We start from the raw sequence: 72089 nt of genomic DNA, 5'->3' as shown, positions 1-72089 counted from the left end.
CTACCGCTTATTCCTTTTCGGGGTCGCGGGGGGCGCTGGCGCCTATCTCAGCTACAATCGGGCGTAAGGCGGGGTACACCCTGGACAAGTCGCCACCTCATCGCAGAGCCAACACAGATAGACAGACAACATTCACACACTTGGGCCAATTTAGTGTTGCCAATCAACCTATCCCCAGGTAGATAAATTATATGTATTTTTTTTTTATGTGCAAGCAACTTGATTATTTGGTGAATGGTAAATGAGTTGTACTTGTATAGCGCTTTTCTACCCCTTTTTAAGGAGCCCAAAGCGCTTGGACAGTACTTCCACATTCACACACTGATGGCAGGAACTGCCATGCAAGGCACTCACCAGGACCCATCAGGAGCAAGGGTGAAGTGTTTTGCCCAGGGACACAACGGACGTGACTAGGATGGTAAAAGGTGGGGATTGAACCAGTAACCCTCAGATTGCTGGCACAGCCACTCTACCAACTTCGCCAAGCCGTCCCCATTTGGCTTTTTTTTAAATTAATTGAAAAGGGTGGAGTGCCAGATCCGGGTTGGGGAAGAGACCCTGCCCCAAGTGGGGGAGTTCAAGTACCTAGGAGTCTTGTTCACGAGTGAGGGAAGAGTGGATCGTGAGATCGACAGGCGGATCGGTGCGGCGTCTTCAGTAATGCGGACGCCATATCGATCGGTTGTGGTGAAGAAGGAGCTGAGCCAGAAGGCAAAGCTCTCAATTTACCGGTCGATCTACGTTCCCATCCTCACCTATGGTCATGAGCTTGGGTCATGACCGAAAGGATAAGATCACGGGTACAAGCGGCCAAAATGAGTTTCCTCCGCCGGGTGGCGTGGCTCTCCCTTAGAGATAGGGTGAGAAGCTCTGTCATCAGGAAGGAGCTCAAAGTAAACCGCTGCTCCTCCACATCGAGAGGAGCCAGATGAGGTGGTTTGGGCATTTGGTCAGGATGCCACCCGAACGCCTTCCTAGGCAGGTGTTTAAGGCCCGTCCAGCCGGTAGGAGGCCACGAGAAGACCCAGGACACGTTGGGAAGACTATGTCCCTCGGCTGGCTTGGGAATGCCTCGGGATCCCCCGGGAAAAGCTGGACGAAGTGGCTGGGGAGAGGGAAGTCTGAGCTTCCCTGCATAGGCTGCTACCCCCGGGACCTGACCTCGAATAAGCAGAAGAAGATGGATGGATGGATGGATGGAAAACCCCTTGTGATGCAGCATCTCGTTTTCAAGACAAAGACATTTAAAATGAACACAATACAATACAACACAGGACAAATTACACAACAGACGATTACAAACAATCATTATAGACAATTTTGCTCAGCTACCTCTCAGCTCACACAACTCTCTCAGAATTTAAAATATTTCCATCCATCCATCCATTTCCTACCGCTTGTCCCTTTTCGGGTCGCTTGAGCCTATCTCAGCTGCATTCAGACGGAAGGCGGTGTACACCCTGGACAAGTCGCCACCTCATCTCAGAATTCACAAAATTTACGATAGAATAGCATATATCCATCCATCCATCCATCCATCCATCCATCCATCCATCCATCCATTTTCTTCCGCTTATCCGAGGTCGGGTCGTGGGGGCTGCAGCCTAAGCAGGGAAGCCCTGACTTCCCTCTCCCCAGCCACTTCGTGGAGCTCCTCCCGGGAGACCCCGAGGCATTCCCAGGCCAGCCGGGAGACATAGTCTTCCCAACGTGTCCTGGGTCTTCCCCGTGGCCTCCTACCGGTTGGACTTGCCCTAAACACCTCGGGAGGCATTCGGATGGCATCCTGACCAGATGCCCGAACCACCTCATCTGGCTCCTCTCGATGTGGAAGAGCAGTGGCTTTACTTTGAGCTCCTCCCGGATGACAGGGCTTCTCACCCTATCTCTAAGGGAGAGCCCCTCCACACGGCGGAGGAAACTCATTTCGGCCGCTTGTGCCTGTGATCTTATCCTTTCGGTCATGACCCAAAGCTCATGACCATAGGTGAGGATGGGAACGAAGATCGACCGGTAAATTGAGAGCATTGCCTTCCGGCTCAGCTCCTTCCTCACTACAACGGATCGATACAACGTCCGCATTACTGAAGACGCCGCACCGATCCGCCTGTTGATCTCACGATCCACTCTTTCCCCTCTCGTGAACAAGACTCCTAGGTACTTAAACTCCTTCACTTGGGGCAGGGTCTCCTCCCCAACTCCACCCTTTTCCGGGAGAGAACCATGGACTCGGACTTGGAGGTGCTGATTCTCATTCCGGTCACTTCCCACTCGGTTGCGAACCGATCCAGTGAGAGCTAAAGATCCCGGCCAATATGAAGCCATCAGGACCACATCATCTGCAAAAGGCAGAGACCTAATCCCGCGGCCACCAAACCGGAACCCCTCAACGCCTTGACTGTGCCTTGAAGTTCTGTCCATAAAAGTTATGAACAAAATCGGTGACAAAGGGCAGCCTTGGCGGAGTCCAACCCTCACTGGAAACGTGTCCGTCTTACTGCCGGCAATGCGGACCAAGCTCTTACACTGATCGTACAGGGAGCGGACTGCCACAATAAGAGAGTCCGACACCCCATACTCTCTGAGCACTCCCCACAGGACTTCCCGAGGGACACGGTCGAATGCCTTCTCCAAGTCCACAAGGCACATGTACACTGGTTGGGCAAACTCCCATGCACTCTCAAGAACCCTACCGAGAGTGTAGACCTGGTCCACAGTTCCACGACCAGGACGAAAACCACACTGTTCCTCCTGAATCCAAGGTTCGACTATCCGGCGTGGCTTCCTCTCCAGGGCCCCTGAATAAACCTTGCCGGGAAGGCTGAGGAGTGTGATCCCACGATAGTTGGAACACACCCTCCGGTCCCCCTTCTTAAAGAGAGGGACCACCAACCTGGTCTGCCAATCCAGAGGTACCGCCCCCGATGTCCACGCGATGCTGCAGAGTTTTGTCAACCAAGACAGCCCCACAGCATCCAGAGCCTTAAGGAACTCTGGCCGCTTCTCATCCACCCCTGGGGCCTTGCCACTTTTATTTGGACTTTCCCTGATTACATGCCAACAGCTGTTTCTAAAGGGACGGGGTCGTAAACAGCCACTGCCTTTGGTCACAAAACAGTTCAAAGAAAAGGTGCCTGGAGGGGGGGTTAGGTCCTGCCTCCTCTCCACTTTGTAAATTTCGGGTCAAGATAAAATCTTCCTGTGGATTACAATACATCAAAGAAATCAACACCTTCATGTCGCTTCCCATCCTACACAGTGGAGTTTTACAAGCCTTTTGATTGGTAAGATCAAAGACAGCTTTTGTCTGCTCGCCGGGAACTCATTGAAACACAAAGTTTTGTGATAACTCAGATACAATTATTCTGACACTAACGTTGGAATGAATTATCCTCAGAGTATAAATAAATAAATAATAAATGGGTTGTACTTGTATAGCGCTTTTCTACCTTCAAGGTTCTCAAAGCGCTTTGACATTACTTCCACATTTACCCATTCACACACACATTCACACACTGATGGAGTGAGCTGCCATGCAAGGCGCCAACCAGCACCCATCAGGAGCAAGGGTGAAGTGTTTTGCTCAGGACACAACGGACGTGACGAGGTTGGTACTAGGTGGGATTTGAACCAGGGACCCTCGGGTTGCGCACGGCCACTCTCCCACTGCGCCAGAACAAAATAGGCACATATCAACATAGGTTTTATTTGTTGAAAATATATTTTGCCCTGTCAGTTGGATGACACATCGACATACAAGCTAACGGGCATATACATCCCCTGTTAGCCTACATGTTGATGTGTCTTAGACCAGGCTAGTATGCTAAGCATTACACTAAGAGCTGAGCATCACACTAAGGATTCGTTGCACGAACATACTACCTTTGTTAGACAAGATCATAGACTTTATTGGACAATATAGTTTAAATCCGAAATGTCTATTTCCATTTATTACAAGTAATAAGAAAACGTAAATGCCTTACTTACCTATCAAGGAGGAGATGATCAAGTTTGGCGTCAAATAAAAACATTTTCTCCGCCTTCAATCATCTCCATCTTTCAAAGGCATCCCCGATACATTGTTTTGTTCCTGGTTTTGTCATGAATAATTTGAGAATCATAACAAGGCCTTTTACTGACATGTTTAGTAACTTTACCAATGGCAGTAGCTTAACGAAGGTGGTGGTGCATAACTGGCAACCTGGATGTGACACATTCACGGACTTTCTAATTCGTCAAACTGTAGAGGGCATGGCATCAAAATGAAAACAATAACAAGATTTCGGGGCTATAAATCTAATGTTTAAATGATCATATCCCGGCTGAACTACCGTTATCGGTTATAAAGGTATTCAAAAAGAACATGATTTATTAATCCATCCATCCATCCATTTTCTACCGCTTATTCCCTTTCGGGATCGCGGGGGGCGCTGGCGCCTATCTCAGCTACAATCGGGCGGAAGGCAGGGTACACACTGGACAAGTCGCCACCTAATCGCAGGGCCAACACAGATAGACAGACAACATTCACACAATACCTTTTAATAATAATAATGGATTAGATTTTATATCGCACTTTTCTATTATTAGATACTCAAAGCGCTAATAGAGAAGTGGGAGCCCATCATTCATTCACACCTGGTTGTGGTAAGCTACATTTGTAGCCACAGCTGACCTGGGGCAGACTGACGGAAGCGATGCTGCCAGTTTGCGCCTATGGCCCCTCCGACTATCACCAATCATTCATTCATCATTGTGAGCAGCACCGGAGGCAAGGGTGGCATGTCCTGCCCAAGGACACAACGGCAGCGATTTGGAAGTCAACAGGCGGGGAACGAACCTGCAACCCTCAGGTTTCTGGCACAGCCGCTCTACCCACTACGCCATACCACCTTTTTGAAATATCAGTGCCATTTAAAGATGACTTGACATGAAAGTATTACATATGGCACCTTTAACGCAAATGTCATGGCTGTGTTTCATGTATTTTGTTAATTCTGTGTAATGGCAAACAACAAAATGGCACCACTGTGGGTGGAATGGCCCCAAACATTTCCAAGAAGGTTGATATTGGATGATTTTCTACTTTGGATTTTCAGAGGTTTTATGATTCAGTTCAAAGTACAAGCATGGTAGTAACACAGTTGCAACAAATGATGGCAGTATTCCATCGTAAAGATTGATGAAGCTTATTTTCACCAGAGGTGTCCAAACCTTTTTCACACTGAAAAATCAAAGCATGCCAGGCCATTTTGATACAATACAATATAGATACAGTGATTACAATGTATACATATTTTTTAACCTTTAGGGCTTCACCCAAGTTTGGTTCTAGGGACCCGAAAAGTCTGTCATAAAAAAAGAAAAAGAAAAAAAGTCTTATGTTAATTTTTTTCAATTAATGTTTATTTATATAGCCCTACATCAAGTGTCTCAAAGGGCTGCACAAACCACAATGACATCCTCGGTAGAGCCCACATAAGGGCAAAGAAAAACTCACCCCAGTGGGACGTCGGTGACAGAGACAATGATGACTGTGAGAAACCATGGAGAGGACCACATATGTTTGATTGTTGCGTTTGGACCAGATGTTCCTCCGAGGGAATTTAAGTTGCTGGTCAACCCCAAGTTCTGATTTTAAATTAATCCCAGACAGAATAGGTATTTTGACATTTATTCCAAAGCTTTGGAGAGACCAATCTATGAACAACACATTCAAATCGCATCGCCAAAGTTGATCCGACAACCCCACGTAAGTCCTGTCTTTTTCATTATGCCACTAACACCCACACCCCTCCCCCACCCTCAGAGTGAATCTACATATCTATTGTTTTCCTCAGCTGTAGACTACCTTGCGATAGGAAAAAAATGAGTATTTTTTCTCCAACATTCCACGCCCAGGGCAGTCCACAGTGTACCATCGGTCATTAGATTAAGAAAACATATGAAGAGTACATGATGGAACTTTAGCTATTTCAAATATGACTAGAGTTTAAAAAGAAATAACTTTTTAATATGGATGTATGTATATATCCATCTCTGTCAATATGTCATTCATTTATGATACTTTCAGCTTCAAGATGATTCAATAAATTCCACATTAAACATTTGGGCTCAGTCATCACAACTGATTACATTATTTGCATGTATTCGATTTAAATTAGTCAACTCGTAATTTACTGTAACTGTTTTAATGCCAGCAACTGTTACAAATGTATGATGGTTGATGCCTTAATCAGCCATTGTAAAAATAATACACCTCTAACAATGGGATCCTAAAGAATGTCATAGGGACTAAATGTGTATTTCTTGTACACTCACACATATAGAAACCTACCTCCAATATCTATTTGGTTTATGAAATAATTCCATGGTGATTCGCAGACAGATTTCCGTTCCACAAGACCCACAGAGCAGTCAGTTACCTGCATCCTTTCAAAGCAGCTCAAGTGTTGCCATAGGAAATAGTATCCTGGCAACAGCACTAACCTGAGCAAAGACAAACTAAGGTCATGCAGACAATCGGAGCTGTGGTACAATTTCCCCTCATGAATGAACCCATTTTTATAATGTCTTGCTCGCTAAAACATTCCATTTAAACACAATACTTGTCATTGACCTTGAATGTATTGTAAAAATGAATTCAAATCACAAGCACATGGCTCAGATATGTTTGTATATCCGGCATGATGCACAAAATCAACCTTTTCAAGGCGGTGTACCGCAAATAATGAAAAAAAAAACATAATTTTAAAGCAGGGGTGCGCAATTAATTTTTACCGGGGGCCGCATGAGCAACCCGAGCACTGCTGGAGGGCCACATCGACAATATTTCAATAAAATTTCTGCTCAATATTATTTTTGATATACCGTAAGATAAATAATAATAATAATAATAATAATGAATTATAATACAAATATTAATTTCATTTAACCTAACTTAACTTTATACAAAAGCAGATTACTTTTGATGGTTTTATTTTTAACACTGTCTTGCACAACACTTTCTGATGTATAATCCATCCATCCATCCATTTCCTACCGCTTATTCCCTTTTGGGGTCGCGGGGGGCGCTGGCGCCTATCTCAGCTACAATCGGGCGGAAGGCGGGGTACACCCTGGACAAGTCGCCACCTCATCGCAGGGCCAACACAGATAGACAGACAACATTCACTCACATTCACACACTAGGGCCAATTTAGTGTTGCCAATCAACCTATCCCCAGGTGCATGTCTTTGGAGGTGGGAGGAAGCCGGAGTACCCGGAGGGAACCCACGCATTCACGGGGAGAACATGCAAACTCCACACAGAAAGATCCCGGGCCTGGAATTGAACCCAGGACTGCAGGACCTTCGTATTGTGAGGCAGACGCACTAACCCCTCTGCCACCGTGAAGCCCCTGATGTATAATACAATGCAAAAATGTCAATTTCTGTCACTTTCTCCTGCATCCTCTATAAAAGTCCAACATTTTTCCCCGATTTGGACAACCATCTGTTGTCACTCCTGCCATCTTGTCCCATTTCAGTCCTAACATGTCCAAACATGCATTTACCTACTGTATGTGAACAAGTCATTACCTGTGATTGTCCCTTTAACTGACTGCATGGCCGCCAGCTCCTCTGTGATTTGAAAGTCTGTAGTTATTCCACGTAAGAAGATGAGCAGCTGGGCGTGTCACGTACATGGCAGCTCTCATCCAAAGCCAGCGGCAAAACAGTCGAAGTTGGTTGTTTTGTTCATCAGCTGAAGCTCCAAGTTTCCAGCGATGGTCTCAGCCCGCCTCGTTACAGTGCATCGGGAGAGTGACACATTCTCAAAGGCACCCCTCTTCTCCGGGCATATCAGCGTAACAGAGTCCAATAATCACTCCTTAATAAACTCTCTGTCAGAAAATGCCTTACTTTTTCTGGTGATTTTGTGAGAAATGACGAAACTTGTCCTGACGGCTGCATCTCTGGGGGTGTGAAATTTGGCAAAAAGTCTTTGTTGGGTTTGCCGTTTTATCATCAATGCATCAGCCTCCCTTGCACGCTCTTCATCAGACAGATTCCGGTATTTTTCCTCGTGCTTTGTCGTATAGTGGCTATTCAAATTATATTCTTTAACCACAGCAACCTGTGTACAACAAATTAAGCACACGGCTTTACCTTTAATTTCTGTAAAGAAATACTTGGCAGTCTTTGTCTTGTTGAAAACATGGCATTCGTTATTAACTTTCCTTTTTTTAGCGTGAGCTGACATCTCGGTGGTAACCGGGCATCACTTGTCGCTGTGGACCTTCACTCACAGGCTACACACAGACATACGTCCATTAATAACACTTTTCAAAATAAACGCAGCCCAGTTGTATTGCACGTACGACAGATGTTTTTTAAAATTTGTTTTTGTAATTTGTGATTGCCGCTGTTCACATTTCGCGCGCGCATACGTGCATAATACAAATAATACTTTTCAAAACAAAAGCAGCACCGTTGTATTGCACACTCGACATAGATACTTTTTAAAATGTATTTTGTAATTTATGATTGGCCTCACGTGGGCAGGACAGGGACGCACAAACGGCCGGATGTGGCCCGCGGCCCGAATAATGCCTACGTCTGTTTTCAAGGTATTCCTACATTCGAGGAAAGGGTTTTTGGATGGAAAATATTTTTCTGCTTACGCAACACTGTGGGTAAGCGTAAAAAAATATTATAAATATTGTATTGTATTGCCAAAATCCAGGATAGCCCTACTTGTTTTTATTTTTCAGCGGCTTTGTCTTTATTTTGTTGATCATGATAATAATCACAATAAAACACAGTAGATTTCAGGCCCACAAAAAATATATATATTTGAGTGAACAAACATATATTTGTAGAATTTAACAATGTATGAATATAACATAAGACAAAGTAAAAATGTCAACAAAAATAATTTTCTGCTTCTCTTTTATTACATAGAGTTCATCCACTTGTTGTTAAGTTACAGCCTTAGTCTAAAATGGAATACATTAATTGTTGGTCTTAAAAATGTTCCACACAATACCCCATAATGACAATGTGAAAAGTTTTTTTTTTAAATGGCTTGATGTCCTTGATGATGGTCCTTCTGTGTGGAGTTTGCATGTTCTCCCCGTGAATGCGTGGGTTCCCCCCGGGTACTCCGTCTTCCTCCCACTTCCAAAGACATGCACCTGGGGATAGGTTGATTGGCAACACTAAATTGGCCCTAGTGTGTGAATGTGAGTGTGAATGTTGTCAGTCTATCTGTGTTGACGCTTTGATGAGGGGGCGACTTGTCCAGGGTGTACGCCCCCTTCCGCCCAAATGCAGCTGAAATAGGCTCCAGCACCCCCGCTACCCATAAGGGACAAGTGGTAGAAAATGCATGGATGGCTGAACTGAAGTAAAAACATGAAAACAAGAGGGAAACATCAAATAGAACAATGGACATAAATTACATTAAAATAAGCAACACAATTACCACAGCATGTCTGGTAAATAAAAGTATTAAAAATTATATGAAAACAAGGAAAAACAAGTGTGAAGGTTCAGGGATGAGTGAAGTCTTGCTCCCAGTGGAGGAGTTCAAGGGTTTCGGGACCGAGTTTACAAGTAAGAACGACATCTACCGGCATCCGCCGGTGCGGAGAGAGTTCAGACGGAAGTCAAAGCTCTTGATCTACCAGTCAATCTACGTTCCTATCCTTAGTTATGGTCATGAGCTTTGGGTAGTGACCAAAAGAACAAGATTCCGAGGTACAAGAAAGTTAGTTTCCTACGTAGGGTGGCTGGACTCACTCTAGTAAGGGATTTAGTAATTCAGGAGGAGCTCTGAGTAGATCCGCTGTACCTTCGCATTGAGAGGAGATTAGATTAGATTAGATTAGATAGTACTTTATTTATTCCGTCAGGATAGTTCCTTCAGGAAAATTACAATTTTCAGCACAATCCCATTCAAGATCAGACAAACATTACAGGGAGACAGAACAGGATCGCTGACGGGTCTGCCGGCTTCCAGCGCCCCTTACAAAAAAGATGACATACAGGTAAACAAGGGGGGGAAGGGGATGGGAGAAAAAAATTGAAGATTAAAACAAAATAAAAAAATTGGTCCTAGCCTGGGCTCTGGAGAGAGGGTGCAGACTGAGGCCAAGGGAAAAAAACTACTCATAGCCATACTACACATCCCTCTTACATTTGGTAAGAGGGAAACATCAAACATCAAAGAACACGGAGGACATTAAAGACATTAAAACAGCAGATACAACCAGACACTTCTACATACAGCTATGAATAAAAAGTAAAAGAAACATATCCACTGTGGTGGCCTCTGCGGTGTTCCACGTCATCGTCCGCAGGGGTGGAGGGAGCATGGCCAGGGACAGGAACAGACCCAACAAAGCAACCAAGACAGCCGACTCCACTCTCGGCCAGTGTCCAGTCCGCATGGATGAGCAAGGATACGTCCAAGCTAGTTGATGTGACTTGGGTATATAGTACAGATGCTTCCTGAACTGTGTGGGAACTGAAAGAGGTGGAAGGGAGGGTTTCCCTACTCAGTCTGCTGTCCCCACGACTTGGACCCGGATAAACGAGGAGAAAATGGATGGCTGGATGAAAAGGGAAAAAGTGTGGTGCTTGGGTCATGTGACAACGATTTAAGTCAGGATCCTAAAGTGCAGAGGGTAACAGTTTTCGGGTAAAAAAGGAATTTATTTTTGGACTCATGCAAAAGGCAAGTGCATTTAGGAAAAGTCCTAAAGCATGGAGAAGGTTATGCAATTACAAAATGAAACACCAGCTAGCGTTTACAGACGTGCATCAGATAAAGCAGGGGTGGGGAACCTATGGCTTTAGAGCCAGATGTGGCTCTTTTGATGACTGCATCTGGCTCTCAGATAAATCATAGCTGACATTGCTTAACACGATAAGTAATTAATAATTTTGCTGGTAATCACAGTGTTAAAAATAACGTTCAAAATATAAAACATTTTCATGCATTTTAATCCATCCATTTTCTACCGCACCTGTTCAAGAAGTTGCATTATTGATAAGAAGTATTTTATTTATTAATGGTTAGCTTCAGAATAAAAATGTTATTAAAAATAATAATAGACTTATTGTACTCCAAAACTGTTGTTATTAATTAAAAATGCATGCATTTAGTTGTATTCACTGTTAAAAAATATTATATGGCTCTCACGGAAATACATTTAAAATATTTGGCTTTCATGGCACTCTCAGCCAAAAAGGTTCCCGACCCCTGAGATAAAGCATCCACAAGGTTTAAGGTTCCGCCAAATTCTAGCGGCAGGGGCTCAACTGAGTTCAAATCCGAGGATGTTGTTGTGGTTTGAGAAGCCCTTTGACGCACTTGTGATCAAGGGCTATGTAGATAAATGTTGATTGATTGATTGAACTTAAACATACATGATTGTTCAAAGAAAACAGGTGCGTGGCGCCAGTGCTTTTAGGCAGGAGTAAGGTTAATGTAGGTTAACACGCACAAGACAGGAAGTACAACCAAAATAAGAGCGCTAGAGAAAAACTTAAACACCAAACATAGGAAAACACAGACAAAATCAAAACAAGACCAGGTGATGACAAAATCGTATGATATCTGCAGAATGGTGGAGCATGTGGTTGGCCTCTCAGCCAAGGGACTATGGGTTATACTCAACATGGAACTTTATAGAGCTTAAATGGGTTCCTTTTTATTTGCACAAGCCACACCAGTTTCCTCTAAAAATAGATAAGAGATAATTTATTTGTGATATTTGTTGATCCAGTTTTACAAATGCTTCACTATTGTCTGGAAAGTGGCTTTTTATTCAAACAGACATTTTGCAAATACATCAAATGTATTTTACATGCAAACTATGCATGAGTAAACCACAAAACCCAAAACCAGTTAAGTTGGCACGTTGTGTAAATTGTAAATAAAAACAGAATACCATTTTTTGTAAATCCTTTGCAATCTATACTCAATTGAATACACTGCAAAGACAAGATACTTAGCATTCAAACTGGTAAACTTTGTTATTTTATTAGCTCATTCGGAATTTGATGCCTGCAACAAGTTTTAAAAAAAAGCTGGCACAAGTGGCAAAAAAGACAGAGGAAGTTGAGTTGTGCTCATCAAACACTGATTTGGAACATACCACAGGTGAACAGGCTAATTGGGAACAGGTGAGTACCATAGTTTGGTATAAAAGCAGCTTCCATGAAAGACTCCGTCATTCACAAACAAAGATGGGGCGAGGGTCACCACTTTGTGAACAAATGCGTGAGCAAATTGTCGAACAGTTTAAGAACAACATTTTTTAACGAGCTATTACAAGGAATAGCTCGTTTCACCATCTACGGTCCGTAATATAATCAAAAGGTTCAGAGAATCTGGAAAAATCACTGCACATAAGCGGCAAAGCTGAAAACCAACATTGAATGCCTGTGACCTTGGATCCCTCAGGTGGTACTGCATCAAAATGCGATATCAGTGTGTAAGAGATATCACCACGTGGGCTCGGGAACACTTCAGAAAACCACTGTCAGTAACTGCAGTTTGTGGCTACATCTGTAAGTGCAAGTTAAAACTCTTCTATGAAAAGTGAAAGCCATTTATCAACAACACCCAGAAAAGCCGCTGGCTTCGCTGGGCCCGAGCTCATCGAAGATGGACTGATGCAAAGTGGAAAAGTCTTCTGTGTTCTGACTAGTCCAAATATCAAATTGTTTTTGGAAACTGTGGACGTCGTGTCTTCCGGAACAAAGAGGAAACAAAAAATTTGGACAGTTCTAGGCGCAAAAACCAGCAACTGTGATGGTATGGGGGTACAATAGCGCCCAAGGCTCGGGAAACTTGCACATCCGTGAAAGCACCATTAGTGCTGAAAGGTACACACAGGTTTTGGAGCAACATATGTTTCTATCCAAGCAACGTCTTTTTCATGAACGCCCCTGCTTATTTCAGCAAGACAATGCCAAGCCACATTCTGCACGTGTTACAACAGCGTGGCTTCATAGTAAAAGAGTGCGGGTACTTGACTGTCCTGCCTGTAGTCCAGACCTGTCTCCCATTGAAAATGTTTGGTGCACAATGAAGCGTAAAATACAACAACGGAGACCCCGGACTGTTGAACAACTTAAGCTGTACATCAAGCAAGAATGGGAAATAATTCCACCTGAAAAGCTTCAAAAATTGGTCTGCTCATTTCCCAAACGTTTACTGAGTATTGTTAAAAGGAAAGGCCATGTAACACAGTGGTAAAAATGCCCCTCTGCCAATTTTTTTGCAATGTGTTGTGTCCATTACATGGTAAGTTAATGATTATTTACAAAAAGAAAAATTTGTTTCTCAGTTCGAACTGTAAATATCTTGTCTTTGCAGTCAATTGAATTGAATATAAGTTGAAAATAATTTGCAAATCAATGAATTCTGTTTTTATTTACCATTTCCACAACATGCCAACTTCACTGGTTTTGGCTTTTGTATAAAATGTATCATTTTCCTTAAGCGCTTTGTTTGCCTTTTGTCATTAATTGTCAGTCTTACATTCTGCTCACTGACAGCTACTGTCTGCAAATCACAACACTATAAGAAGAAAATGAGAACCAACAATGACTCATTAAGTTTATTTTAAGACTTTAAGACTATTTTAAGTGCTTGTCATGCGATGGTGCTGACAGGCAGCCTTTCTGTGTGAAATGTGTGAAAAATATCAAACCAGATCTGGTGCAAAGCCTCATTAATGATATAGATCAGGGGTCACCAACGCGGTGCCCGTGGGCACCAGGTCGCCCGTAAGGACCAGATGAGTCGCCCGCTGGCCTGTTCTAAAAATAGCTGCCTCTATTTTTTTTAAATTGTATTTATCTACTAGCAAGCTGGTCTCGCTTTGCTTGACATTTTTAATTCTTTGAGAGACAAAACTCAAATAGAATTTGAAAATCCAAGAAAATATTTTAAAGACTTGGTCTTCACTTGTTTAAATAAATTCTTTTTTTTTTTACTTTGCTTCTTTTAACTTTCAGAAAGACAACTTTAGAGAAAAAAATACAGCCTTAAAAATGATTGTAGGATTTTTAAACACATATACCTTTTAAATTCCTTCCTCTTCTTTCCTGACAATTTAAATCAATGTTCAAGTACATTTATTTTTTTTATTGTAAAGAATAATAAATCAATTTTAATTTAAAGGCCTACTGAAACCCACTACTACCGACCACGCAGTCTGATAGTTTATATATCTATGATGAAATATTAACATTGCAACACATGCCAATACGGCCTATTTAGTTTACTAAATTACAATTTAAAATTACCCGGGAGTTTCGTCCTGGAAACGTCGTGTAATGATGACGTGTACGCAAGACGTCACAGGTTTTTAGAAAGTATGAGCGCTGCGCACACACACAGCTAAAAGTCGTCTGCTTTAACGGCATAATTACACAGTATTTTGGAGATCAGTGTTGCTGAATTTTTTGCAATTGGTTCAATTAATACGGGAGAAGTCAAAGTAGAAAGATGGAGTTGGGAAGCTTTAGCCTTTAGCCACACAAACACACGGTGATTCCTTGTTTAAAATTCCTGGAGGTGAAACTTTACTATGGATCAGAGCGCGGTCAAGCGAACATGAATCACGACGGAATGTCAACCAGCAGGTTTCGGTGAGAAAATTGTGGTTAAAAAGTCGCTTTTTACCGGAGAAAAGCTGAGCTTTTGCCGTCCATAGCTGCCGTCGACTCCCCTGAGACACTGGCGTCAAAACACCCGTGCAGACATCCCTCCGACTATCAGGTACTGTTAAACTCACTAAAACACTAGCAACACAATAGAAAGATAAGAGATTTCCCAGAATTATCCTAGTAAATGTCTCTAAAAACATCGGAATCCGTCCCAATGCTATCCTGTTTAAAAAAAAAAAAATTGTTTTTCTTTTTCTTTTTTGTCTGTCGCTATCATTATCCTCAAACACGAATCTTTCATCCTCGCTCAAATTAATGGGGAAATTGTCGTTTTCTCGGTCCGAATCGCTCTAGCATCTGGTGGCTATGATTGTAAACAATGTGAGGTTGTGAGGAGCTCTACAACCAGTGACGTCACGCGCACATTGTCTGCTACTTCGGGTAAAGGCAAGGCATTTTTATTAGCGACCAAAAGTTGCGAACTTTATCGTTGATGTTCTCTACTAAATCCTTTCAGCAAAAATATGGCAATATCGCGAAATTATCAAGTATGACACATAGAATGGACCTGCTATCCCCGTTTAAATGACAAAATCTCATTTCAATAGGCCTTTTAAACATTTTTCTTAGGTTAATAATCACTGAATGTGCATATGTCCTGATCATATACAGGGTAGAAACTTCGGCAAGGATTTCTTGTCCGATTAGTGCACAAGTGAACAAGTCCTCGTGTTTTGCGCCAATTCATGATTAAGGCTGGGTAACGAATTCGGTACTTTTATAAGGAATGACCAAATTCTGCCAACACTAGCGGGTATTGATTCTTGTAAAAATAAAACAGTGTGTTATTTCTTATTGTAGCTGAGATAGGCACCAGCGCCCCCCGTGACCCCAAAGGGAATAAGCGGCAGGAAATGGATGGATGGATGGGTTATTTCTTATGTCTTTGTTGCAAGTGGAATTACATCCAGTCGGCCGGGGCAAACAGTTAGAGAGGAAACAAGCACTCAGAGTGGACTGCGACTGCCTCTAGGTAATGTTGCGATTTTCCATGTCAACAAAGCAAGTATGCCAAATAGAAACCACCATAACGTGCAGTAAGGCTACACTTTTCAAAATGCGCAAGTTCTATGCTAGTTTACAGTGGCTTTGTCTTACACAGTACAGGCCAAAAGTTGGGACACACCTCCTCATTCAATGTGTTTTCTTTATTTTCATGACTATTTACATTGTAGATTGTCACTGAAGGCATCAAAACTATGAATTAACACATGTACTTATCATAACAAGATGAAATAACTGAAAACATGTTTTATATTCTCGTTTCTTCAAAATAGCCACCCTTTGCTCTGATTACTGCTTTCCACACTCTTAACATTCTCTCGATGAGCTTCAAGATGTAGTCACCTGAAGTGTTTTTTCTTTTCACAGGTGTGCTTGAAGCTCATGGAGAGAATGCCAAGAGTGTGCAAAGCAGTAATCAGAACAAAGGGTGGATATTTTGAAGAAACTAGAATATAAAACATGTTTTCAGTTATTTCATCTTTTTTTGTTAAGTACATAACTCCACATTTGTTCAGTCATAGTTTTGATGCCTTCAGTGACAATCTACAATGTAGATAGTCATGAAAATAAAGAAAACGGATTGAATGAGAATGTGTGTCCTAATTTTTGGCCTGTACTGTACATGCCATTGATTTTACATGTTGATTTCAACACCTTCAACTCTTTAAATGAAAACTACTACTAAAATGCAAATCATATTCAAATAGCCGGTGTGAAATAAGTACAATACTTACTGTGAAAACACTTTTTATTGCACAACAAAAAACTGGACTTTCTGCTCAATGCAAAAACTATTTCCTGACTTGGCAACACACTGTAGTCTATACAGTACTGCCTTCTAACGTCTTGGAATTGCTACTGCATGCAATAATACTTGCAAATGCAACACAGAAGTTTAAAGGCCTACTGAAATGAGATTTTTCTTATTCAAACGGGGATATCAGGTCCATTCTATGTGTCGTACTAGATCATTCTGCGATATTGCCATATTTTTGCTGAAAGGATTTAGTAGAGAACATCGACGATAAAGTTCGCAAATTTAGGTCGCTAATAAAAAAGCCTCGCCTGTACTGGAAGTAGCAGACTATGTGCGCGTGATGTCACCGGTGTGAGGGCTCCTCACATCCTCACATTGTTTATAATGTGAGCCACCAGCAGTAAGAACAATTCGGACCGAGAAAGCGTCGATTTCCCCATTAATTTAAGCGAGACCTCCATCCATCCATCCATTTTCTACCGCTTATTGTGGCTCAATATTGATCCATGTATAAGGCGCTCCGGATTATAAGGTGCACTGTCAGCTTTTGAGAACATTTTAGGTTTTTAGGGATGCCTTATAGTGCGGAAAATACGGTATATATTTTATATATAAGCACTTTTTTTTTTTTCTCTAGTGACTCAAAGCGCTTTTACATAGTGAAACCCAATATCTAGGTTACATTTAAACCAGTGTGGGTGGCACTGGTAGCAGGTGGGTAAAGTGTTTTGCCCAAGGACACAACAGCAGTGACTAGGAAGGCGGAAGCGGGGATCGAACCTGGAACCTTCAATTTGCTGGCACGGCCACTCTACCACGCGAGCTATACAGCTCCATACAAATAAAAAGTAGTGTAAACAGTGGTCATTTCCACCTCTATGAGCCACAGCGTGGCTCGGCAGAGCGGCCTGAAGGTTGCTGGTTCGATCCCCGTCCTAGTGACATCCGTTGTGTCCTTGAGCAAGACAATTCACTCTTGCTTCTGATGGGTCGTAGTTAGGGCCTTGCATGGCTGCTCCCGCCATCAGTGTGTGAATGAGTGAATATAGAAATAGTGTCAAAGTGCTTTAAGTAGCATGAAGGTAGAAAAGCTCTATACAAGTATAACCATTTACATTGTGTGACGAGTTTTTAACAACGACTGACACCACTTTAATTTCATCTAAGTCATCACGAAATGCAGATAAAGTCAATATTGTGGCCAAATGCCTCTCTTGTAGAAATTGTAGACAGAAGGGCGGTATAGCTCGGTTGGTAGAGTGGCCGTGCCCGCAACTTGAGGGTTGCAAGTTCGATTCTCGCTTCACCCATCCTAGTCACTGCCGTTGTGTCCTTGGGCAAGAGGCTTTACCCACCTGCTCCCAGTGCCGCCCACACTGGTTTAAATGTAACTTAGATATTGGGTCTCACTATGTAAAGCGCTTTGAGTCACTTGAGAAAAGTGCTATATAAATATAATTCACAATTCACTACATGCAACATACCTGACACAAAATAGTGATGCAGTCATTGTTGTGGCCAATTGTTGTGAATTATACCATGTACCATTTTCTTATATGATTGTGAGCTACCATGTATTTGTATTTGGTCAAAGAATCTTTGAGATGATTATCCCATTAAGCAAATATGCCCTTAGATTGCTATGGGTGCAGAAGTCCATCACAGCTCGTCCAGAGAGTGGGGGCTTCTACCCCCAGGACATTGAGGAACTCAAATGATAGCAGCAGTTGGATTTTAGGAGGAAGTGTAAACACAGTAACGACATCTGGTAAGAGCCCCCACCGGTAGGAGTAAAGATCAGGGGTTGGATGTAACCCGATAACAAAACCCGTTTCCATATGAGTTGGGAAATTGTTTTAGATGTAAATATAAATGGAATACAATGATTTGCAAATCGTTTTCAACCCACATTCAATTGAATGCACTACAGAGACAAGATATTTGATGTCGGAAATCATAAACTTTATTTTTTTTGCAAATAATAATTAACTTAGAATTTCATGGCTGCAACACGTGCCAAATAAGAGTTTCATGAGCATTCCTCAACTTTATCAGTATTTATTGCCACCTTTCCCAACTTCTTTTTCACATGTTGCTGGCATCAAATTCTAAAGCTAATGATTATTTGCAAAAAACTTTGAACATAAAATATGTTGTCTTTGTAACATATTCAACTGAATATGGGTTGAAAATGATTTGTAAATCATTGTATCCCGTTTATTTTTACATCTAACACAATTTCCCAACTCATATGGAAACGGGGTTTGTACATTGAGCTAGGTGATATTTGTACAAACATACTGGGTGTTGTTCAAAATTGACCGGTCCCAAGGCTAGAACACCAAAGAATAACTGTCTTCTTATAAAAGCTTTTTAAGGACAGTTGTCCAAGAAAGACAGCAGAAGTGTACTCAGGCCCATACTCTTTCTCCTGGAATCTGCAGTTCCAGTCTAAGGCTGGCTGAAACAAATGAAGCTTTTTGTTTGACGATTCCTCATTGGCGTCTTCTTGGCTCATCACCCATCAAACGACCATCAAATATACAACACCCCTACACAACATACAATGATACAAAACAAGAAAGGATAATAAAATAAGGCTCTAAATGAAAAGATTGACACTTTTCTGCAGTCACATGGACACATACCTCTCACATATGGATCGCGGACAAAAAGGGAAGTAGAAAAGCGTGTTCAACGCATATAAAGAGGCTGGTGTCACGCACACTGACACAATAGTTCCACATTTTGAGATGACATGAAACAAACAGGTATTTTCCTCTACCATACACATTTTTTAATTATAACAATAATATAAAGATATGATACAAAGTACATTTTCAATACACAACTGACCCTTTTACAATACGACCAAAATTATTTTTTCATTTTATGAAAGTAAATAAAATGGTGCTAAAAAATATTTGTTTAGAATGCATGAATTTAAAGGCATCAGTGCTTTACCTGACGTAAACATCGCTGCCAACAGTGCAACAGGAAGGGAGGTCTACAAAACATATTACCGCACAGCCACACTCGGAGGCATCCGTTATGCTCACCCTCTAAACCTCACTGTCATCCGGGTCACGACGTTAGTTTTGCCTGGGGCTCAAGCCAGTGACGAAGACTGCCCCAGTGAATGAGAGTTAAGTGCAGCAGTGCTCGGAAATGAGCTAAAAGCTGTCTGCTCATTGTCAAGCGTCTGGAAGTGAGGTTGGCACAACACAGACATATCCTTTACACAAGTTTATAATCATGTTTTCTCCATTTCCACTGCTTTCCAACCCCTTGTTTCAAGGTAGCCCCCCCCCTTTTTTGTTCTATGTATTTCGCATTGGTCTTTTTGGAATGTAACATACAGGTATTGACAGTGCAATGCATTTTTCCGCACCTTTTCACAGTCGGTCCTCACAGAATTGCTGATGGTCTAACACATCCATCCATCATCTTCCGCTTATCCGAGGTCGGGTCGCGGGGGCAGCAGCCTAAGCAGGGAAGCCCAGACTTCCCTCTCCCCAGCTACATTGTCTAGCTCTTCCCGGGGGATCCCGAGGCGTTCCCAGGCCAGCCAGGAGACATAGTCTTCCCAACGTGTCCTGGGTTTTCCCCGTGGCCTCCTACCGGTTGGACGTGCCCTAAACACCTCCCCAGGGAGGCGTTCGGGTGGCATCCTGACCAGATGCCCGAGCCACCTCATCTGGCTCCTCTCGATGTGGAGGAGCAGCGGCTTTACTTTGAGTTCCTCCTGGATGGCAGAACTTCTCACTATCTCTAAGGGAGAGCCCCGCCACACGGCGGAGGAAACTCATTTCGGCCGCTTGTACCCGTGATCTAATCCTTTTGGTCATGACCCAAAGCTCATGACCGTAGGTGAGGATGGGAACGTAGATTGACCAGTAAATTGAGAGCTTTGCCTTCCGGCTCAGCTCCTTCTTCACCACAACGGATCGATACAACGTCCGCATTACTAAAGACGCCGCACCGATCCGCCTGTCGATCTCACGATCCACTCTTCCCCCACTCGTGTACAAGACTCCTGAGTACTTGAACTCCTCCACTTGGGGCAGGGTGTTAGGACTTCGCATGGCTGCAGTTGTGTGACCTCAAGTATGCAAGAATCCAGGAGAGCAGAAAGCAGGTAAGATGATTTTAATTTCATCAAAGTAAAAGATATAAACAGAAAGCAGTCTTGCATGGAGATGTTCCCAACATAGTTTTTAACTTCGAGCACTGAGGAGTGCTCGAGTGAAACATAAATAGACCTATGTTGATTGACAGCAGCTGAGGACCGCTGCCAACCAACGGCGAGTGTGACAAAAACAGTGCTCAGCGGAGTAAACAGGAAGTATAACAAAATAAGAGCACTGAACAGGAAATAAAGTACAAAACACCAAAAACTATCAGAAAGTAAGTGACAGATTGTTACACAGGGTCTCCTCCGCAACCCGGAGATGGCTCTCCACCCTTTTCCGGGCGAGAACCATGGACTCGGACTTGGAGGTGCTGATTCTCATTCCGGTCGCTTCACACTCGGCTGCGAACCGATCCAGTGAGAGCTGAAGATCCCGGTCAGATGAAGCCATCAGGACCACATCATCTGCATAAAGCAGAGACCTAATCCCGCGGCCACCAAACCGGAACCCCTCAACGCCTTGACTGCGCCAGAAATTCTGTCCATAAAAGTTATGAACAGAATCGGTGACAAAGCCTAACACAGTACTAACTTAACCCTTAAGAAGCCATGATGATATGGGCCTGGCTAACACCTAAAGGGGAACTGCACTTTTTGTAGGAAATTTGGCCTATCGTTCAGAACACATGTCCAATGTAAGAAACAGGGATTTGAAGTATTCCGCCTTTAAAGCCCTTTAAAAACCAGCAATGCAGTCTGCTCAAAATGATGGAATTGCCACAAAACACATTTTAAGGTATGCAACACTCTACTGCCATCTGGCGATGAAAGTGGATAGTGCTCGCCCCAAATTCGTCATGTTTCATGTGTCAAGTAAACCGCAAAGAATGGGGCCATATGAGTCCCCTTCCTACTGTAAAGGTTTATGGCAGTGGTTCTCAACCTTTTTTCAGTGATGTACGCCTGTGAACATTTTTTTAATTCAAGTACCCCCTTATCAGAGCAAAGCATTTTTGGTTGAAAAAAAGTTAAGTTAAAGTTAAAGTACCAATGATTGTCACACACACACTAGGTGTGGTGAAATTTGTCCTCTGCATTTGACCCATCCCCTTGATCACCCCCTGGGAAATGAGGGGAGCAATGGGCAGCAGCGGTGCCGCGCCCCGGAATCATTTATCCCCCAATTCCAAACCTTGATGCTGATTGCCAAGCAGGGAGGCAATGGGTCCCATTTTTATAGTCTTTGGTATGACTCGGCCGGGGTTTGAACTCACAACCTACCGATTTCAGGGCGGACACTCTAACCATGAGGCCACTGAGTAGAGATAAAGAAGTAAAATACAGTGCAAAATAATGCTCATTTGTAGTGGTCTTTCTTGAACTATTTGGAAAAAAAGATATAAAAATACTGTGATGAGTTGGCTACTTGTCCAGGGTGTACGCCGCCTTCCAACGGATTGTAGCTGAAATAGGCACCAGCGCCCCCCGCGACCCCAAAGGGAATAAGCGGTATAAAATGGATGGATGGTAATAAAAATAACTAAGAACTTGTTGAAAAATAAACAAAAGATTCAATTATAAATAAAGATTTCTACACATAAAAGTAATCATCAACTTAAAGTGCCCTCTTTGGGGATTGTAATAGAGATCCATCTGGATTCATGAACTTAATTCCTAACATTTCTTCCCAAAAAAAGACTATTTTAAACATAAACAATATTTATGGAACATGTCCACAAAAAATCTAGCTGTCAACACTGAATATTGCATTGTAGCATTTCTTTTCACAGTTTATGAACTTACACTCATATATTGTTGAAGTATTATTCAATAAATATACTGTATTTATAAAGGATTTTTGAATTGTTGCTATTTTTAGAATATTTAAAAAAAAAATCTCACGTACCCCTTGGCATACCTTCAAGTACCCCCAGGGGTACGCGTACCCCCATTTGACAACCACTGGTTCATGGCACTGAAGGGCGCTGAAAGAGAAAACCAATAAACCTTTGAGATGCTTTAATTTCAAGCCTCGGTTTTGAAGTTTCTTCTTTTTGTTGTTTTCCACTTTACTTTCGCTCTGTCTTGTTCGTGTATGGTTGAACGCTGAAATCCACTGCTGTTGCCATTTTTAACAAACAAGTAGCTTATAATTCTATTGTATGTTTTTCGGTACCGAGCAAGAAGCGTACATTGAAAACTACAAAAATGGCTGACGGGGTGGGGAAACATTTTTTCATCTAACGACAGCCCTAAAAAACACTCATTTTCAAGCGACACTCAGTGGGGGGCTTGAATAGATAGTACTTTGATTCCTTCAGGTGAGTTCCCTCGGAAAATTCAAAATATCAATCAATCAATCAATGTTTACTTATATAGCCCTAAATCACTAGTGTCTCAAAGGGCTGCACAAACCACAACACAAACCACTACGACATCCTAGGCTGGAATATGGTTCTGTAAAGCACAATGTATGCAAAATGTTCACCATTACAGGTTATATAAACCAGTGGTCCCCAACCTTTTTGTATCCGCGCACCGGTCAACGCTTAATAATTTTTTCCCGCGGCCCGGTGGGGGGGGGGGGGGGGGGGGGTGATCGTTATTTTTTTTTTTCTTTTTCTTTTTTTCTTTGTCATGAAAAAGGGACGTTTTTGTGGTTGGTGCACTAATTGTAAGTGTATATATTGTGTTTTTTATGTTGATTTGATTAAAAAAAAAAAAATATATATATATATGTATATATCCATCCATCCATCCATTTTCTACCGCTTATTCCCTTTTGGGGTCGCGGGGGGGCGCTGGCGCCTATCTCAGCTACAATCGGGCGGAAGGCGGGGTACACCCTGGACAAGTCGCCACCTCATCGCAGGACCAACACAGATAGACAGACAACATTCACACTCACATTCACACACTAGGGCCAATTTAGTGTTGCCAATCAACCTATCCCCAGGTGCATGTCTTTGGAAATGGGAGGAAGCCGGAGTACCCGGAGGGAACCCATGCATTCACGGGGAGAACATGCAAACTCCCCACAGAAAGATCCCGAGCCTGGATTTGAACCCAGGACTGCAGGAACTTCGTATTGTGAGGCAGACGCACTAACCCCTCTTCCACCGTGAAGCCCTATATGTATATATGTATATATATATATATATATATATTTTTTTTTTTTAAATAAAAATGAATTTAAAAATTATTCTGCGGCCCGGTGGTTGGGAACCACTGATATATACCACAAGGAAGTTTGATGAATGTAGATTATAATCATAATATGACCCCTTTAAGCCAAAACGAGCGTGTGTTCCTGTGGGTTAAATCACAAATTGTGTCTGTATCTTCAGTAACAATCAACACAGTTTAATTATTTTTTAAAAGCCCTTAAGGAAAACCAGTGCATGAGTATGTGAATGTCTGCAAAGTTTGTGCACAACAGTACGCAAATTACTTTGAAAACTACGACATGACATGAGGTTAAAAATGGGAAAGGAAACCAAGCAGACTAAAATGTCCACCACAGACATGCCTTATTTCATTATCTACCACTGTAGAAACCTTTGTCTGCTGGTAATGATGTCTCCTTGAAAATAATAAAAATAGAATAGGAGGACAGTTGCTCTTTTATCATCTTAAGTGCCTGTTATTTTGGGGACCAACAAATCATGGCTATATTTAGAAAAATATAATACCAGCAGCTTTAATGTGGCTATTAAAAATATATCTAATCTGCTTATCTGTCCTTCAACAATAGATTTATTTTGGCTGATGATCATTCACTAAAACTTCTTCATAGGTGCGCTTTTGTCATATTTCAATAAAAAATCAAAACATGCTGCCTTGCAACAACTTGAGTCACACTTTTTGACTTGCCACCGAATCAGGTGCCATTTGCGTAACAAGAAAATAGAATGTATAAATGCATGAACAGATTTACAGTAAAATGCATTTGTTTTATTCAAGAAAGTGAGCTGCACTTTGATTCAAATGTAACATTTGACTCCCTTGAACACAAAAAAAGCATTTGTTGTGACCCCATTTTGCAAATTTAGTCATGACGATTAAATAATCTATTTAAATTATTTTGATTTTTTTTATTACATTGTTGTAGATGGCACCAAATCATGATATATACAAACCCCATTACCATATGAGTTGGGAAATTGTGTTGGATGTAAATATAAACGGAATACAATGATTTGCAAATCCTTTTCAACCCATATTCAATTGAATGCACTACAAAGACAAGATATTTGATGTTCAAACTCATAAACTTTATTTTTTTTTTGCGAATAATAATCAACTTCCAACTCATAGCTGTAACACGTGCCAAAGTAGTTGGGAAAGGGCATGTTCACCACTGTGTTACATCGCCTTTTCTTTTAACAACACTCAATAAATGTTTGGGAACTGAGGAAACTAATTGATGAAGCTTTGAAAGTGGAATTTTTTTCCCATTCTTGTTTTATGTAGAGCTTCAGTCGTTCAACAGTCCGGGGTCTCCGCTGTCGTATTTTACGCTTCATAATATGCCACACATTTTCGATGGGAGACAGGTCTGGACTGCAGGCAGGCCAGGAAAGTACCCGCACTCTTTTTTTACGAAGCCACGCTGTTGTAACACTTGTCTTGCTGAAATAAGCAGGGGCGTCCATGGTAACGTTGCTTGGATGACAACATATGTTGCTCCAAAACCTGTATGGACCTTTCAGCATTAATGGTGCCTTCACAGATGGGTAAGTTACACATGCCTTGGGCACTAATACACCCCCATACCATCACAGATGCTGGCTTTTGAACTTTGCGCCTATAACAATCCTAATGGTTATTTTCCTCTTTGTTCTGGAGGACACCACGCCCACAGTTTCCAAATATAATTTGAAATGTGGAATTGTCGGACCACAGAACACGTTTCCACTTTCCATCAGTCCATCTAAGGTGAGCTCCGGCCCAGCCAAGCCGGCGGCGTTTCAGGATATTGTTGATGAATGGGTTTGGCTTTGCATAGTAGAGTTTTAACTTGCACTTACAGATGTAGCGACCAACTGTAGTTACTGACAGTGGTTTTATGAAGTGTTCCTGAGCCCATGTTGTGATATCCTTTACAGACTGATGTCGGTTTTTGATGCAGTACCGCCTGAGGGATCAAGTCCGTAATATCATCGCTTACGTGCAGTGATTTCTCCAGATTCTCTGAACTTTTTGATGATTTTACGGATCGTAGATGGTAAAATCCCTAAATTCCTTGCAATAGCTCGCTGAGAAATGTTGTTCTAAAACTGTTCGACAGTTTGCTTACAAAGTACAAAGTACATCCTTGTTTGTGAATTACTTAGCATTTCGTGGAAGCTGCTTTTATACCCAATCATGGCACCCAACTGTTCCCAATTAGCCTGCACACCTGTGGGATGTTCCAAATAAGTGTTTGATGAGCATTCCTCAACTTTATCAGTATTTATTGCCCCCTTTCCCAATTTCTTTGTCACGTGTTGCTGGCATCAAATTCTAAAGTTACTGATTATTTGCAAAAAAAAAAAATGTTTATCAGTTTGAACATCAAATATATTGTCTTTGTAGCCTATTCAACTGAATATGGGTTGAAAATGATTAGCAAATTATTGTATTCCGTTTATATTTACATCTAACACCATTTCCCAACTCATATGGAAACGGGTTTTGTAGAATGAGAAGATTTTTACATGGTAGAGGGCAAAAATAAAAACCTTTTTGTCTTCTTGTCTCTCATAATGACTGTGAACGAAAGTCTCACAAAAGTGCAGTTCTCCTTCAAAGGGTCTGCTTGCAACTTGCTCTATATGCAGTATATTAACAGCTCAGTGACTTTTTGCTGCATCACAGTGTTTTTGATACTTTCCAATCAGGCTTCAGGCACCACCACAGCACTGAAAAAGCTTTGATCATGGTGACAGATGCAGGAAGAGTAGCAGTCTTGGTTCTGCTGGATCTGAGCGCCGCCTTTGACATAGTTGACCATAGTTTATCACAGAGGCTAAAAAAACTGATTGAAAATATCTGGTTCTGATCTTAAACGGGTTCATGTCCTATTTCGATTACTGGACGTAATTTGTTCGAAATTGGCAACTATACCTCAGAGTCTTTGGCTACGACTTGTGTGGTTTCCCCCGGGTCAATTCTGGGGCCCCGATTGTTCAACTTGTACACAAACCAAAACCAGTGAAGTTGGCACTATGGGTAATTTGTAAATGAAAACAGAATGCAATGATTTGCAAATCCTTTTCAAGTTATATTCAATTGTATGGACGGCAAAGACAAGATATTTAATGTTCGAACTGAGAAACTTTTTTTTTTTTTGCAAACAATCACTAACTTAGAATTTAATGGCAGCAACACATTGCAAAAAAGTTGGCATTTTTACCACTGTGTTACATGGCCTTTCCTTTTAACAACGCTCAGTAAACGTTTGGGAACTGAGGAGATAATTTTTTGAAGCTTTTCAGGTGGAGTTCTTTCCCATTCTTGTTCTGTTGTGGTATTTTACGCTTCATAATGCGCCACACATTTTCGATGGGAGACAGGTCTGGACTACAGGCAGGTCAGTCTAGTACCCACACTCTTTTACTATGAAGCCACCACGCTGTTGTAACACGTGGCTTGGCATTGTCTTGCTGAAATAAGCAGGGGCGTCCATGATGATGTTGCTTGGATGGCAACATATGTACTTGTATGTACCTTTCAGCATTAATGGTGCCTTCACAGATGTGTGAATTACCCATGCCCTGGGCACTAAAACACACCCATACCATCACAGATGCTTGCTTTTGAACTTTGCGCCTAGAACTGTCCGAATTATTCTTTTCCTCTTTGTTCCGGAGAACACGACACCCACAGTTCCCAAAAACAATTTGAAATCGTCAGACCACAGAACACTTTTACACTTTGCATCAGTCCATCTTAGATGAGCTCAGGTCCAGCGAAGCCAGCTGCGTTTCTGGGTGTTGTTGATAAATGGCTTTCGCTTTGCATAACTTTCACTTACAAATGTAGCGACCAACTGTAGTTACTGACAGTGGTTTTCTGAAGAGTTCTTGTGCCCAGTGGCGAAATCTTGTACACACTGATGTCGTTTTTTTTATGCAGTACTGCCTGAGGGATCCAAGGTCACAGGCATTCAAAGTTTGTTTTCGGCCTCGCTGCGATTTTTGCAGATTCTCTGTACCTTTTGAAGATATTACGGACCGTAGATTGTGAAATCCCTAAATTCCTTGCAATAGTTGGTTGAGAAATGTTGTTCTTGAACAATTTGCTCTCGCATTTGTTCACAAAGCGGTGACCCTCGCCCCTTACTTGTTTGTGAATGACTGAGCATTTCACGGAAGCTGCTTTTATACCCAAACATGGCCCCCACCTGTCCCCAATTAGCCTGTTCACCAGTGAGAGGTTCCAAATAAGTGTTCGATGAGCATCCCTCAATTTTTTTCTTTGTCTTTTTTGCCACTTGTGCCAGCTTTTTTGAAACATGGCATCAATTTCCAAATGAGCTAGTACTTTCGAAAAATAAACTTTTCCGGTTCAAATGTTAAGTATCTTGTCTTTGCAGTCTATTCTATTGAATATAGGTTGAAAAGGATTTGCATATCGTTGTATTCTGTTTTTATTTACAATGCGCCAATTTCACTGCTTTTGGGTTTTGTAGTTACTAGCAGACAAATGACACCAACTCTGTGGAATGACACTGTAAATCACGTGACGCACCTCCTTCAGTAATGTATAGATTTGTTTTTTTTTTTATTAGAAATGAATCACATTCATTTTGTGCTGTGAAAACTGTACATTTAAGGGAGGGGGGGGGTAAACAAATATAATACAAATGATTATTGAATACATGTCCTTTGAGGTATGAATTGGACTAACACATTGGCAGGTAATTACTGACGATGTATTAAAAAACACACTTTCACAGAAGACATGAGGTTCCATTACTCATCGCGACACAGTGGAGAGTAATAACAAGTAACCTGAAGCAAATTTGAGAAATATATTCATTCATTTATTGTGTACAGTGTTTGCTTTATAGAAGTACAATTATCTACCTGTCACAGACACCTCCAAATATGGAGTTTTTATGGAGTCTAACAAATCTCTAGTCAATAAATTCCTTGAATTACTAATACAGATTTGTTATACAATATATTCTCATAAAGCGCTTATATGCTCTGTAAATGTGAAGAAGATGGTATAAAAGATTCGAGTCATCGGTAAGAAAAGAATGTGTAAATCCTAATATCAGTCTTGCTTGAGCATCAAGCGGCCATCATATTGCACTGTGTTACACTGATGGTCTAAAAACACAAACGTGTTGAAGGCTTGACAGCCTGAAACTGACTGCGCTGTCACGTCAGTGCCAGGAGCCTCAGTCCGAAGTCCAAATAGGTCCTGCCAGGGGGACCGGCGACTCCCACAGGGCACTGCTCCGCGTCAAGAGTCTGTATTGTGGTGCTGGTGCTTTGGCGTCCGAGCAAATGCCGGAAAAAGCAGGAAAACAACAAACCGCCTTCGTCCCTACTCAGTTTGTTTGTCCCTTTGCAGTGCATACGGTGTCACCAACAAAGTGGAGATGTGCATTTCCCACTGTAGGCCAAATAAAACATATTGACAGTCGTATAAGGTAACTAAAAATATAAAATAAGGATGGGCCATTCTCTGAATGTTCTGAACTCCTGTTTTGATACCAGCGTTTCCCATATGTTTACCTCAATGCCCCATAGAGCTATGTTAGTTCTAACAATTATTCTCATCCCTAATATAAAGTAAAAAAGAAACGGTAACACTTTAGTATTGGGACAATATTCAGTTATTCACCATTAGTTAGTTGCTTATTAACATGCAAATTAGTAACATATCGGCTCTTAATTAGTCATTATTAAGTACTTATTAATGCCTTATTCTGCACGGTCTTATTATACAACTCACCCTAACCCTAACCAAATAACTCTGAATTAAGTCTTTGTTACCTAAAATATGTTCCCCTAGTGTCCAAATAACTCTAAATTAGGTCTGTTTTACATAGAATACATTCCCCATACTAAAGTGTTACCAAAAAACATTTTATGGCAACAATCGTGACAATGCTGAAATGATCATTGATAATAACTATGATGATACAGTATGAGTGACGAATGCTGTCAACAAGCCTGCATAAAGTCTGATCTTTAACAATAGTTCCAGGCGTGGAAGCCATCAGAAAAGATCGAATGTGACAAGAAAAAAATGACACACTGCGAGTGTGAAATTGTTTGCTTTTCAAGTGGAAGGGACCTAGACTGGAAGAGGAGCAGCAGTCAAGAGTTCTGCGTTATTCCTCCCGCTAAAAGAAGCCGTCTCGCAAGAAAGAAGCACAGACATGTCGGCCCAGGTTGCCAGTGTGCAATACAGGAACCTACATGGACCGCAAAATAATTTCGCCAGCCCTTTGACCTTCCCAGCACTCCAACAAGAGGTGCTTCAAGTCCACTCAGAGAGGAAACAATCAACCACTCTATCTTCCACTCCGCCATCTTTACCGCTGACGCTGAGGGGTTTGAAGACAACAGATTCTCCGGCCCACAGTCTCACGCCCTGACCTTCTGGCTCCGCTGTATGGTACGCACACAGGAGCCCGTACTGAAGCCCGAAAGGGAACCGAGGTAAAATAAGGCGGCTTTTGCTTGCGTCGACTCCAACTCCTTCAGACCTCGGTCTGCAGGTCAATGATGTCCTGCCCCACCAGAGGGATGGGGGTGCTGGTCTTCTCCCATTCCACGGCGTGCAACTCCAGCGGCGATGCGGCCAGAGGCTCCAAGTCTTTGCGGACCCACGCGGGAGGAGACTGTTGTGGTAATCCCCGCACCGCTTCCCAAGGCCTCTCCAGAGGAGCCTGCTGTTTGTCCTGTCGGGGGTAAAGGCGGAACACTTTAGCACTGGTGTCACTCAGCCTCTGTGAGAAATGTTTCAACAGTCAGAGGGGTGATTGTCCGATGAGGAGTTATGGTCAATGGAGGACACTATTCCCCTTTTGAGGCAAGTGTATACTATCTGATGGTGTGCCTTGTCTACAGGGCCGTAAATTTGGGATTGTGAGGTTATATATATTACATAAACACTCACGCTGTGGTTCGTTTTGTCACTTCCTGCTGATGATACGCTCCATCTCACTGACTGTAGGAAGCAAGGAAGAAAATGCATCCTTATTCAAATGACCTCATGTTAACCATAACTCAATACACACTTATAGGGTCATTTTTTTTTTCCACCATCATTCTCCTCTATGAAACTAATCAACAGAAATTGCCTCTGATGTATGTCTCCTGATTGTTTCGTCCCAATTTCTAATGTATGAATTTAACTTTCTCTGTGATGATGGATAACGGGTCTATGCATTAGAGCATGTGTTTACCTTGCTGTCAGAGGCAGGTGACTCTCTGTCCTTATCTGCATGGTGTAACTTCCTGTTCAGGTCCTGGAACATATTCTGGTGGCGCTTCTTCGTGTGCATTATTTTCTGCAGGAGACGTGAATGAAAACAATTAACATGCATTCCTTAAATTGGGAATTGTGATATTAAAGATGCCAATGGTTTAAACCAGGGGGTGTCCAAAGTGTGGCAATTAGGGGTCTAATTGTAAAAAATGGACTTAGGCAAAAAAACAACAGTAAAAGCAAAAAAATACAGTCATGTTTTTTTTTTGGCCTTTTTTCTACCGAATTAGAAATGACGAATAGGCGCCGTGCCATCAAAGAAGTTTGGACACTCCTGGTTTAAACAGTATCTGGTAGATATTTACCTCAAAGTCAAGCTCAGCATACCGGGACTTTTGTCTCTGCAAAATGAAGGCACATTAAAGAAGGTTGAATAAACACAACAAAGGAATACACAATCTATATATATTTTTAAATTACAGTGGTACCTCGGGATATGATTTCCCCATTTTACATGTCTCTCGATTAATTGTTATGCTCGAGGTTACGAAGAAATTCAGGTTACCGTTTTTTTGAGGTACGGAATCCAATTCAAATCGTATCATGAGGTACCGATATATTCTAATTAATCGAATCTCACCTCCAAGGAGCTCATGGACAATGTGGAGATGGTCTCGCTTTTGGACATCATGGAATTCATGGACTCAAAGGTGTTTTCCAGGCTGCTGTGGGTGATGTGAGACTCGCTGGACATATTGTGGATGTTCTGGATGGGCGAGTCCCTCTCGGAGTAAGACACGCTGATCTGGTCGGGGGGGATGGGCTTGATCCCGAAAGCGGTCTGCGGCTCGGCGTAGGGTCCGCTCAGGTGCATGAGTCTCGCCTGTGGCAGTTGTTCCACGCTGATGTTGTATTTTGTCCCGTCGTCTTTTGGCTTGGACCTGAGGGTGGACGTCGTGTTGGGCATGAGCATGTAACCGCCGCCGGCGGAGACTCCGCCCTCCGCTTGGACCAAGGCGAGATCCGCATCCAGCTGCTGGAATAGCTCCCCCTCGCAGACGTACACGGGCTTCCCACAAGACGGGTCGACCCCACCCGCCAGACGGCTTTTCTCTCTCTTCAGTGTGAGCGTGTGGCTGGAATACTCCGGAACGGCCTGCATGTGGCTCTTGTTGGACGGCAGAGTGTGGAAGTTGGGGCCCATGGGAAGAGGCATTTGAGGAGGGGACATCTTCTCCTCTGAAGAGCTGCTCATTCCTTTAAACAAGAAAGCAGAATAGTATTGAAGCCCGGCTTACATGATAAAACGCAAATGGAAAAATTGTTAAAAGTTGTCTGTTTACCTTGTCTGCCCGAATCTCCGTCCTTTTCATTATCCGACTGCTGAAAAGGAAATATATTCATCAATCATCCATCGAAAACGCAGAAGGCACTCAAGACATTAACAGTCAATAAGGAGAATAAATATACCGTCAGCTGGTTGTGGCCATTGTGATGAGAGCTGCCAGAGTCTCCATTGCCGTCGTCCTTGCGGTCAACTACCCTGCACTTAACAGCTTCCTGAACCTGAATGCGGATTATTCAGGAAATTGCATATAAAACCACGGCTCGGTGAACCGCAACTAATCAAAACAAGTGTGTTCGCCTTACCTCTCGACGCAGTATGCAGTGGACCATGACGATGATGAAACCTTCTAGGGAGTCGAATACAGCAAAGAGGATCTGGAAGAGGGCGGAACGGCGGTCTGTGATGGCGAGTACGGCGGACATCCATGTGAGGGCCAGTAGAGGAAGAACCACACAGGAGCTCCACAGTGACGCCCTGTAAGGAGGAAATAAAATAATGAGTCTCTTTCCTTTGCGTCTAGAACAGCTTCCACATACGGACACACAATCGAGTCATTCTACTATCCTTTCACCGACATATAATGTCATCCTCCGGTTATTTGTTTGAGAACCTTGACATCAGAACACACGATCGATACAGCCTAATGGTGCTGATGCGGGCAATAAGCACAACCCCCTGTTGCAAGTAGAAGATCAATAAGACCTACCCAGCTCTCTCCTTCAGCTTCACGTCGGTGATGCCGTCCTTGGATACCAGCTTATTGAAGACCAGAATACCAATGACCATATTCACCTGGTTGGGGAAAAAAAACAAAAAAACGCACGGTCAGTATAAAATGCATGTCGTAATGTGGATCTGGATGGGAGTCAGATCAGGTACGAACCAAAACAACGGCAGCGGCGGGGCCAACAAAGGAGTAGAGGAGTCCGCCCTCGAGAGACAGCCAGCAGCTAGAATGAAAAGAGGAGGTCATGATTTAATGCTTGATCTTAAAAAATATATTATTGAAATAAAATGGAACTTCCGATGTCAAACACAATATATCGCAACGTTTTTCTAACAATATGACACATATTTAATAACCTCTTCATATAAATTTTGGGGGGTATTGAAAAAACTTTGTTTTAGGGATTTCAAGTTGTATGAGTTAACTCAGGCAATTAATCGCATCACATTAATCAATTATCCAAAATACCAAACAAACAAAAGAAGTCTGGAGCTAAAGTTTCTTAAGCGCAAACATTATGACTCAAGTGGTGAAGATGTATTTTTACTTGCACTTTAATTTGTTTGACAGTTTACTTAGGAAACATGTTTATTATTAATTTAGTTGATTTATTTTAGCAACAACAAAATTCTTCATTAGTCCCTTCTAGTGCAGTATATTTGTTTATTTTCTAATCAGCCTGACCTAGGCCTAAGGTGTATGTGTTGAATAAACAAGGTTTGATATCTTTTGACAAACTGGTCAATAGGTTTGATACAATTATTTAAAATGATTCAAATCAAAAGTAGGATTACTAATTTAATGTTCATATTTAAGGGGGCCCTCTCAAAAGGAAAAGTTGGGCCCCAAATCTAAATGTACTTTTTACATTTTTTTTTTTACAATAGAAGTGAAGTGAATCATATTTATATAGCGCTTTTCTCTAGTGATTCAAAGCGCTTTACATAGTGAAACCCAATATCTAAGTTACATTTAAACCAGTGTGGGTGGCACTGGGAGCAGGTGGGTAAAGTGTCTTTCCCAAGGACACAACGGCAGTGACAAGGATGGCGGAAGTGGGGATCGAACCTGGAACCCTCAAGTTGCTGGCACGGCCACTCGAGCTATACCGCCTCAATTGATATGTAAGTTTTTCTACACCTTCCTTATACTTTCATACAGAAAGTGAACTTTAACACGTAAATTTGATCCCTCTCTTTTTATTTTAATCCAACCAAATTTGACGTCGGACCCCGGCTACAGACTTTGTTTGTGTTTGTATTTTCCTAACTAAGAAGCAGTAGTCCGACTGTACTTACTAGTTGACAGTGCCATATCCCTTGGCTTTTGTGAAGCCCACAGACACAGCCACCACTAATGCAGGCAAGCCTGTAAGGAGAAACAATGAGCCAAGAGGAGACAGAGGTTAGAGACTGAAAGGGCCAAGAAACGCTAAGAAAGGGTGACGCAAGAGGAAGTGAAGTGAAAAGATCGCCGTTCTTACCCCAACCCAAGCATAAGAAGCGCTTGCGGATGATGCGGTTGCGCAGACGACCAGTGACAGCCATGTACGACTGCCAAGCTTCTGTCAGCACCCAGCAGAAGGAGGAGAGGAAGAAGAAGTGGAGGAGAGCGGCTACCAGCGTGCACACCACCTAAGGGGGATCCCAAACAGGCACGGTTCTTAGTCCACCGTCCACAAAATCCATCGCAATATTTCTGTCGGACTTTTGTGTCGATCTCAATGAGATCTGGTCTCAATTTGTAATGTACTAGAAGGGAATGGTGGTTTAATATTATTGTTATATTTTGTTTAGGGCTGTCAAAAATAACAAGTTAACTCATGTGATTTCACAAATAAATGATCGTATTAATCGTGTATAGTTGCGGGTTAATTCTGAGCCCACGTGCGCCTTTGTCTTAAAGGGGAACATTATCACCAGACCTATGTAAGCGTCAATATATACCTTGATGTTACAGAAAAAAGACCATATATTTTTTTAACCGATTTCCGAACTCTAAATGGGTGAATTTTGGCGAATTAAAGGCCTTTCTGTTTATCGCGATGACGTCAGAACGTGACGTCACCTAGGTAATAAAGCCGCCATTTTCATTTCCTCAAACACATTACAAACGCCGCGTCTCAGCTCTGTTATTTTCCGTTTTTTCGACTATTTTCTGGAATCTTGGAGACATCATGCCTCGTCGGTGTTGTCGGAGAATGTGACAACACAAACAGGGAGGGATTCAAGTTGCACCACTGGCCCGAAGATGCGAAAGTGGCAAGAAATCTGCCGCCAGACCCCCATTGAATGTGCCGGAGTGTCTGCACATTTTACCGGCGATGCCAAGGCAGACATGGCACAGAGATGTATGGATAACCTGCAGATGCATTTCCAACGATAAAGTCAACTAAATCACAAAGGTGAGTTTTGTTGATGTTGTTGACTTATGTGCTAATCAGACATATTTGGTCGCGGCATGACTGCCAGCTAATCGATGCTAACATGCTATTTAGGCTAGCTGTATGTAAATTTGAAACTATATTTACATCCAGCGTTTCCCGCCACCCACATTTAATGCCAAACAAACACTTACCAATCGACAGATTTAAATTGATCCAGTGTCACAAGATGCGAAACTTCCGATCGTTGGTCTGCACATTTTACTGGGGATGCTAAGGCAAACATGGCCGAATAGCGTCAATAGCTATTCGCTCAATAGCTTCAGTTTCTTATTCAACTTCGTTTTCGCTATCTGCCTCCATACTCCAACCATCCGTTTCAATACATGCGTAATCTGTTGAATTGCTTAAACCGCTGAAATCCAAGTCTGAATCCGAGCTAATGTCGCTATATCTTGCTGTGCTATTCGCCATTGTTTGTTTGTATTGGCAGCACTGGATGACGTCACAGGAAATTGGACAGTGGCTTCGAAGATAGCGAAAATAAGGCACTTTAAAGCTTTTTTAGGGATATTCCGGGACGGGTAAAATTTTGACAAAAACTTCAAAAAATAAAATAAGCGACTGGGGGCTGATTTTTATTGGTTTTAACCCTTTTGAAATTGTGATAATGTTCCTCTTTAACCGCGGACGGTTACCACACGTTTTAATTTTGCTTCAAATTGAACTCCGAGAGGACTTTAGATAAAAGTGTTGCAAGGTTTTGCGCAAATAGATAATGTACATTCAAGTAAAACATTTACAACTTTTTTATGTATGACATTCTGACATTTGTGTCAAAATATGGGCGATTTTTTTTGGGTTAATTCAAATTATTTAAGCAAGTCATTTACTGTGATTAATCACTATTACCGGTAATCCAAATTTATAAATGTGATTAATCTGATTTAAAAAAACAAACTCATTTGACAGCACTAGTTTTGTATTTACATATTGTAACCGTTCATAAACACGTTTTTCTGTTTACCTAAAAAAAAGGGGGGCAACACACAATGTAGTGAAAAAAAATGAGGAAACGTTGATATTATTGATATATTGATACTTTTTGACACATATGACCAAAGCTGACACAAACGTTGTCCCCCCTTCATGATTTGCCTTTTCAGGATGCGGTCTTAAATGGAAATTATTTTCAGATTCAGATATTCTTAGAATAGAATAGAATAGAATAGAATAGAATAGAATAAAATAGAATAAAAAAGAGCATAGAAAGTATTTCATTGATCCCTGCGGGAAAATCTCCACCACAGTTCGCTCACAATAGACAATAATAATAATAAATAATATATAACATATATAAGATATATAATATATGAATAATATAAATATATTCTACATATATTATATTCTATTATCAGTGCCACAGCAGGAAGGGGCTGCACATTTGTTTCCAGTAAAATTTCATATTAGGCGCCTTGTAATACTCACTAAAAAAACAATTTACATGCGCTTCTTCGTGCAAAATTGGGCTGCCCGTGCCTGTTTTTTTCCCCTGGTTATAATCAACTATTTAAAGCAAAATTCTTCAATAACCTTGAAAATATTTAAGTAAATAAAGGGTGCCCCCCTCCCCCCCAAAAAAATCTATTCACATCCACATCCCAATTCTTATTTATTCTGATTCTAAATCGATTCGTATTTCTCAAACTTTGACATATTATTTTTATTATTATTATTTTTTAAACGTTTTTAGCCCATATTCATGCTTTCTCGCTGCACACATCAATGTCTTACGTCAGGAACCAAAAGGAGCTTTTCGTAATCCGTAACCTGATGTGAAAAAAATTATGCCAAATAAAACTTTGCAAGAATCGAATCTCCCCAAGAATCGGAATCGTATCAAATCGTGATGTGCCCAAACATTCCAAACTCTAGTAAATAGTATCGGTATTGGCAATACTGGTATGGAAACCGAAAGTTGCAGCATTGCCCTAACCTAGTTGTTATTGGTAGCAGTAGTTTTTTTTTCCAAAGCTGGAAACATCAAGTGAGAATCGAAAAGAGCTCCTACCTTATTGCGAGCTTGAGTTTGTCCCACGAGAATGAGGGCGTTGGAGCAAATAATAGACAGGCAGAAGTTGATGAGGATAACAGAGCGCTCAGAGCGGATATACCTGGGGTTAGTAAGAAGAAGGGGCCGAGCATTAGTCTGGCTGCAGACGCGAGAGAACCAAGAAGCTTTAGGGTTTGACTTACTTCCACACGGAGACGTAGATGATGATGAGGAGCAGCAGGGTGAGGGAGGAGACCCCACAGCCAACTATGAGCGTCACGGATGGGAGAAGCGCCTTGTCCATGATCTACAGAGAGGAGGCAACCAAAAAAACATACCCTCAGTGAGCTTAGCGAATCCGAAATATGTATCTGCAACGGCAAACCGGTCCCTGAAGGCACCACTTGAATGCCGCACCTCTTGGTGACTATGTCATTTGGTCACTACTCCATCTCTGCTCTAAGAGGAGGTTGCTCAGATACAACGGACAACCTGCACTTGTCATTTGCCGTACAGCCCAACCGAAACCTTTTTTTTTTGTTTTCTCTTTTCGTGTGTGTTATGCGTTCAACCCTGCATGGGTGAACAGGTGGATCATTATCATCGGTGCATTAATCTGTCACAACCTGCCCTTCTCATATCTGACAGCCGCTTAGCGCCCGCCGCTGCCGGTGGCGTTGACAGTCCCGTGTTTCATATACCGTCACAAGAAGAAACAAAGGGATGGAGACACTGCTCTATTGACTCGGTTTACCTCAAAACGACACTCCTGAAGCGGCTAAATAACGCATCATTTGACATTATTGACCCAGACAATGTCGTTTTTTTTCATAAATGCACAAAGAAAAACGTTAATGTGTTGCTAACAGAAGAGCGAACATATATTACTTAGGCCTCGTTCTCGTTGCTTTTAACAAAGTGTTGTCTAAAATGTGGCATTCTACAGATAAAGACGTCCTGCATTACACAAAAAGCTAAGAAAAACATGGGAACCAGCACAAATCCCCTCACCCCCCTAAAAAAATGGTGTCTTACGCTAAATGGTCCAGTCATGATGATCTGATCTGGCCCGCCACTTCATTTTGTGTAGTCCGCAAAAGCCTGTACTTGCATCAATAAAGCACTTCATTTTTCTTCTAAAATGGATTCGTTATTTCTATTTTGACGGAAAAATCCATATATTCTGACCATACTATCATCTATTAATGCAACATATTCTATATTCCAAACATTTTTTTTTGTTAAAATAACAATAAATACTTAAACAGCTGATTCGTCGCACTGTGACTCAACGTATGATTTTAAAGCAAGTTATCCATCAATATGTACTTTAAAACATAATATAATCAAATGCATTGGCAATTGTGTAATAATATCATGACTTCAGGTGATTATACATTAACATTCATGTATGTTTACTGTTACAAGAGGCCCTGTGAGCGATGTGGCCCTCAATGAAAAATAGTTTGACACCCCTCAAATGGTCCAGTCATTGATGAAAGTATGTGTAAAAATTTCTTGCAAGATATGGTAATTTGTGCTAAAGATTTTAATTGCTGGAATAACAATAATATTAGTCAGGGATAACAATAGGAATAAACTAAATATCTCGAGAGGCAGTGATTCTCAAACTGTGGTTCGGGTACCACTAGGGGCATGTGGGCTTTATCTGGTGGTACCCTAAAGAATCACTTAGGGAAAATATTCAAACACAGTGTTACTGTTCAAAAACTGAGTGTAATGTTACAGTAATCAAAAATAAATAAAACCTCTGCCTCGTTTTTAATGACTACTTTGGCCTACTAGGCTACTGTACTTTAATGGTACTAGGAGAGCAAAGTGCTTTCTGAGGTGGTACTTGGTGGAAAAGTTTGTGAACTTTAATATATATTATAGTACACAATGTTGTGTACCTAAGATTCGAGTTGTGGTTGTTTTGTTTCGGATAGTTTTGAGAACTGACTGAGGTACATTGTAATAGTTTTAGTATATTGAATGTTTCAAAGTAGCCCTTGAATTCTTAAATGTTTCTAACACATTTGATAGTATCGTCTCTTAGAATTCGAACTCTAATTTCGTATAATACACCTGAAGCAAACATATAGTGTGTTTTTTTGAGCCTGCTTTTAAAATTTTTTTTTTTTTTAAATCAAATCCCGAGGAAGGTACAGACCAGGGCGATTCAGGCTGTCTGGGCCTGGAATTTTTGACCCAAAAATGAAGGAGAAAGTCTCGTAGTTTCTGCATCAAAAAGGCACGCTAGACTATATCGCGTTATCATTAAGCCTTCGAAATGAGACAACATCAGAAGTCTCTTTCACCCCGCCACCCCCTCATCTTCCTCATGCTGATATTCTCATGACGTGATGTCATTGAAAATGTCAACAGATCACGTTGAAGGGCGAACGACGGGGATGGAAGAAAACCATGCAGAAGAAAAAGGACGAGAAGAGGGCACGGGTATGCTGATAATCATAACGGGAGATCAGAAATAATGTTTTTTTTTTTGTTTTTTTTTGCAGTTAAAATTCGAGAAAAGCTTTGGATCAGATCATAAAGGTGTCAACATTGGGGCCAAACATGATGAGCACATTAAATATAATGCACAAATAAATATTGTTTTGCGGTCAGACAGTTCAAGGAATAATGGAATGGGTTTGCTGTGTGTGTGTGTGTGTGTTTTTTCTTTCCTCAAACCCCCCCATCTCTTCCCACAGCTTCTCAGTTATGAAAAATCCCACAGGCCGCGTTTGCGCTGCAGAAGCCGTTGCCACGGCAACTGGCTCGCTCAGCTTCTGGGGCAACACAGTCTACCGGGGAAATAATGTTTTTTTTCTTAGTTTTTTTCCCCCGTGTTTAAGGTTCCTTCAACGTTACGGAATTAAAACACACCAATAAAAATACCCCAACCCCCCAATTTTTTTTTATTTTTTCATTTTTTATGATAATGAACAGAATTAGCCGTCGACTGATTCTGATGCACGCCACGATTGCACGACGACAAATGCGATGCTTTCACGGCTTTGAACCTTTTTTAGTCGCATAAATATGCGACTAAAAAACACATTTCCCGATTAACCCCCCCCCCCCCCCCCTTGCACGAAGTGTATGCAAATGAGTCCAAACCCGGACAACAACACCGCATCGCATTCGCGCACATTGCACGACAGCAATATACATACATACATATATATTTATATACAAAAGATTTTGCATGAACAGATTTCGAAGACTTACCGAATCGAAGTTGGTGTGCGCTAAAATGGCGAAGGTGGAGACGCTGTCACACACGCATTTGGTCCTGAATGAATGAACGGGGACGGCTCTGCAGCTCCGAGCAGACCAAGATCCAAGCAGGGAGGATCTGCACAGGGGAGGAGAACAAAAGCAGCCCACCGGTTAGAAGAGAAGGTCTGACGACTCTCATTAAAAATGCGTCCTTGATTTCCCCAAAATAATTCACATACAACATATTTTTCATTATTATTTAACACCAAATCTGCCACAAGCCAAGAACATGTATATGGGGTAATGCATATGTATTAATTAGTAATAATAATAGACTAATGATGTGTCAATTACTTTAATCATAGACGTGTTTAAATAAAAATACATCCTGTGCCATCCTTATTACATATCTGAAACAATAACACATTTACCATAATTAAAACGTACATTTGCCAACCTTCCTAAAAGATCTCCGACAAGGACTCTAACCCTTTTACAACTGTCTTCCCCAGCCATCGATACAATGTTGATTGTACGTATAGTACAGGCCAAAGGTTTGGACACACCTTTGCCTTTTCGATACGTTTTCTTTATTTTCACGCCTGTTTACATCGTAGATTTTCACTGAAGGCATCGAAACTATATGACACCTGCGAAGTGAAAAAAACATTTCAGGTGACTAGCTCTTGAAGCTCGTCCAGAGAATGCCAAGAGTGTGCGAAACAACTCAGCATCAAGGGTTTGGAAATGGGGGTTGAATCACCAAAATGGTTCCCGAGCGCCGCCGCCGCTGCTGCTCACTGCTCCCCTCACCTCCCAGGGGGTGGAACAAGGGGATGGGTCAAATGCAGAGGGTAATTTCACCACACCTAGTCTGTGTGTGAGACTATCATAACGGTGGACTGGACTCTCACCGTTATGTTAGATCCACTATGGATTGGACTTTCACAATGTCATGTTAGACCCGCTGCGATGAGATGGCGACTTGTCCGGGGTGTAAAACGCCTTCCGCCCGATTGTAGCTGAGATAGGCACCAGCGCCCCCCGCGACCCCAAAAGGGAATAAGCGGTAGAAAAATGGATGGATGGATGTTAGACCCGCTCAACATCCATTGCTTTTGGTCCCATAGGGCAGTGGTCCCCAACCGCCTGATTGGTACCGGGCCGCAGAAGAATTTTTAATTTTTATTTAAAAAACAAAAAAAACAAACAAAAAAAAATATATATATATACATGTATATATATATATATATATATATATATATATATATATATATATATATATATATATATATATATATATATATATATATATATATTAATTAAATCAACATAAAAAACACAATATACACTTACAATTAGTGCACCAACCACAAAAACCTCCCTTTTTCATGACAAAAAGTCCCTTTTTCATGACAAAGGAAAAAAAATGAATAAATAAATACATACATCTAAATGGGTAAATGGGTTATACTTGTATAGCGCTTTTCTACCTTCAAGGCACTCAAAGTGCTTTGACACTATTTCCACATTCACCCATACACACACACATTCACACACTGATGGCGGGAGCTGCCATGCAAGGCCCTAACCACGAACCATCAGGAGCAAGAGTGAAGTGTCTTGCTCAAGGACACAACAGGGGTGACGAGGTTGGTAGAAGGTGGGGATTGAACCAGGAACCCTCAGGTTGCTGGCACGGCCACTCTCCCAACCGCGCCACGCCGTCCACTATAAGATCTATGATCCTATAGTCTTTTCAACCCTCCCTTCAGGTGATAATGTAATAAAAAAAAACAGCACAAATGTGCCAAGTGTCTGCCAAACATACAGTAAGTATGTCAGATGTGCTCTAGCTGGGAAAGATGGGTCAACATGTGCTAGCTGTCAGCTGTCATGAAAAAAAAAAAAAGGGAATGGAACCTTTCCACTCCCCCCTCTGGTGAGTCCCATGGCAAATGAATGTTCTATTCAGTGTTGGATGCAGGATGATAAAAAAAAAGGTGACATAGCCTCTCATGAGAGAAACCAAGACATCGGTGTGAACAGAAAAAGCCAAGCAACAAAAGTCAACACTTACGCTTCACTCTCATCCCAAGAGAGGCATGTCTCATTCATGGTGCCCTAAAAAGGGAGACACAGATGGGGACAACATGGTGAGACATCTCTGCATACAGAGCGTGTAGATTGGAATGATGTATAAACATGTGAGACGCAACACCTCGCCGACATCCATCTGCTTTTCGCCACATTTTAAAAAGAGCTCATTACTGCTCCAGTTACTGGGCGTTTCTCATCGCCGACTGACCAGCTGGTTATGCTGTGATCATTGCAGGTCTCAAAATGATTGGCAAATGTCACAGTTTCGCCCGCAAATGTCAGGAAAATGTCAAACCCCGCGTGCGGCGACGAGCAAACACCCAGGAGGGGGAGTTTGGTATTTCTTTCATAAGGCCGCATGGGTTTTGGGGACTGTGGGTGGACTTACATTGTGGAGGTGAGGGAACTCGATCTCAACAGGAGAAGACATGAGTGCAGGGGTGGGCTTGACGATCACCGTGACCACTTTGGAATTGAGCAGGGTGCTGTTGCTGTGGGAAATGCAAATCGATATAATTAGTGTGGAATGAATGATTTAGACCATGGGTGTCAAACTTTGGCCCGCCGTGTAATTTCATTTGGCCCTTGAGGCAGTGTGAAATTAACATTAGAGCTAGCCCGCCGGTTTTATACAGCGGCACCGCCACTGTAACACCGCATTTCCAATACCGGCTGATTTCAATACCTGTAATTTGAAATCGCATAAAGGGAAGAAATTAAGAGATATTCAGTAGGATTTAAGGTCCAAGCTTACATCACACTCAATTTTTTACTGCATACCTTTGGTAAGTGCCAGAGTGAGAAGAGGTTTTAAAATAATTAGCGCATGCTTACTTTTACCGCATGCCTTTGATAAGCGCAGGAGTGAGAAAATGTTTTAATTTAATTAGCGCCCCGGCGGTAATTCAAGGAAATACGGTCATTATTAGGGGTGCTAAAAACATGTTGTATCACATCTGAATCGCAATTCTTAGTCATCTCGATAGTAAATTCATTAATAATCTTAACATATCGAATTTTTTTTTTTTTTTTTTGGACACATTATTTAAAAAAAAAAAATTTTTTTTAGGCCATGTCTATGCTTACTTGGTGCGCGAATGTGTCATAAGTCAGCAACCAAAAAGAGGTTTTGTAACCGGCAAGCTGTTTTATTAAGCTGTTATTATCATGCCAAATAATACATTGCAAAAATCTGTTAGAACCGAGAATCGGTTATGAATCAAATCCTCACCCCAAGAATAGCAATCGAATGGCCAGGTGCCCCAAGTTTCACACCATTGAATATTTGTTGCATGAGCAGATAGTATCAAAGTCTAAAACATATGGAGTTTCCTCTATTACATACATATGTTTCTGTCAAAATGGAAACAACGAAAACATTAAGTAAGAAAGATGAAGTATGCACATTATTTCCAGGCTTTCACGGGCCACATTAAATGCCATGTCGGACCCCAGGGCCTTGAGTTTGACACATGTGATTTAGAACATACAGGGGCAAATAGTACACCCCTGCGGTATCCCTTTTTAATTGAATCAATAAATGCTTCAAACTTTGTGGGACTCTCCATTTTCAGGAAAAAAAGTAACATGCACTTTTTAACAGTAATAATTGTCTAAAAGATGATTACAATAATTATGATCTGGATGACCCTGATACAAATATAGCTTTCGATATCCACATTCTCCACCCATTTTCAGTTTTTGTAGGTTTAATCATGCTTTTGTCTGTTTTGCAGTAGCATTGGAGTGGACCCCATCTGGTGGCCAAACAAAGTATGACATGAGAGAAATTATATAATGTATTGTACCTTAGATTTTAGACTCAGAAAAACTGTATTGATCCATAAGGGAAATTGTTGCACACAGTAGCTCAGTTACAAAAGATGGAAAGGATTAAGATGGAAAAGGTATAAAGTAGACTAAAAATGTACCTTTGGAAGGAGAGAAAAGAAGTGAGGTTTCTGTAGAGGACGATGCCGGTCACAAATGCATCGTTGCCATCTGAAATGAAGAACAGTTGTTTGAACACCAACTCAAAAATTACCAATGCACTTCGGTTCATCTGAAAAAAAATAAAATAAAAATACATCTTACCAGTATGCTCAATGGCTAGAGCATCTCTCAAAACAGTAATCTTCTCCTCCGAGGTCCTGACCCAGTCCAACATGCCCCTCCAGCCTTTAGCAGGGAAGGTGAAGTTGGAGTTTGTTGTGGTCGGCCTCTTGTGGATGCTCAGCACTGTCAAACAAAAAAAAAAACAACAATTTTGGAACACGTGATTATCAATAATGAAAACTGGCACACGTTTTTGGTACATGGGACACAGTGAGAAGTTAATCGTTGTAAAAATCATATCTGTTACGTTTGATGCATTTCAAAAAGGATGTGGTTTTAGGTCGAATCACGCCTGGTAAATAAAAAACCAGAAACACAAAAAACAGGGCTTACCTAAATTCTCTGTGACTTCATAAATGTCCTGGAAACCGCTCATTTGCATGCCGATCATATCCACTGAGTCCTCAACAAGGCGGAAGAACTCCCTAACGTTGGCGCCCATCTGTACGAAGACAAGGAGAAACAAGTGTTCTTACAAATGCAATTTCTTTAGTGAAAAAAAAAAAAGATGCTAAAAGTAATCCTTTGCTCAGCTATCTGAACAAACCAATCCTGGTGAATTCTTGTTTTTTTCTAAGTATATGCCAAATGTTGACGATTTGGCAAATTAAACTGAACACAGGATGAGTCTAATTCCAGCCAAGAATGGTAAAATATCTAAAGGGCAGACATTTATCCATGAAAGTATGTAAAAGCTGCTGATTGTGTGTTTGAGGGCAAAGCAGCTGGCGATAAACCAGAAGGAAAATCCAGTACATTATTGTTACATTACTTTATATAACTCCTGTAGTTGTTCATAGTACATTCTGATGTTTTGTTTTTATACAATATGTTCAATGTATGAGTCAGCTTTTATTTTTAAAGGCATTTTAAAAAAAGCACCAAATAAAGCGATTCAAATGTATTTCATTGGGAGACGCTGATTTGATATGCAATAGTTTTGAGTAAAGAGCTCCGTCACAAAATGATTTAAACTCCTAAATTGAGGTACTACTGTACATTAAATTGCTGGGGACCTTAGGATGTCACAATCTAACTAGCAGCAGTCACATGGTTTACCACGCCCCCTTGTGGGCTGATTAAAGACTACACCATATCTCTAGGAGAGACAAAAACATTTGTACAAAAAAAAAAAATACAAGTAATTATAGTATAACGAGCCCAGTCGCATAAATTATGGGACATCAAAACCTCTAGGGCAGAGGTGTCGAACTCAAGGCCCTGGACCAGATCTGGCCCGTCGCACTGAAATCATGTAAAGGTATTTTATGTTTTCTTATTTAATGTATTTGTTATTTTAATTTTTACAGAAAAAAATACTTGTTGTGCATGCAATTGCATGGATTAAAACTTTAATATCATCTTATAATGCAACAAATATACTCCAAACTTAAAAAAAAAAAAAAGTTAAAATAACATTAATCATAAATATGTGCTTGACTTACAATTCCGAAGCAAGTAATCCATAAAATTGTACGCTGTAAAAATGACAGTATATTTTTCGGTAAAAAACTGCAAGCTCAGTTTTTCAGAATTCTAGTATCGGTTGTGCCGTAAAAAACCACAGTAAGTTTTATGGTGAAATTCTGGCGGTTGAACCGTCAAATGTTTATCGCAAAACCAGATTTTTTTAGTGTGTATGTAAAAAAAATATAATAATCAAATGCATAGGCAAGTGTGAACTAATATCATGAGGTGAATCCCAATATATTTATATCCAGTCCTCTGCAATGTGGCCCCTCAATGAAAACTGATTTCTTAAACTGTGGTACGTGGGCTCCATCTAGTGGTATGCCAAATATTTGATTCATTATTTAAGTACTATATTCAAAACGGTGTCTATTGTACGGTGGCCAAAAATATTAAATACACTTCTTAATTAAAACCTCTGCCTTGTTTTTGATAAATACTTAGACATACTATGCTACGGTGGTGCTTGGAGAGCCAAGTGTTTTCTGAGGTAGTACTTGGTGAAAAAAGGTCGAGAACCACTGATCTCGAGGCTTGGCTGGTGGAGATGTTTCCTTTTGTTGACAATAGTGGTTCCCTCCAAGTACTCCGGCTTCCTCCCACTTCCAAAGACATGCACCTGGGGATAGGTTGATTGGCAACACTAAATTGGCCCTAGTGTGTGAATGTGAGTGTGAATGTTGTCTGTCTATCTGTGTTGGCCCTGCGATGAGGTGGCGACTTGTCCAGGGTGTACCCTGCCTTCCGCCCGATTGTAGCTGAGATAGGCGCCAGCGCCCCCGCGACCCCGAAAGGGAATAAGCGGTAGAAAATGGATGGATGGGATGGATAAAATAAAGTCAAATGTGTGTTTGCACATGCAACATATTTATCTTCAGTAGGACTTTTAGTCATGAATAGAAAAAAATATTGTGTAAATGTTCTGTTCTGACTGCAGTGAAAGCCCAGCTTGCTGCTAAGCAACCTGCAAACTTCCTTAAAGCCATATATGGACAGGCGGTTGAGTCACACTGGTCTTTCTACAGTATTTCCTCTCAGAAGAAGGGAGGGCTGTTCTTGCTTGCGTCTCTCTGACGCATAACCGGCGCAACGTGGGCGCTAGGTGTGTGTGTGCGCGTTTTTTTTTTTTTCTTTCTCTCTCGATGTGATGTGTTGTGCCGTCTGTGTCCCCTCTCGGCTGACAAGGCGGAGACACACAGATTGCCGAGTAGGCGTTGTGCTTTTCCCTGAGTCAATCTCGCTCCCCTCCTCTCAAGCTCACCTTGAAGTGTTTAATTTGTGTCATCAGTTTTTGCACATTCAACTCTGGCAATTAAAAAAAAAAAAAAAAGACTCAACTTAGTTACAGTATGTGCGTATCACATAAGCGTCGCAGTGATGCACTTGATTGGAAGTCCTCTAATTAGTTCTAGCGCCTTTTCACTCCAAAAGTGTCGTGAAAATGTGAGACTTTTACATTCTCCTCCTCACACGTACCAGCTGTGCCTCTTCCCACTTGTCGTGATGTTCTTCCTTCAGCAAGTTACTGATGGTCTGGACATAGTTCTGCAAAGAAAAAAACAAAACAATACACATTTGTAAGAGATTCCTAAATCAGGAATATCTGCACAATTATTGATGGCACGGTAAAAAAGTAGTAGCAAAGTTTTAAGGGGAAAAAAAGAATGGAACTGTTTGTCAATTTAGAGACTTAAACTATGTTTAAGCTCGGTTGGTAGAGTGGCCGTGCCAGCAACTTGAGGGTTCCAGGTTCGATCCCTGCTTCAGCCATCCTAGTCACTGCTGTTGTGTCCTTGGGCAAGATGCTTTACCCACCTGCTCCCAGTGCCGCCCACACTAGTTTAAATGTAACTTAGCTATTAGGGTTTCACTATGTAAAGCACTTTGAGTCACTAGAGAAAAACGCTATATAAATATAATTCACTTGACTTCACTAAACTTCCTTTTATTGTCATTCAAATTTGAACTTTACAGTACAGATAAGAACAACATTGTCGGGCTTTCCCCTGACAGTTTGTCTATGTTTTAGTTTTTTCCTCTGCATTTGTCTGTTTCCTCTGTGTTTATTATCTCCTGTCTTTAGTTCCTGTCTAGTGCTCTAATTTTGTCAGCTTCCTGTCTTGTTCCCTGAGTGCTGTGTTACTCCTCAGCTGCAGCTAATTGGCACCTGGCCACACCTGTTGCCAATCAGCCCGCTCCTATTTGTACCTGCTTTGTCTTGTGTCAGTTGCTGGATTATTGTATTGTCGTTGCCCAATGTCACTCTTGTCGTGCTACCTGTCGTGTCGTTTTGTTACAGTTACTACCTGTCATGCTACATTTTGTCCTGGTCGCCGTAGCGGTAAGCTGTTTCTGTTAGCATTAGTTATTTCCAGTTTTTCTGTTTGCTATCCACTAGCTTCCCTGCTAAAGTTCCTTTTTGTTTTCTAGCTTCCAGTGCTAGTTCCCTTAGTTTGTTATTCCGCCCACTTGCGTGCTTAATGTTTGTTCTTGTTCTATTATTCATATTAAATCATGTCTTCATATCCAATGCCTGCCTCCGTCTCTGCATCTTGGGGTTCGACACCAAATAACCTTGACAAAAGTTTTGTTGCGTTATCTCGTTGTAGTGCAGGATAAAAGAGCAATCCGGTGCAGACATAAATAAATAGATTACTGTACAGATAAATATGCATATATATATATATATATATATATATATATATATATATATATATATATATATATATATATATATATATATGTTATATTGTCTTTATTTTCCAGCAAATTAATCCGTTTTGGGAATTAGAGGATTACTATGATGCGTACAAGAGTCTTATGGCCTGAGGGAAGGAGCTGTTACCGAACCTGGAGCTTCTGCTATGGAAGATGCTGACAGTAATGCACTTTAAAAAAAATGTGCTCAGATTTTACGGAGGGTAAGTCACCAAATTTTGCCATGAAAATGTATAGATTTCCGTTTTCATATAGGCTAGCTAGTTTGAATTTGAGACCCCTGCTCTACGGGAAAGCATGCTTCACCCACGTCCTATAACAAAAACCTAAACGCTTTAAGATTTTAACATCCTCCATATTTTTAATCTGTCTGGGTAAAGTTTGGAAGCGATCGGATGAAGTATATAAGACGAGCTGGTGTATGGAAAAACACCTGGAAATGGCGAAAAATCTGCAGTAAATGACCTTTTCGGATGTTTTTAGGTTGAAAATGCATATAAAGTATGCAGAGTTGAACTGTGTAACAGTCTCTATTACCTTATATTTATATGTGGCGGTATGAGGCTCAATTCCTCACTTTGGAATATTGACAAATGTTCACTTTCGCCCAACGTTTGGGCATGTAATACCTACAGCTTGAACTTCATTGTCACCTCCTGGATAAATCGTGTCCCACTGAACTGACCCCCCTTCATTACATTTAAAATTGTGGCACCTCAATACTTTCAAAAGTGGATTTTCCAACTCTGGTTTACCTCGACGTCTGCGTTGCTCAGCCTCAGCCCGTTTGACTTGAACATCTCGCTGGTGTTCTTCAGGATTTCCATGACGGACAGGAGGTCCCCGCTGTACGTGGCGCCTTCGTCGGTTATAAACCTCAGACGTGAAATCACCTCGGCGACGCCGTCCACGCTTTGCGCTGCCCGGGCTTTGGAGCTGTAGTCCTTTGACTATATACAAGAGAGGAGTTCATGTGGGTTAAACCACACACCAGGCGTTTACCACGTCGGTGTTAAACTTTGTGGGGACCTTACCATGATCTGAATGTTCTCGTAGTTTTTGGAGACACATTTGATGTAAGTAGGGCTTTCCCAAGTGGCCAGACCGACAGCATTAAGACTGCAGCGTCGAAGAATCAGACCTACGTATGAGAGAAGATATGGTAAGGGACGATCCAACCATTCATTTTCTCTACTCAGACCTTTGATGTCACTGTACCTGCAGAATCAGCCGGACAAGATACAGCAGCCATGTCACCGGCAGGGGTCTTCTTCCACACAACATCCCCAGCTTTCTGCTCAGGACAAATCTCATGGGGCTCTGCAGGGTTGCAGCCACAGAGGTATGAGCATCAAATTGTCACTTGAGTGAATTCCAACGCATTTGCACAAACAAACCGGGACATCTCTTCTCGTTGCAGCGCTTCTGCTCTCCTCTTTCGCCAGGGCAAGGCTCCCCGCCGAAAAAAGGACCTTCGCAAACTCTTTGCCTCTGCTGGATGCCGCCGCCGCAGGTCTTGCTGCAGCTTCCCCACGAGCTCCACGCATGCCAGCGTCCGTCGACTAAACACAGACAGCAGCGACACCGTGAGATCTTGTATATTTTAGAGTAGACAACTGTAAAGCTCTACAATAGGAGAATATGCATTTATTTATTTTTATTTTTTACCTGGACAATCTTTCAGAAAGCAGTTGACGGCCTCTTTCCAGCTGCCGTGGCACTCGGAGCCCCCGTAGGATGGGCCATTGCATTCTCTTGTTCTCTGCATGGTACCGTTGGAGCAGGAGGCAGAGCATGGGGTCCATGCCGACCAGTCGTTCCAGTGTCCGTCCACTAGAGGGAAGCAGAGAAGCAGTCAGTAGTGGCTTTGCATTGAAAATCCAACAGCGTACATGGCATCTATAACAAAATCAATCGTTTTTACACTGATTTAAGTTAATTGAGAGAATTAGAATGATTGCAAAACTAGTTTTTGTCCAATTTTTTTCCGGCTATGACTATATTGTGCAGGTACCATATCGCAACCTTTTAATAAAATTTAATACGATATTGAGACTGATTTGGTGGATTTAAAGATTCCTTTTTTATTTATAAATGAAATTGTAAATGGGTATTTTGGTGGGTAGATTTTGAAATATATTGTATATTACAGTGGGGCAAAAAAGTATTTAGTCAGCCACCGATTGTGCAAGTTCTCCCCCTTAAAATGATGACAGAGGTCTTTAATTTTCATCATAAGTACACTTCAACTGTGAGAGACAGAATGTGAAAAAAATATCCAGGAATTCATATTTTAGGAATTTTAAAGAATTTCTTTGTAAATTATGGTGGAAAATAAGTATTTGGTCAACCATTTAAAGCTCTCACTGATGGAAGGAGGTTTTGGCTCAAAATCTCACGATACATGGCCCCATTCATTCTTTTCTTAACACGGATCAGTCGTCCTGTCCCCTTAGCAGAATAACACCCCCAAAGCATGATGTTTCCACCCCCATGCTTCACAGTAGGTATGGTGTTCTTGGGATGCAACTCAGTATTCTTCATCCTCCAAACACGACGAGTTGAGTTTACACCAACATGGATACATGGATGATACAGCAGAGGATTGGGAGAATGTCATGTGGTCAGATGAAACCAAAATAGAACTTTTTGGTATAAACTCAACTCGTCGTGTTTGGAGGAAGAAGAATACTGAGTTGCATCCCAAAAACACCATACCTACTGTCAAGCATGGGGGTTGGAAACATCATGCTTTGGGGCTGTTTTTCTGCTAAAGGGAAAACACGATTGATCCGTGTTAAGGAAAGAATGAATGGGGCCATGTATCGTGAGATTTTGAGCCAAAACCCCCTTGCATCAGTGAGAGCTTTGAATGGTTGACCTAATACTCATTTTCCACCATAATTTACAAATAAATTCTTTAAAATTCCTACAATGTGAATTCCTGGATTTTTTTTAACATTCTGTCTCTCACAGTTGAAGTGTACTTATGATGAAAATTACAGACCTCTGTCATCATTTTAAGGGGGAGAACTTGCACAATCGGTGGCTGACTAAATACTTTTTTTTTTTACCCCACTGTATATTAATGATGTATATTTTAACTGTGGGTCACTGTCCATAAGCTGTGTGCTTCTAGAGATGACCTTTGTGCAGAACAGACTCTGATATTAACAAAATAGATGAAATACAAAATTATGTCTGTCTGTAAATATACAAAAAAATAAAAAATAAAAAATAAATACCTCCACAAAAAAGGCCACTTTACCCAAATGGAGTCACATAATATCAATGACTACTAGTTAACGTTCCAAATAAGTGCTTTAATTGGAGTGAATAAAGAACTAAACTCATGTAACTCACCAGGGCACACAGCGATGTTGCAGAGCTTGTTCTGTCTTGAAGGGCCGTTGCAGGGCTGGCCTCCGTTCTGGGGCAGCTTGCACGTGCGGGAGCGGTCACGATAACCACGACCGCATGTAGATGAACACAGGCTCCAGGGGGTCCATTCATCCCAAGCGCCGTCAACTGCACCAGTCAAACAGATGTCATGTTTTAGCACGTGTCTACACCTCGGCTTGTCGCCGGAGGAGAAAACGATGGAAGTCACCTGGGCAGACGGCGGTGTTGTTGCAGGGCCGGTTCTCACGCAGGGGCCCGGTGCACTGGGTGGTGAAGGAGGACGTGGCGCAGACGCGAGTGCGGCTTTGCCAGCCCTCTCCGCAAGTCACTGAACACCCAGTCCAGGGGGACCACTCGTCGGTCTTAGCGTTTCCTGTGAGCAGGACAAAAGTCATGAGGTCAAACTGTTGCATTTAGAAAAGTGAATTTAAACCAAATCATCTTACCGGTTTGGGTTGCAACGACTCCGAGGCTGGAATCATCCACATGGTCTCTCCTCAGACCAACAATGGCCCTCAAACCGTGGCTCTTGTTGCGCTCTTTACCTGCAGTCATTCCAGGTTTAGTACACAGAAATTCCAATAAATGATGATAAAATGTTGGGTTGAAATTACCTATGCAGGATTGTGGGTTGCATGGCCGCCCTTCTTCAACGGTGCCCTCACATACGGCGCCATCGGGCTGGCAGGTACGACTGCGCAGCTGGACGCCACCCCCGCATTCCTGGCTGCATGCTGACCAGCGACTCCAACCCGCCCAGCCTTCTGCAGCACAATCATATCAGATTAGGTCATCACCGAGGAAGTTAAGTTTCCCAGTATACCGTAATATGCGGTAAACAACAATGCTATGCATCTATTTGCTGCTTTAGAAACTACAAACTTCACATTCTGCCGACAGGAACTCTTGAGGACGTTTTGCTTGTCTGACTTCTAACCACTGGGTGTGAACCTGCCGCAGTGGCAGTGTTGCTATGCCAACGACAAGTGCCCCGCTTCGACTTGCACAAGCTGACTGTGAGGTCTTTGTGCTCCTCCCCGCCTTTCCTCCTACATTCATGCCCGAACCCTCAAACAAACTTATCTAGAGACACAACAGAGTGCCGGCCATGCGTGCACCTGGGGCAGTTCATCCAATTACGGTGGTTTCTCTAACACCTTTTGATTCGCTACTGATTACTTTTTGGCGGCAGAGTGCACATTCCCTGCCTGAGCCTGTGTTCTGCAGACTTGATTATTGGCATCGATGAACTCTAAGGCCAGGACACTCCGGGGCACATTGTTTCGAGAAGGTTTCATAACTTGAAGATCTTTACTAAGCATCTCATACTTACTGATGATCTCAACATTACGTCCGTTGTCCCTTGGCACTGGAAGGCACTTCTCGACGTAGACGCCGCCCCGGTAGCAGCTCCCTGGTTTTCTTTTCGGCGCCTCCCAGCACTGGCATGGCGTGTTCATGATTCCGCAGGGGTATTCGTGGGTGCTACTGGACAGGCACTTCTCCAGCCACTGGCACAGCATCTGGCAGGCAGGCATACTGGGGTTCCTCTTTCCCACCACTAGAAACTCGGCTTTGAACTCGCTGACATCATTCTCGCCTCGCAGAAGCTCCAGGCCGTTAGTGGGGGCAACCTTGCGGATCTGCAGGAACTGCTTGGTGGATTCGAGGTAGGTGACGGTCGTGGAAGCGTCGCACAGCCTGACCACCTCGTCGTAGCTCTCCATGCCCAGGTAGGTGCGCGACGTCTCGATGAAAGAGTCGAACTGGAAGGTCCTGATCTTCCTCGGTGCGCAGGAGTCGGTCGGCTTGGTGATCTTCATGTAGACGGTGTAACGGCGCGGGTCGGGGTTCTGCAGGGTCCAGGAGCACGGCGCCGAGGGCAGGGTGGTCCCGGAGGAGAACACGCCGAAGAAGCGGCTTTGTTCCAGGGTGGCGCAGGTGTCAGAGGCCGGACCGGAGGGGGTGCAGGAGGTCAGAGTGAAGAAGAAGAGCAGGGGGAGAGCCACGGAGGGCCCTAAGGGAATCGACGACGTCATTGGGTCAACCTTGTATCCCTCAGGCGATCTGCGAGGAGGGAGGCTGCAGAGGGACAGGGAATGAGATGCAAAACAGTCTGATTTGATTACTACCTTCCATCTCAAAGATCACATGCAAATGAATTAGACCTGATGTTTACACCTGCAGAGATTTGCATCTGATCAGTATCAGTTGGGTGGATTGAATAAACCCAAACTGACCGCGCTTCTCCGGGAGATAATTGCCATGAAGCCGCAATTACAGCCCTTCACGGAAGGCTGGTATCAGCAGCCTCTTAGTCTTTCCTCCCACACGCTCAGCTGAACTATGAATCATTTGCGTCAGTGTGACGTCCGTCCAAGCATCGCCACTAGCAACCGCAGATGTTTCGCACAATACACACCTCTTCTTGTGCAGTAAAGGAGAAACAATTAGTCCGTATCCGTATCTGATTGTATGCCTTGCTTGTGTGATAACGTCATTTTTGGGAGATTTCAACCAATATGGCAAAAACCTACTAAAATAAAGCATGCAAGCAAAGTGATCTGGGAAAACAATGCTTCATGCAGGTCGCGGTAACCTCAGTCTACCGAGGGAGCACAGAGTCTATGTGGTTGCTCAGCAACGTCGCTCACTTCTTTTTTCTTTTTTTTTTGCCTTCTGTTTTGTTATTCATTTGTTTGTGTCAGCAAGAGGGACCAACCAAGGCAAGAGGGTTAATCGTACTAAACCATTTGGTACAATTCACCTCTCTCGTTGCACCTGCACTTTTCAGGCTGTATGCCCATAATCATATCCTCCACTCTGTGAAAAGCATTTGATTGGTCTCTCTCTCTCTCTTTTTCTCTCCCGCTCTCTCTCTCTCTTTTTCTCACTCGCCTCCCAACAACCGGAAGCTCTTTGAATGTGCATCACATGAAGCACGTGGAGAAAAGAAAGGAGGTCCAGCTGTCGTCCACGCAATCGCTCTCTTTTCTTTTTGACCTTTTTCATCCCTCTTCTCTTCCGCCTGACCATTTTTGTCATTTTCAACAAAACCAATAGGGAGTCAACGGCCGTTGTTATGGTGACAACTTATTTTTGTAGTCACTATTAATGCTGCAAGGCAGTTTTTTTCTTTGTTTAACATTACAATATGCAATGACTAAGTACATTTTCACATCTTCACAGTACTGCAAAAATCAGACACCTAATTGTGAATTTAGTTTTTTTTTGTGCATGAAGACACACAGGCAAGGATGCCAGCTTCTTTTGAAACGTTCTTTTTGAATCTATCTGCATTATCATCACCAACAACCGGATCTCCTCTCATTTGCAAAATCACCTCTTTCAAGCAGACCATAACAGGCTGTACTTGCAACCTGTTGATGCGGAGTCCAACTTTCCACTGCCATCAAAACCCAGGCACAAGACATTGATACAACTTTCATTATACATACACGTCCTTTAAAACTGACTTTGAAACAACGTTGCAATGTAGGGTAACACTTTAGTATGGGGAACATATTCAGTATTAATTTAGTTGCTTATTAACATGCAAATTAGCAACATATTGGCTCTTAATTAGTCATTATTAAGTACTTGTTAATGCATTATTTTGCATGGCTTTATTACACTACCAGTAAGCCATTAACTAAGAGTCTTCCCTCGATAACGTCAGAATTATTGCTTATTACCCAAACCCCTAACCCTTATATGTTCCCCTAATATACGAACAACTCTAAATTAAGTGTTTGTTACTTACAATATGTTCCCCATACTGAAGTGTTACCCAAAATTGTTGTGTTTGTAAATTGAGACAACATTGAATATACATTCACATCCTTTTAAACTAACTTTGAAACAACGTTGCAAAATAGTTGCATTTTGCAAGTTGAGACAACGCCGTTGGATCCACGTTGTCGGTTGGGAAATGACCAAATTTCAACGGTCTCAACTGGACATTGACTAAACAACAAAATTCATGTTGTTTCAACGTTGTATTTGAGTTGGTCTTTTCCTTGCCCTTATGTGGGCTCTACCGAGGATGTCGTAGTGGTTTGTGTTGTGGTTTGTGCAGCCCTTTGAGACACTAGTGATTTAGGGCTATATAAGTGAACATTGATTGATTGATTGATTGAAAATGACCACAATTCAACGTCAGAACCCAACATTGATTAAACGTCGTCAAAAAAACACGTTGTTCCAACGTTGGCTTTGAGTTGCTCAACGTCAGGACCCGATTTAACAAGTTCTCAACGTTGTTTCAAAGTTTCAAGCCTGCCGCAAACGCACCACCGTGGCAAAGTTGTGCAGCGGCGGAGCTTTTCAGCACCGTGGACAGCGACTGAAAAGTTCCATAAACACTCTCAACTCACCATTTATCAACAAAAGAATCACTTTTCTTACCTTTTCTCACAACGTGACGTCCGGATGTCTGGCTAAAAAACAAAAAACAAAAAACTTTTGTTGCAAAAGAAGATTGTGCCAGGTCCCCCGAGCTGGGGATGGGGGGGATCCCTCCCGAGTTTCACTGCAGCCCACTTATTTTTTTGCACAAGCGAATATATTTTCGGAATGCGACTCTAACCAAACTCCAAAGAGTTTACTACCAACTTGTCAGCACGCTATAGCCTATCCAGAGAAACTGGCGTATAGCGAAGGTTGCGTTGAATTTGGGTTGAAACGGAGCTCCAGCAGACAGTCCGGAGAAGGAACCAAAAAAAAGGCGCGTAGTCTGAGCTCCAGGATCAATGTTGGTACTTCTACTCCCGGCTTCGGAGTCTCCTCGCTTGCGTGGCGCTGCGAAAGTGGGATCCGTCTCGGTGTGGCGTGTGGCCTTCCCTTTGGCGGCTTATATTCCACCCCGCCCCACCCCTTTGCAAGTGCGTGGACCAAGTGAATGAGACAGCGGCCACAAGACTCGGGAGGGGCGGGGAGTGTGTGTGCGTGCGTGGGAGACGTGTTTGTGAGCGCGCGCGCGCACGTGGAAGTGTGAGCGTGTGATGCTGTGGACTGGAGGAAGGGAGGGGAGGGAGTCTTCTGCGCATAGATGCAGGCGATTATGAGCAGCCGACTACGCACATATCAACGCCGAGCCAAAGGTACCGGAAGGAGGATGAGCAAAATCAGAGTGAAGCAATTGGACTGCAAAGCCAGAGGGACATTTTTTTCTTAATTTTTTTTTGTTTTTTTTTTGGGGCCATTACATGAGCTTTAAAGGCCTATTGAAATCCACCACTACCCACCAAGCGGTCTGATAGTTTATATATCAATGATGAAATATTAACATTGCAACACATGCCAATATATACGGCCGGTAGAAATGCGCGGATAGGCAATTATAACATCCGCAACCGCATCACCAAAGTCGTCGTCCACCCGTCGTCCATCCGAACTAACATTTTATCAGGACCGTACCCGCCCGCCAACCGCCCGCTGAAATACATCAGAGGTCGGCCGACTTTACCACTCACAGAGCTATTTAAACCTGTTTTTAACTGTAGCCGATAATGTTCTCGCGACTATCCGACAGAGGTGGGTAGAGTAGCCAGAAATTGTACTCAAGTAAGAGTACTGTTACTTTAGAGATTTATTACTCAAGTAAAAGTAAGAAGTAGTCACCCAAATATTTACTTGAGTAAAAGTAAAAAGTATGTTGGGAAAAAACTACTCAAGTACTGAGTAACTGATGAGTAACCTGTTTGTTTAATGATTACGGCAACAAATAATGCACAAAAACATAAAAATAGCAATGAGCAAATTCACAGCCAGGAATATCTCTTAAGCAACTAAAACAATATTATATATTAAATAATAATACATTAAAATAAAATAAAAATTAAGGCAAATTGAGCCACAATAACTTAACAGCACCATAGGCTCAGTAGGCATTGATTGATTGATTGATTGATTGATTGATTGATTGAAACTTGTATTAGTAGATTGCAGTACAGTACATATTCCGTACAATTGACCACTAAATGGTAACACCCCAATAAGATGTTCAACGTTTAACAATTACTTAATAAATGACCAAGTCGAGGTGATCTACCTCATATATACATATACATACACACACATATCATATATATATACATACCTTTATATATACAGTATATAATTTATATTTATTTATTTAATTTAGCAGTTTTTGTTCACATGTTAAAGGTGTTTAAATGAATATACATGCATGTTTAATATATAGATTCCTATCTTTAATGAAGACAAGAATATAAGTTGGTGTATTACCTGACAGTAGTGCTGATAACGTCCCGGTTTTCAAATGGAGGAGAAAAAAAGTTCCTCCTTCCTGTCTAATACATCATGAAAGTCGTTGGTTTTTGGCATCTTATTCGTCCAGCTTCCATATTAGTTTTTATACACTTTACAAGAAATACATTGGCGGCAAACTCCGTAGCTTGCTAGCTTGTTTGCGCTGGCTTTCGGAGACTCTTATTTTGTTAGCGCAGGCGCGATGGAGCGGCACTTTTATTGTGAAGACAGGAACTGTGCGATCAGTTTTTGGCTTAGGATTGGAAGTACGGTTGAAATAAAAAGTGTCTTCTTTCGTTTACACTTTTGATTGATTCATTGATAGATTGAAACTTTTATTAGTAGATTACACAGTACAGTACATATTCCGTACAATTGACCACTAAATGGTAACACCCCAATAAGTTTTTCAACATGTCGGGTTCTACGTGTGACGGTCACGTGACCACCTGGCTCTGTTTGATTGGTCCAACGTCACCAGTGACTGCACTTGATTGGTAAAACGCAGGCACGCATAGTTCCTAATTTGAATGCGTGTCTGACAAAATCAAAACAAACAAAGCGTGCATTAACAGATCGATAAAAAAAAAGTAGCGAGTAGCGACCTGATTGCAGATAAATGGAGCGGAGTAAAAGTAGCGTTTCTTCTCTATAAATATACTCAAGTAAAAGTAAAAGTATGTTGCATAAAAACTACTCTTAGAAGTACAATTTATCCCAAAAGTTACTCAAGTAGATGTAACGGAGTAAATGTAGCGCGTTACTACCCACCTCTGCTATCCGATAGCGTTCATTCTGATGACAAGAATATGGGCGTGCTGTGAAGCTATTGCCTTTGACACCTTCAACAACATGTACGAACCGATTGTTGGTCCGGCAGCATGTTGTATGCAGCTTCCGCAATTACACGTACAAGATTGAAAGACATATACTGGGTGATACAGAGTACACTGATGGTTGGGATATAAACAACTTTAACACTTACTAACATGCGTCACGCTGTGAAGCCACACAATACAAGATTGACAAACACATTTCGGGAGAACATCCTCACAGTAACACAACATAAACGCAACACAACAAATACCCAGAATCCTTTGTATTTGTGAAACTTCCATTTTTGTACATTATTAAAGTTTGTCTAAGTCCAAGTTACTTGTATTTTTTTAAGTTTCCTATTCAGTTTCCCTCAGCTTGCCATAATTTCCACTCTAGTCTTCCTCACCTGTCCTTAATTGGCAATCAGTACACATCTGTCGCTTGCCCATCAGGCTGTTTTTTTTATCTGTACTGGGCTGGATCATTTTGCCTTCCCTGTGCTTCCTGTGTCTCGTTCCTTTTTGCACATTTCCCTGCTGCACTGTTGTGCTTTCCCTGGCACCAGCACTTCGCCTGCTCTCTCTGCGTCCCGATGTCCGGACCAACAACGGTTTAACAAGAGCTGTATCAGTATTGTCATATTGTGACAGGCCAAAACAATGAAATCCTCTCTTACTTAATGGCATGACTGTGGTACATCGAATTTAGGGGTAACTTGAGAAAAACTAAATTGTACAAGTTTCCTCATCAAATAATGCCAATTTTCTTAATATGTTTCGGACACCTGGAAATAGAAACTTTTTATTGATAACGATGTAGAAAACAAGGTGAAATATAACTAATGAAAGGAATAAGTACACAAATATTTCATTATATATTGTTATAATATTCACTAACTTGAAGATTTCATTTGAATTAGCAAATTCAATGAAATTTAACCAATTTGTCCCAACAACACCCGGAAACATTTTTCACACTTTTTTTTATTCATGTCTAAGGATTTTTAAAAAACAAAATTTGAATTAAATTTTACGCACATTTTTTTTAACCTATGAAAATTAATGGTAGAAATACTGTTCAATAATTGTATGTATTTATTGCTAAAATAACAAATTTAACATAAATGTCCCTGGCACAATTCCCGACCGGGAATCGATCCCAGCAATACCACTGTGCACCACATGAGACTGTAAGACTGTCTTCTAAGAAAGTTGACATTTTCTTCTAAATGATTGAGTAGGAAGCGGCTAGGATTGCATTTGCGGTAACATTTCATATCAGGCGCCCTGCCATTTATTAGATGCTAGAGCGGCCGGTTCAATTCCAGTTTTCCGCCATGCTTGTCGCGGTTGTTGTGCCCTTGGGCAAGACACTTCACTCAACCTGCTCCCAGTGCTGCTCACACTGGTGTATGAATGTGAATAAATGTTTGGCTGTGGTCGGAGGGGCAAATTCGCAGCCACGCTACCCCAGAGCAGCTGTGGCTACAAATATAGCTTACCACCATCAATGTGTGAATGTCATGTGAATGAATAATGGATTCTCAGTTGTCTGTAACACGCTTTGAGTGTAGAGAAAAGCGCTATTTAAATCAAACCCATGAATATTAAGCACACGACTGTCCCACACATACATTATCCAATTCCACCTAATTGGACTGAAAATTAATTTGTATTGACTCCAAATACCGTGTGAATGGTAACAGGCCAAACAAGAAAATTATATTTCTTTATCAAACTCTTGGCACTTGCATCTTTTTATGGCCCTATGCTGGATTTTTTTGCAGTCATACTGTACATGCGGTGTTGATTAGTCAAATAACCGAGCAGTGACGATGGCAGAAGGGGAGAAACGACTTCCAGGTTTATATTATAACACACAGGCACATTTAGCAATAAAGACTGGCAGTTTCCTAGTAAGAAGGCATTACGGAATGACCAAAGCAGTGTTTTTGTTTACTGCAATAACGGGTAGACTGCTCCGGTGCACTTGGAGAGACTCTCCACAGGCAATTCAAGTAGATATTAAGCTGTTACAAACTCCTTGTGTTTTTGTGCCTCTGACATGTCATATCACAGCATGCACACACACACAAACACACGCACACGCACACGCACACGCACACACACACACACACACACACACACACACACACACACACACACACACACACACACACACACACACACACACACACACATACACACACACACACACACGCGTAAGCAAAATAGGCGTTCCTCTCCATCACTCCCTGCCTCCGCTCCTCTCTCTGCGGAGATGTCGGCGGGCCTGGGTGGTTCTCCGAGAGTGAAAAGGAATAACCTAATGTGGGTGTCTGCCTGTTACGCCACCGTTGGCTCAGTTTCAACATTACCGAGAGGGATGGCTTTCCCTATGAACATGAGTCAGGAAGTCTAAAAGAGAATAATTAGTCATTGTTCGTCCTCCCAAACACACAGAATGAAATGATATGAGGGTGGAGTGGGAGGTCATGCTGTTGTAGCAACAGGAGATTCTGTGTTACTGCAGCATACGAAAAAAGGACGAGGGCTGTTAATTTGCATGCAATTAATCAGAAAACATTGCATTCATCATGTATGAATGCTAAATCAATTTCAAATAAAGGCAGCCTGTTATGCAAAACCAATTTTCTTATCTATTGGTAGGGCTGGGCGATATGGATGAAAAACTATATCTCGATATATTTTTTGTTAAAGTCGATATTCGATATATATATATATCTACATCTAAATGCTGCCGCTAGGTGACATCATACGCAAATACGGTGTTAGCTTTCACTGTTATGCTGATGACACCCAACTCTACATGCCCCTAAAGCTGACCAACACGCCGGATTGTAGTCGGCTGGAGGCGTGTCTTAATGAAATTAAACAATGGATGTCCGCTAACTTTTTGCAACTCAACGCTAAAAAAAACGGAAATGCTGATTATCGGTCCTGCTAGACACCGAACTCTATTTAATAATACAACTCTAACATTTGACAACCAAACAATTAAACAAGGCGACACGGTAAAGAATCTGGGTATTATCTTCGACCCAATTCTCTCCTTTGAGGCACACATTAAAAGCGTTACTAAAACGGCCTTCTTTCATCTCCGTAATATCGCTAAAATTCGCTCCATTCTGTCCACTAAAGACGCTGAGATCATTATCCATGCGTTTGTTACGTCTCGCCTCGACTACTGTAACGTATTATTTTCGGGTCTCCCCATGTCTAGCATTAAAAGATTACAGTTGGTACAAAATGCGGCTGCTAGACTTTTGACAAGAACAAGAAAGTTTGATCAAACTACGCCTGTACTGGCTCACCTGCACTGGCTTCCTGTGCACTTAAGATGTGACTTTAAGGTTTTACTACTTACGTATAAAATACTACACGGTCTAGCTCCATCCTATCTTGCCGATTGTATTGTACCATATGTCCCGGCAAGAAATCTGCGTTCAAAGGACTCCGGCTTATTAGTGATTCCCAAATCCCAAAAAAAGTCTGCGGGCTATAGAGCTTTTTCATTTCGGGCTCCAGTACTCTGGAATGCCCTCCCGGTAACAGTTCGAGATGCCACCTCAGTAGAAGCATTTAAGTCTCACCTTAAAACTCATTTGTATACTCTAGCCTTTAAATAGACTCCCTTTTTAGACCAGTTGATCTGCCGTTTCTTTTCTTTTTCTCCTCTGTCCCACTCTCCCTTGTGGAGGGGGTCCGGTCCGATCCGGTGGCCATGTACTGCTTGCCTGTGTATCGGCTGGGGACATCTCTGCGCTGCTGATCCGCCTCCGCTTGGGATGGTTTCCTGCTGGCTCCGCTGTGAACGGGACTCTCGCTGCTGTGTTGGATCCGCTTTGGACTGGACTCTCGCGACTGTGTTGGATCCATTATGGATTGAACTTTCACAGTATCATATTAGACCCGCTCGACATCCATAGCTTTCCTCCTCTCCAAGGTTCTCATAGTCATCATTGTCACCGACGTCCCACTGGGTGTGAGTTTTCCTTGCCCTTATGTGGGCCTACCGAGGATGTCATAGTGGTTTGTGCAGCCCTTTGAGACACTAGTGATTTAGGGCTATGTAAGTAAACATTGATATATATATATATATATATATATATATATATATATATATATATATATATATATATATATATATATATATATATATATATATATATATCTCGATATTGTCATGGGGGAGGGTTGGAGCTTACTGCAGGGTCTGTTCCCCTGGGATACAGACGGACCACTCTGGACAAGGGCTGCAGGTAAGAACATGATTTATTTGTCGAAATCAAACGAGTACCGAAAGCCGAAAACAAGCCAGAAGAAACACGTGCCGATCGCACGGGTGCACAAAAACAGGAACTAAGGGAGTCCAAAACTAACAGAATATAACAAAAACACGATCCGGGCCACGGATCCTGACAGATATATTTTCCGGTGAAAGTATACGTATAAAGATATTCAGTTTTGAGCGAGATTCACTGAAATTGAACTGAATGACAAACGTACTTTAAACACTTTTATTAACCCGGTTAGTCACAATGGGTATTAACACCACAAAAACAAAACTGTTTATGTCATGACGCGGAGTCGAACCTGCGTTTCCTCGTGCCAACCGCTAAGACTTTCCTCCGCTGACAGCATGCTCAGACACATCCCCGCTCGTGCTGAGCGCAGCACGCCCACGCAGCAACAAGCCAGCACTCAATCAATAATCGACACACCTGGATTTGATGAAAGGGAGCGGCATAAAGACCAGCAGACCCGGGGAACCTTTGCCAGAACGTTGCTATCTTCCTTGTAAGCATTACGTCTGGCATTCCCTCCCCTGTGCTTTGCTCTTCGCGCTCTCCGTGTCTCCCTGGTTCATATCCCTTGTGTCTTCCGCAGTGACTCCCCTGTCTTCCGTGATCGTACCTTGCCTCTCGACATCCATCCGGATTCCTGACTGCCTTCCTCGATCCACGACCTCCCTACTCGAACCCAGACCACGCTGCCTCGCTCCTGCCCCCTCTTGCCTGCTCACGAACTGCCTTTTTCGCCTTGCCCCTCTGGATTCGACGAAAGATACAACCAACACTCACAGACAAAAAACCCTGGTAACATTTACACTATTAATAATACACATAGTCAACGCTCATTCACTGAGAGTAGCATACACACGCCATGTAATCATCAAAGGTTTAAATAAACCTTGTGAACCGCAGTTGTGCCCTGGTTGTCGCCTCCTTCCCTCCTCTATACATAACAGTTTAAGTAGCACAGAATTACATAACATAAATAAGGTAAAAAATATTTTTTCTACCTAAAATAAATAATACAAAATGTATCAAACTCAGATAAAAAAAATAATTTGCAGGCAGGCACTTTTAATTCCTAAGCGACGATGTAATGGACTGTCACACACGTACGGTTCTGGTCAGCGCCAAGTAAGTGACTTGACTTCATTGTGCGGCTCTGATCTTCCTCACTTCGGCGTACATTTTTGACGGCATTTCTCCCGCGAAATATGCCCAGCTCGGCAACCCGAGAACAGTTTTAATTCGGGCTTACATTGTAAACAACTCAAATGAATGTGTTATCCAGATGCAGACATTTGACCAAACGTGGCCAAGTAGACACATTGCGGGTTTCCTGGACGTGGTTTACATCGCTATAAGAAAAATCTAAGGAAGAAAATCCCTTCACTAGTTTTTTAGATATATAAATCGCCCGCTTGAATATTCCCTCTTCTCTTCTACGACGCTCTCGTCGTCATTTGGGATGTCTGTTGTGATTTCCCTTCTTTGTTCGATGACCCGCCCAATTTAATAAGTATTAAAATTAGCTAATTTTAACATTAAATAAATTACATCAATATTAATTTTTTTTTGTTAATTCATATCTTGTGTAAAGATAAATCGATATATCTTAAAAACTCGATATATCGCCCAGCCCTACCTATTGGGACCTGTTTTTGTGTATTTGGGATCTGCATATCCTGAAAATGTGAATCGACACCCAGAGGCATGGCGATGATATCTATAAAACAATCTTGCCTTCCTTCATCCTTCCTCCAAACAAGCCGAGTGTGACTTTTTCCCAATTGTGACATCAGCATATATGGTAGAAAACTAGCTATTGTAGTCCGCGGTGTGGTCAATTAGGTCGTTTTTCCTCTATCCTTGTGTGGTTTGATATAATTTGGGTATCAATCCGATACCAAGTCGATACAGGATCATACATTGGTCATATTTAAAGTCCTCATGTGTCCAGGGACATATTTCCTGACTTTATAAACATAATATAATTTTTTTAGAAAACGAAAGAAGAGTTTGTGATGCTGGAAAATATCGATGTAATCATAGTAGTATCGACTCGATACGTCCTTGTACTTGGTATAATTACAGTGAATGTTAGGTGTTGAACCACATATATTTTTAGCCGGTGAGCTACGGTGTGTAATGAAGTATGTTTAGCTATTCCTAGTCCTGCAGGGATGATACATGTAAGAAATTCACTTTATTTGTCGCCACGGAAACAAGAATTAGTGATTTAGAAGTAGCTAAAAGACTGCAGACTGCTGATGGACTTCAGCCGTTGGCTTGCTAGCCATGTCTTAAAGCACCTCTTCCTGAGGGCGTTTCATTGTTATAACTTCACCTTTTTCGTTAGTTTTCAAGCCAAAATGCGTCCCTTCTCCATTTTCTGTCCACATACTGTGTCTGTTTGTAAGTACTCTGTGATTGTGTGCTGTCGAACATGCTCCTCTGCTCATAAACCAGCAATGACTTGGGGGGCCGGGAGACCGTTACTTTTTAGAGGCGGTATAGTACTGAATATGGTTCATTAGTATCGCGGTACTCTACTAATACCAGTATACCAAACAACCCTATCTGTACAGGATTTAGAGGATGACCGAAAAGTATCGCGAGATGCCGTCTGAAGTGGAGCCTTGATCCAGCAACTGAGGTGTGGGGGCAACAGAACATATAAGGGCGGGGTTAGAAGAAGCAACAGGTGAGGAAACTAATTACTAAACCGAAACAGGAGTTTCTAATCAGTGTCCAAAGTATTAAGAAAAGTAAACAGAGGGAAAAGACGCTGGAACAGAACTAGACACAAACCGAGGTAGAACCACTACAAACATGACCTCTCGGGTCATGACAGCTATGGAAGTGCTAAAAACTGCAACATTGATGAGGCACGTAAATCAGACCGCACATAAAACGGTGCATCCTGGTGAGACAATCGGGAGGCAGCTTGAAATGGTCTGTAAAACATAATCTATGCACCATTTTGACCAAAAAGCCATTACATGTTATGTAGACCACAAGGAAGTGTTTTAAATGTAGGACAAAAAAAATCATAATAAGACCCTGAGTAGTGGGGCGTGGCCTGTGGGCCTGCAGCGAAGCGGGGTGGGCCAGACCCGGCCTCAAAGTCAGCGACAGGTGCATAGATGGCCCAGGTGGGCCTTATTATCTAATCACCTGTTGCTCTGTTTAAGCAGCAGCCGGGAGAAGAGGCATTGTTGGAGCTGGGGGGAAAGCGCGAGAGAGACACTTTATGCTGAAAAGCAAAAATAATGACGGATAAACCCATGTTGTATCCTGAAACCCGGGCTCTCGTGTCAATGCTTGGTGGTACGAAGGACCCACCGAGGGCAACCTCCACAGACCCCTTTTAAAATACAAATCTGTTACTTATATTAAAACAAATAAATTGTGTGCGTTCCAGTAAAAGATTTAAAAGATTATCGAATCAATAGGGTCTTTAAAAAAAAAGAAGTTAATAAAGCTATGTATTTACAGTGTTACCTCTGGATACGAGTTTAATTGCTACTCGCACCTTGAAAACTCATATTGCAGAATAGCATCACCCATTGAAATGTCTTAAAATCAATTTGACCGGTAGCCTCCCCAAAAACGAGCCAATTCTAACATGTAACAAACCCTTTAAAAGGAAAAGCTAACTGTGACAGTCTCTTGCCGTCGTCCTGCGTGTTCAATGGACCACCCAGGAAGGACATACTTTTGAGCAGGTTTGACTTCTTTATTTTTCAATAAAGCTTGGTTGCAGCTCGGATCGCTTTTCAGCTCCTTCCTCCACTGCTCGTTCCCGGTCTGCTTTTCAGCCGCTGTCATCGTCGTCCTCGTCTTGCGCTCTGTATTGCTCTCGATTCTCATCAGCTGCGGACTCTCCTCCTTCCTCCTTGATCTCTCCTCCTTCTTCCCGTTTATACAGTGTCAGGAGAAATGTCAATCGTTTCCCGGTGTGTGAGCCACGCACCTGAATTTGATTGCGGTGGCGCCGCTCCCGGCACGCCCCCCTCTCCGCTCCTCCGCATTCTCCGCCTCCTTACCGCCATCTTGGGCAGGGCAGCAGCGTGCCATGCCCAGCCGCCGACCAGTCGGCTGCGCCTCTCCACACTAACTTTGAGAAAATAAATAATGTAAGAAAAATGATTTAACAAAACAGTTCAATAAAGTAATGAAATAATAACGTACAGCATTAACCTTGGACAGCGAATTTCTATGGTATCTCCTTCGAACTGCTTCTTTGTAAAACAAACCATTAGCAGCTTTTCCATATTTTCATGGATAAATTGTTAGCGATAAGCTCTGTCATGTTTTTGATGATTTCTTTAATTTAATTAATAGCATACGCTTCTTAATCTCAGCACTGTTTTTCACAGTTATGTTCTTTGTTGCCTTGGTTGAAAAAACAAAGTTATGTCCGTCTCGAGCTGTAAGCTAATGCTAGCGAGTAAAACCCGATGTTTTGGGTGGATTTCATTGGTTTCTCATTCCTTCTGCCAACAAGCGGTGGGGAGCCCCGTAACCTGAAAGTTTTAGTCGTACCCCTAACCATAACAATTGGCCAAGTGAATCGTGATGAATTAAAATTCAATAGTGTGATTAATCCAATTAACGCAAATATGATTTGACACTAATAGAAACTGAGATATGTGCCTGGTGTGTCAAAAAACGTTGCAGAACTGTTGATCGTAATAGAAAGTACCATCCCTTTTGATTTTTTTCTACCCGGACTAGACAATCAATCAGCATGTCAACAAAAATATCCTGTAATTTATGATTTTTTTGTTTGCTAACGGCCATAATGTTTTGTGTTCAACAAATACTTTTTATAAACACAGAGTCGTCCATAGCGTTTCTACTCATATGGGTTCTTCATTCATCACTCCATGCAATGTTTGTAAGTTTTACAATACAACTAAAACTATTCATAGTTTCATATTCATGCATATTTGCATGTGCTATTGTAATGTAATCAAGCTAGTGTCAATAGCATCAGCTAATATGCTAACACGTTTAAGAGTGCCTGTATTAGTATTATTAACTTACAACGGCATTCTTTTTGTATTGTTTCAGTTTCACGAATTTCTTTGTAAATTCACCAAAACGTCACCATGGATTTATTGGGTCTGTTTAGCTGATTGGAGAGCTAACTACAGCTAGTGGGTCCATGACGATGACTTCTGTTTTGTTTGATCAGCCGTTTTACTGCCGCGTCACAGGCACCCTTTGGAAACAAATAGGTATCTAAATAAACATTCACAACATATTTCTGTGTAAATAACTCATTTCACAACGTAAATATATCTGCGGCTTATAGTACGGTGCAGCTAATATATGGAAAATATATTTTTCTTTTAAAGTTTCAATGGGTGCGGCATATATACCGGCGCACATTGTAGTCCGGAAAGTACGGTATGTTAATCTCACGAGGGATTACATTAGTTCAAAGGGGAAAAAGTAGTTGATTGGATAATAGTACTTGATTGGATTTTAAGTATTTCTTTTGTAACACCACTCCTGGAGCATTTTTGACATGCCTCATATGCAGTAAGATAGGTACAAAAGTATGCAGTGACAGTTATTAGTTTAAAACCAGTGATATATAACCACTGTATTATGTTGGGTTTCACATTCACCTCTACATTGTCTCCCCAATGTCTCATTACTGTGGAAAACATTTGCATATAAAATGGTTGCTACATTAAACACCCGCAGTAGATACATGAGTTGATGTAAAATTCATTATTTTATTGTTATACATCTAACCTTGAAAAAATGTATTCAGTTCTCAGTTCCCGCTTCCTGCAGAGACTTAAGAAACAACACGCTCGACCCCGACCCCTTTTTATTATGGCTCACTTCTCATTATTGCTAAGGGGCAGAGTTAAACCCCACCGGTATTTTTTATTTTTTAATTATTATTTTTTTGCCTGTTACTGTTACTTCATCATCATTGTCCAAGTGATTTTAATCTGCTTTACTGTAATGAACCGCGTTCACCTGACCCAACTGAAATAATAGAAACCAGAAAACCACTCGGACCGCTCCAATAGTAAAGAATCCTTTGAAAAAAATCCTGAATCCAGACGGTGATCCGGGTCACCCCCAATATGTAATCACCATTTAGAATATTTTCTGAAAGTTATGATGCCATGTAGAGTTGCAAAATTCCGGGAATCTAATAAACAATTAATGCAAATTCAATATAATTTTAACCCTTCACTGTGCATTCCTCCATCACATGCACAGATACAGTAGGGCAAAAAAGTATTTAGTCAACCACCGATTGTGCAAGTTCTCCCACTTAAAATGATGGCAGGGGTCTGTATTGCCCCAGGCATGGGTAACTTACACATCCGTCAAGGCACCATTAATGCTGAAGGTACATACAGGTTTTGGGGCAACATATGCTGCCATCTAAGGAACGCCTTTTTTATGGACGCCCCTGCTTATTTCAGCAAGACAATGCCGAGCCACATTCTGCACGTGGCTTCGTAGTAAAAGAGTGCAGGTACTTGACTGTTTCCCATTGAAAATGTTTGGTGCGATATGAAGCCTAAAATACTACAACCGAGACCCCGGACTGTTGAACAACTTAAGCTGTACATCAAGCAAGAATGGGAAAGAATTCCACCTGAAAAGCTTCAACAATTGGTCTCCTCAATTCCCAAACGTTTACTGGGTGTTGTTAAAAGGAAAGGCCATGTAACACAGCGGTAAACATGCCCCTGTGCCAACTTTTTTGAAAAGTTTTGCTCACATTTCATTCCGTTTTTCATTTCGTTTTTATTTATCTCCTCCATTGATGTGCATCTTTGATCGATAGACCATTATACCTCACTTATACAATTTTAAATTCACACAACAATGCCTGAGAAGGAGCAGGATGAAGAAAAATCTTATAATCTTATGTATATCTTATATACATCCAAATGTAATGAAATAATCAAAAAATACAAGAAAAACACAACAAGTGCAAAACTTCATAGTGTATAAACCAAACAGAGGAAATACTAATATTAATATTAATATACACCTCACGGAATGATACAAAGCAAATACAAAACCAGACAAAAAAAATAAGTGAAATAATAAATAAAAAGCAAAATGTAAACACTTATGGCTGTGCATATGATCTTATTGTTCAATCTTTATATATTTTTTTCAATTGGAATATATTTTTACAGTCTTTTATCTCATTTGTAAAGATAATTCCACAATTTTACGCCCACCACTTATGTACACATTTGTTTTAAAGTTGTCCTTGAATATTGCTGTTTGAAATGACCTTTACTTCTATGCTCTGTATTCTCAGAAGTGATGAAAACATTTTTTTTTGTAAATTTGCTGGTAATGTTTTACTTATAGCCTTAAACATGACACACAATGTCTGTAGCTTTACTAGCTCCTGAAGTTTCAATAGTCCAGAGTTAATGAATGATATGTTAGTGTGTTCTAAGTAATCTACTTTAAGAATAATCCTTATAGCTCTTTTCTGTAGTTGATACAATGCCTTTATTTTACTCTTATATGTGTTCCCCCACACTTCCACACAGTAGCTGATATATGGCAATATAAGTGCACAGTACAAAATACGCATTGCCCTATAATCTAACAAATATTTTACCTCGTTTAATATAAAAATACTCTTAGACATCTTTTTTCGTACATGTGCAATATGAGATTTCCATGTCAGACCGTCATCCAGTATCACTCCTAAAAATGTAAGTTCAGAAACCCTTTCAATATCAATTCCATCTATTGACAGTTTGATCGTTTCCTCCCATTTCCTCTTACCAAAAATCATAAAGTTTTTTTTTTTTACATTACTGATAATTTATTGACATCAAACCATCTCTTAAGTTTAATCATTTCCTGTTCAATAAGGATTGATAACGCTTTTAAGTCATGTCCCGAACTATAAAAGTTTGTGTCGTCCGCAAATAAAACGCATTTCAATAACTTTGATACCTCACATAAATCCCCACACCTGTTTCTCATCACCATAGCCACTATTTAAGTAATTTGCTTTCTGTTTCTCGGTCTGGGAACTTTGCATTCTACTGTT

General features: G+C 41.6%; 1 protein-coding gene across 3 annotated transcripts; it reads right to left on the bottom strand.

Annotated features, from left to right (window-relative positions):
* Positions 1-28391: 28391 nt before the first annotated feature.
* On the bottom strand, positions 28392-57486 carry LOC133539871 (adhesion G protein-coupled receptor B1-like). 3 transcript variants are annotated; one of them, XM_061882142.1, is made up of 32 exons: positions 57016-57486; positions 53942-54690; positions 53223-53372; positions 53055-53153; positions 52817-52981; positions 52570-52734; positions 50875-51039; positions 50604-50768; positions 50425-50526; positions 50241-50347; positions 49962-50156; positions 47965-48033; positions 45352-45460; positions 44998-45141; positions 44835-44904; positions 43292-43394; positions 42884-42927; positions 40813-40939; positions 37779-37882; positions 37594-37696; positions 34623-34773; positions 34438-34507; positions 33296-33362; positions 33119-33204; positions 32715-32886; positions 32535-32630; positions 32408-32444; positions 31705-32321; positions 31430-31465; positions 31042-31146; positions 30753-30803; positions 28392-30534 (listed from the first exon to the last, which is right to left on the bottom strand). In XM_061882142.1, the coding sequence occupies exons 2-32, from the start codon at positions 54645-54647 to the stop codon at positions 30334-30336; spliced, it is 4581 nt and encodes a 1526-aa protein (XP_061738126.1). In that variant the 5' UTR covers positions 54648-54690; positions 57016-57486; the 3' UTR covers positions 28392-30333. The 3 variants fall into 3 exon arrangements, with proteins under 3 accessions (XP_061738126.1, XP_061738125.1, XP_061738127.1); XM_061882141.1 differs by having other exon boundaries at positions 32408-32447; positions 57016-57485; XM_061882143.1 differs by lacking the exon at positions 30753-30803 and having other exon boundaries at positions 32408-32447.
* Positions 57487-72089: the final 14603 nt, after the last annotated feature.

This window comes from Nerophis ophidion, linkage group LG21 (genome assembly GCF_033978795.1).
Source record: "Nerophis ophidion isolate RoL-2023_Sa linkage group LG21, RoL_Noph_v1.0, whole genome shotgun sequence".
In the NCBI taxonomy this organism is placed as follows: domain Eukaryota; kingdom Metazoa; phylum Chordata; class Actinopteri; order Syngnathiformes; family Syngnathidae; genus Nerophis; species Nerophis ophidion.
The sequence above is the reverse complement of the archived record's forward strand: the minus strand, read 5'-3'. Positions and strand labels throughout refer to the sequence as shown.

What these genes read in the sequence shown, in the direction of transcription:
- LOC133539871 (XM_061882141.1), bottom strand. Translation starts at nt 54,647, where the DNA reads ATGACGTCGTCGATTCCCTTAGGGCCCTCCGTGGCTCTCCCCCTGCTC. An exon ending in CGCACACCAACTTCGATTCG is followed by an intron (nt 37,883 to 40,812) that starts GTAAGTCTTCGA and finishes TCCTCTCTGTAG; the next exon opens with ATCATGGACAAGGCGCTTCT. An exon ending in TGTCCATGAGCTCCTTGGAG is followed by an intron (nt 31,466 to 31,704) that starts GTGAGATTCGAT and finishes TTCATTTTGCAG; the next exon opens with AGACAAAAGTCCCGGTATGC.